The 72089-nt window shown below is 41.4% G+C and overlaps 3 protein-coding genes across 3 annotated transcripts in view; all 3 read right to left on the bottom strand.

Annotated features, from left to right (window-relative positions):
- Positions 1-25970: 25970 nt before the first annotated feature.
- Positions 25971-32040, bottom strand: LOC141146633 (hemoglobin subunit beta-3). Its single transcript, XM_073633045.1, has 3 exons — positions 31870-32040; positions 30566-30788; positions 25971-26186 (listed from the first exon to the last, which is right to left on the bottom strand). The coding sequence occupies exons 1-3, from the start codon at positions 31959-31961 to the stop codon at positions 26058-26060; spliced, it is 444 nt and encodes a 147-aa protein (XP_073489146.1). The 5' UTR covers positions 31962-32040; the 3' UTR covers positions 25971-26057.
- Positions 32041-52580: 20540 nt separating this feature from the next.
- Positions 52581-55630, bottom strand: LOC141146631 (hemoglobin subunit beta-3-like). The gene is made up of 3 exons (XM_073633042.1): positions 55462-55630; positions 54121-54343; positions 52581-52798 (listed from the first exon to the last, which is right to left on the bottom strand). The coding sequence occupies exons 1-3, from the start codon at positions 55551-55553 to the stop codon at positions 52670-52672; spliced, it is 444 nt and encodes a 147-aa protein (XP_073489143.1). The 5' UTR covers positions 55554-55630; the 3' UTR covers positions 52581-52669.
- A 15847-nt stretch (positions 55631-71477) lies between these two features.
- Positions 71478-72089, bottom strand: part of LOC141146630 (hemoglobin subunit beta-3-like) — a 3048-nt gene continuing 2436 nt past the window's right edge. Inside the window, exon 3 of the mRNA XM_073633041.1 lies at positions 71478-71695. Coding sequence (XP_073489142.1) covers positions 71567-71695 — 129 coding nt within the window. The 3' untranslated portion in view covers positions 71478-71566. The remainder of the gene's footprint in view (positions 71696-72089) is intronic.

The following is a 72089-nucleotide window of genomic DNA, read 5'->3' as shown; positions in this document are numbered from 1 at the left end:
TGGAATGAAAAGGGAAAATCCCAAACTTCGAGTTATCACTGGAACAAGAACAGAGGGGAAATCTTTTACTTGGTCCATAATAACTGTCTTTGAAAGTATTTCCCTCGCTTTGGAGAAAAAGAAAAACTTCAGGGTATTAGCCATTATTGTGGGAATGAAGCCTAAGGTAGAATTCCTCTCTATATTTTCATAGTAACTATTATCACTGGAAGGAAAAAGCAGAATCACAAAATTTGAGTTAACACTGGAACAAGAACGGAGGGGAAATCTTCTAATTGGGACACTCGGTCCAGTGGCATCTGTCTGAGAGGGAATTTCCTTCACTTTGGAGACTCTTCCTTCCTTTTATGTCTACAGGACAGGATGTGAAGAAGAATCACCCAAATGAGACAAAGATAGCAAATCGAAAAAAAAAGAATCCTTCAGGGTATTAGGCATTCCCTTTTCCGACCAAAATAATACAAAAAAAAAGTTTGAACTTTAGCTATACCAGTCTTCCTTCAGATATTTCAGTAGATGAATTAACAAAAATACTAGCACCTGAAAACATTGCAGTCTTATGTTACGATACAGGGATCCCATTGCAAAGCATGAATGCAGGTTATCACTTTCAGCGATATACTGTAAATATAATGACAGTCTAGCACATATAATGTGTAGTTTGCTCAGGTGATGGCCATAGAGCAGAGGGAAAGTCTTCTATGGGTAGCAAACATTCTACAAGTAAGTGGGAATTTTTCTTCAGATTCTTCTCTTTCTAAATTGGTCGCACAAAGCCTTGAAAACACTCCCTTCTAGTTGTTTTCAACTTCACATGCTTTTCTTCACAATGGAATGGATCTCACACTAGGTCTCCGAGGCATTACCATTCTGCTAGTGCTCTCCAGCTTGACATACTGTAGATATAAAATCACCACATATTTATGCCTGCTCCACCAGAACTTTCTCGTGCAAGCAGCTGATGACCCATCTCTCTCTCTCCTGGGCTTTCCTGTGAGGAACTTCTGATTCCCAACACAGGGGCTTTACAGTTGGTAATAATATTCAGGTTCTTTGGTCACAGCTACCTCTCCAAAGGCCCTGACCACCTCTGCACTCTTACACTATATATCCTTAGTGAACCTCCTTTCCTTACTGAATTATTAGCATTGACTTCTTTTAGAGTGCATAAGGAATAATCCATGTCCACACAGCTGCAGTCAACTTTTAAACTTTATTTACTGAACTATTTTTCTGTTCAGAATGAACAGCAGCAAGTCTCACATCATGATCTCAGTTTCCACAGGAGCACTTTCCTCCTCTAGACTGCTTCGTCCACATGGAGGACCAATTACTGTTCCTATTCACTTTTATTCCCTATAAGGGGCGTGTTCTATGACCCTTGGGGGGGGAACAGGTTGCACATTTCAATGTACTCTGTCTTGATTGGAGAAATCCATGAATCAACTCAACAGCAAGCCACATAGAGGACTCCTTAACGCCTTTTTGCTACAGTAACCCATGTGTGCGGTGGCAAAAAGCTGGGCTTTAATGCTAACACGCCGCACATATGCATTGCTGGGTGGGCAATGTTTATGTGCTAGGAGTGCGCTTCCAGCACAGACCCGAGCTGCTAAAAACATCTCTTAGTACCGAGAAGACATTGGTATCCAGCTGGACCGCCTTTCAAACATGTGACCACTGTGACAGCCAATCACAGTGGTCTCATAATTGCCAATCCTTCCCGTCCCCCTGGACGTTAAGAATTTTTAAAGAGGATGCCAGGATGCATTTCATCGTGTTTCAACTGAAGCCTTCCTCGTAGCATACACTGATAACACTAAAATCATGCTTATACAGTAAAGCAGCCCCACTGAAAATGAGGGGCGGTATATTCCAAATTAAAAATTCATCAAGTTAATCAATGACACTTGGGATAAACAACCTGAGGGGAAAGATAATGTGGAGAGAAAAACACTCAAAGAAATTATATTAACCATATATGTACCGAATAGGACAACAGAGTTCTGGTATTAAGTGTATAAATCCACCACACTTCTCTCTGAAGTAGGATGCGATGTGTGTCCCGCTCTCTTGTAGGTCTTTTACTCTGTTCTAGACCAAAGAAAGAGAAACAATCAAGATTCCCTGCATGTACTGTTCTAAAGTGCTTTGATACATTTGGCATATTTTTTGCGTTAGACTTCAGTGTATCATTATACTGTTCTGATATCCTAATTTTTAGCTGGTGGATTGTACAGCCTATGTATTGCATCCTGTTGGTAATTTCAAATAACCTCGCAACCACTCAAATTACCACCACTGCGCCACAAGATAGAAGATCTGACTAGAAGCTACAGCCCACGCTCAGGCCCGCCCCCTCAACCGGCTCTATAGAAGCTTTCCTCGTCTGCCATCCTCTTTCACCTGAGACTGAGTGACTGCTGCAGACACACACGGCTGCAGCATTCTCTCGTGAGACCTTCACCCTCCTCCATCCTCCATTTTTTGGACAGCACCCCACCAGGAGTTTACAAGTCAAAAGATCTCCCCTCCACCCAGCCAGTGACAGGTTCACGCCACCCCATAACCATTTATCTACTAACTTAAAGGAGAACCTACACACCATCTACTATCACATAGAACGCTTGAACGTGGACTGGTATGGAACACAGAAAATCGCATCTTCCATTTCAGGCCGTTTTTTCCAACTAGCCATCAAGATGATGTACATACTTTGGCCTACTGGCATATAGAGACTGCACCCTGGTTCTCAAATAGGCTCTGATGAAGAGGTCATCCTCGAAACGCGTTAGCCAACTCTAAGTACCTGCCTCAACATGGGCTCATGATATTCCTAACCCATTTTTAATTTTTCATGTCTTTTATATTTTGTCACCTGTTTGCATGATACGTAGTATTGGTATTATTCAACTGCTTTTATTTGCTCTTTATTTCCTCCGAAATAAATTTTATATGTTTTGATGTAAGCTTGATCACGCGCCCTTCATCCACCACTCTCCACTTAATCTGACTAGAAGCTGCCACTTTAAGAATGATCAAATGTAAGCTGTATTTTAACCCCTTATCAAACAAAACATGTGATAATAGGAAAAAATAGCGGCGCTAAATAAATGTTTGTTCAAACCAAAGTGACCTATATCTAAAAATCACTAAATGAACATGTGAATATAGAATAATCACTAAATGAATATGTGAATAAACAATAATCACACCCTGTGACAAGTGAAAAAATATATATATAAAATATGTTAACACAAAATATAGTCCATAAAGTGTTTAGGTGACTCCAAAAACAATGTGAAATCTTTCTGTTCCATCCACCACACCAGTGTGCCAGTGATTCCACTCCCCTAAAGAAATGCACTTACCGAATTTAAATGCCTACACTTTCTTGTTAGGCTTAGACGCTTATAAACCACATGGATAGGGTTTTAAACGAATATCCAAGATCCAACCGTGTATATCAGATAATTCTCCACATGTAAATAATGATAAAAGTGCTCCAATAGTGAAATACCATAAAAAAACAGTGTATTAAAATGCACTTCACATCTTCAACCATTAAACTCACATTTGCAAACTTGAAAACCAGCAAAAGAAATTACAGCAAAACTTTAAGCAGCAATAAAACAGCGGATCTTGCGGTCACGGCGGACCCGACCTGTGCTGGTGTGTAAACAACTCTCACCCCTTCCTTGGTCCTGGATCTCAGCTCGCTCATCCACTTCCTAGTCCGAAGTTCAGCGTCCTACGTCAGTGATGATAATTGCCTTACAGCCACGCCCCCGAGATGTTTCGTCACACAGACTTAATCATGGGATTGGCCAAATGGCACGACAATCATTCCTTATATACCCTTAACACTAATAGATCATCTGTACTGCGCATGTGCACACCTCGTGTCCCCGCAGCGGCAATATCCAGACATTTACATCAAGAGAGAACAACTATGGGGCAAATGCTCTTGCAGTTTATAAATACATGATTAACTTGACGCCCCAATATAGATTACTCTATCTACAGCCTGTATGATAAGATGATTGCTAGTATCTTACTAATGAGCATAAACGGCGGCGAATATACACATTCATGTGGTGTGCAGACCACATGATTTGTTAACATAAGCAGGCATGGTTGAATTTCTTACAAATTTTCTTTTCAAAATCAGAAAGTTCGTTTTTTGTTGTGATCGGATGATGCCACCATTGATTTTTGAAATTTAGCCAACCAAGCCTTCAATTTCACCTCATGTTGCTACAGAAAATAATTTTCGTGGCCGGGAATCGTCTTTTCTCTCCGTAAATTTTCTTTTCTTATTACATCTCTCGCACGATTCTCCCATCATTGATTAGAAAATCGTTTGTTTTTTTTTTAAATTTCCAACATGTCCGATTCCTCAAATTTGATTGCCGCACGAAAATCGGCCGTTGCTGCAGCCCACTAATGGTGTGAAATTTGTTCTAAAATTCATAGATATGATTTTTTAAAGAAAATTCTTTTGAAATTCGAACCGTGTATGGCCGGCAATACAGTTATTATTGATTAAAATAATAATGAACGGTGTCCGGATGTGAACAGCGGCGGACGTGTTAGTGAGGAGCTCCGGGAATCCTACCATCCATCCTAAGCCATCCTTGCACAGATCAACATAAAAACTGCCAGCTCACCTACCTACCTGTTCCTCTCTATATAGTGCCAAGTCCTGGGCCTGTATTGTGGAGGATCCGTCCGCTGCCATCCGAGGGGCCACCGATCCTGCACCTCCGCAGCCGCCGCCATCTTCTGGGCCTGTGCACTGCTGGAGGGAGCTGTTTTCGGCCTCATCGCGAGGTAAGGGTCTCTGTGATCGCCATCCTGCCTGCCCATCCATCTTCCTGAGGTGGCCTGGTAGCCGGCCGGGCCACTGGGACTGTCCGTCGCGGTCACGGCCTAGTGCAGCCTAGCGAAGCCTACCAGACACCGCTCTTTCCTACGCCGCGGCCCCGCGGAGGTGCGGCGCGGGCGGCCGGTTTCGGGCTCCGGAGTGCGGACACTGCTCATCTGCCTCACCATCCACCATCCTACCCATTATAATCAGCTGCCCTGTGTAGACTGCCGGTGTGGGCTGACTGAGTTGTCTTGGGGCCCTGTTACATCATCCTTCCTCTGCATCTGTCCCTGAGCTCTGGGCCTTCCCTACCTGATACACCCAGCCATCTACCTCCCTACCTGGAGGGATTGCTGAGAGGTGGAGGGCTGCTAGTGACCACGACCTGTGCTGTGACCCCCTGGTGCTCATAGCCTGCTGCAGACCTAGATTGCAGCCCCCTGAACGCTGACCTGGGAGACGATCGCCCGCTATAAGGCTCCCCCCCCTCGAGACTGACCAGATGTCCTCCTCCTCCTCGAAAAAGGGGAAAAAGAATTCCAAAACCGCTGCAATCAATTCACCGCTCCGGCTACCACCGCCCCCTTCCCCGTTGCAGGATCCCACACTGATCGGACGACTCCGGGTTTTATTGGCGGAAATGGAGATGGGTCCTGGGGGGGCCCCAGAGGTGGAAATGTCAGCCCCACTGCCTCCTGATAGTACAGCCATGATCCTTGCTGCGATCGAACGGAGCAGGACCTCACTGCTGGTGCGCATCGACCATCTTGCGGAGGAGTGCAACCTTATAAGGAATGACCTCGACAAAATAAGGGGGAGAATGTCCGAAACTGAGTCTAGAATATCAGCCACCGAAGATCTTACAGCCACCCATGCCACCTCCATTGCCGAACTGCAGCGCACAGTACAGTCCCTTGTCGCAAAGTCTGATGACGCTGAAAACCGCCTCAGGCGCAACAATATCAGAGTCCTGGGGCTGCCCGAGAAAGAGGAAGGGGATCGCCCGGCCGAATTTGCGGGGGGAGTTCTTTAAAAACCTTCTGGGCCTTACAGACGTCCCACCCACCTACGTGGTAGAAAGGGCCCATCGGGTGCCCACGGGCCGTGCTATTCCTGGAAACCCCCCCAGGCCTTTTCTGGTCCGCTTCCTTAACTACCGGGACAGGGACAGGATTCTCTCTGAGGCTCGCAAACATCCCGCACTCAAATATGGAAACGCCTCTGTGCTCCTCTTCCCTGATTTTTCGGCTGACTTGCAGCGGAAGAGAAAACCTTCAATGATATTCGTAGACGGCTCAGAGATAAGAACATAAAGTACAGCATGCTCTACCCTAGCCGCCTGCGGGTCCAGCATGACAGAACAATCCAGTTCTTCGACAACCCAGCGGATGCTGATGACTGGCTGATAAAATTGCATTGAAGCACTTTCCCTACAAAAGTTATCTGATGCACGGATTCCCCACATCCTTGCCAACTCTATCCTACCAGACTTCCTGTAAGCACCGGAGCCTCCCCAAGGATACATCGATAAGAGGTTCACACTTGATCCCCACGGCCTCTCTCTAAGAAGTGGGAGACCGGGTGCTTTCCATCAACCTGGAGGAATTACTGCCCGTCCCCTCTCATCGAGATGGAACGCATGCCAACGGAAGTGGCTACCCTACGAGTTTAAGCCACAAATTAAACAAACTTGTGGATTCTGATAGAACGCTGTGACTTCACTCCAGGGTCGCGATTCGCTGAGTTTCATGCCCCTTGGATACCATTAAGTCACCAACTTTATTGTTTTGGTTTTGGGATCAAGCTACAAGCCAAGTTATGTTGGGGAATAGGCTGCGTGGCAGGGAGTTTTTTGTTATGTGTAGGGTCGATCTTCCTCCCTACAGTTTAAGTGTGCTCACCGCTCATCTGCTCTCTCTATATACATACTTCAGGATCTATCTGTGTACTAGACCGCCAGAAACTGTCTTCCTGCCTTTACTTACTAATCTGATTAATCCTGCTAACAAATTTTTTTCACAGGTGTACTAATGTCTGAAATTACGCTACTCTCTTGGAATGTACGGGGACTCAATAACAAATTCAAAAGGTCCTTATTGTTTAAATACCTCAACACACACAAACCTCATATATTGTTTCTTCAGGAAACGCATTTGACTGGCAGTAAAGTCCTAGCCTTGCGCAGGGCATGGGTTCGACAAGCTTTTCACGCTACCTACTCCACCTATGCCCGAGGGGTAGCAATACTCATTAACAAGTCTCTTCCCTATAAGGTTGTCAGGGTCATTACAGACCCTGGAGGAAGGTATATCATTTTATTGCTGGAAATACATACAGTTTTGTGGGCATTGGTAAATGTCTATTTACCCCCCCAGTAGACTTCTCCATACTATACACTCTCTATGAGAAACTTGCACCCTTCCAATATGCTCATGTATTAATTGGGGGGATTTTAACTCCATTCTAGATGCTGTCCTTGACTCCTCTAACACACAGCGTAAGGGGAACCTGGATCTCAGGCACTGGGCTGACACTTTCGCCCTCACCGAACTTTGGAGATGGAAACACGCTTCTGCCAAGGCCTTTTCACACTTGTCCTCATCTCATAAATCGAGCTCAAGGATCGACCTGGCATTTGGCAGTGCTTCTGTTCTCTCAAAGTTATCCGAGGCATCCTATCTTCCGACGGGGCTATCAGACCATTCCCCCTTGGAGATACGCCTCGGTGTGGGTGGGAAGAATGACCCAGGCACCTGGAGATTAGCTCCGCGGTGGATACAAGATGAAATAGTTGCAGAAATTGTCACTCCACTATTGGACTCTTACTGGCCTGCCAATGAGGATACAGCTTCTGTAGAGATGGTATGGGAAGCTTTTAAAGCGACCACGAGGGGTTACTACATTTCGGCCATCAAAGCGGCAAGGGCCGATTATAAATCCTTGACTTCACAACTCGAAGACCGTGCATCTGAAGCAGCCGACTGCTTCGCACGTAGCCCCTCCCCAGAGGCCTATCTGCTATTGGCACAGGCGAGAAGAGAGTTAAACCTCCATTGTACCACCTTAACGAACAATGATGTAACTTTATTGGCCGGTAGAATTTTTGAATCAGGTGACAAGAACGGCAGACTGTTAGCTAATCTAGTTGCTGACCCACGTTACCAGACGGTGGTATCTGAACTACATACACCTGACGGGGAGACGATTGTGGGCACGAAAGCCATACTGCAGGAATTTGGGAACTACTTTAGGGAACTGTATAGCCAATCTCTGCCTGTCTCTACTGAACTCATGACAGAGGAAATCCAGAGCCTCTCCCTTCCCTCTTTGGAGCAGGAAGATGTGGAGGCCCTGGACGCCCAGATCTCCACCTTGGAGATTGAATTGGCGATCTCATCCCTTCCCCCTGCTAAGACACCGGGCCCGGATGGTCTACCGGGAGATTGGTATAGGACCTACGCAAAGAGGCTGGCCCCCAGACTACAAACCCTCTACACACACTGTCTAGAGAATGGATCTCTTCCACCTACCCCGTATCAGGCCCACATAGTTCTCCTCCCCAAGCCTGGGAAGGACCCGAGACTTTGTGCCTCATATAGGCCTATCTCATTCCTAAATTATGACTTAAAAATCCTGGCCAAGATTCTCGCTGCTAGATTGGTTAAAGTATTACCCTCCCTTATCAACATAGATCAGACTGGGTTTATGCCTGGAAAATCCACAGACATAAATTTGAGACGAGTGTTGACACATTTGCAGCTTCCTCCAACCTCCTCCCAGACTAGGGTCTTGGTGGCCTTGGATGTGGAGAAGGCTTTTGACACCGTCATTTGGGACTACATGCATATAGTACTACAAGCCTTCGGATTCGGCCCCACCTTCTGTAAATGGATCACCATTCTATACAAATCCCCGACAGCACAAATTAAACTAGGGGGCATGCTCTCAGAACAGTTCCAGATACAACGGGGAACCAGGCAGGGGTGCCCACTTTCCCCTTTCTTGTTCGCCCTGGTGATGGAACCACTAGCCACTGCCATCCATAACTCTAATGCTGTGGTAGGCATACGAGTGGGCTCCATAGTTGAAAAATTAGCTTTATACGCCGATGACTTGGTGCTTTTTCTTAACGACCCTGGGCCCTCCCTTCGAGTAGCTCTTAATATTTTTTCTCGTTTTACAATCTTATCTGGACTGAAAGTCAACTGGGAAAAATCCCAACTCCTGCCTATCGACTCAGTGGCTGAGCGGGCGGCGGACCCCTCATTACCCCTGTCCTGGGCCTCTAGGATCCGTTACCTGGGGATCAACATCACCCCCAAGGTGACGGATTTTATTGCCTTGAACCTTACTCCCCTTTTATCAAACCTTAAATCCAAACTAAGAGCTTGGGATAATTTACCCCTATCTCTTATAGGTAGAATAAACCTATTCAAAATGAAGTGCCTCCCTATTTTTCTATACATCATCAGGCACACTCCAGTATGGATACCCAAAAAATTCTTTACACAATTAGATGCCATCCTCTCTTCCTTCCTATGGAGGTCTGGATCCCCCAGGTTTAACAGGTCTATCCTCCGTAGACCCTGGACGGAGGGGGGCCTGGCCTGTCCAGACCTCCAAAAATATTTCTTTGCAGCCCTACTTGTCCACGCACATAATTGGGTAATCTCTGATGATACAAACGCCTCGGTGGTGCTGGAGGCAGCATCGCTGGGGTCCTTTGAATCACTGAGAAATGCATTATACAGAGGTCCCAGAACGCCAGCGACTCTCACACACTCTATGACTTCAGTGATAAAGGTGTGGCAATTGCAAGTTTGTAAACATAAAACAGAACCAAACAGATGGTCCCCAGATACCCCCTTGTGGCTCAATCCGCTCCTTGCTGAGTTTCACACTATACCTGATCCGAGCTTATGGGCAACAAGGGGCATTAAGATACTCGACCATATATGTAAAGACGGGGCTATCCTTCCCTTTGACACTCTCAAACAGAACCATGACTTACCCAATTGTTACTTCTTTATCTACAGCTTAGACATGCCTTCTCTTCCCAATTCGAATCTCAACCACCATTACTCCTCCACTCCACTTTAGAATCCCTCCTCCGGAATGATGAGCTGGTAAAACCCCTATCCACCATATATAAGGCACTATTACCATCAATGCATTTTGGGCTTGAAACTCTCCAAGATAAATGGAGGGCTGACTTCCCAGAACTAGATACAGAGGACTGGGAGGATATGTGGGAATACCCTTTTCTTCAATTAGTGGCAGTGAGGGACCGTTTAATTCAATTCCGGATTCTACACCGGGTGTATTTAACGCCGCAACGGCTGAATAAAATTTATCCTGGGGCCTATCCTAGCTGTTGGAAATGTGGTAACCTAGAGGCCGGTTTCAGTCATATGTTGTGGTCCTGTCCCAAAGTGCACTCTTTCTGGGTAGAGGTGACGCAATTTATAACCTCGCTGCTAACAATCCCAATCCCGCTGACTGTACCGGTCTGCTTGCTTGGCCTGGTGGGCTCTTTAGCGCACCGCACAGCAACTAAGACCCTCATAGGACTTCTACTCTTTTACGCCCGTAAAGCAATATTACTAAAATTGAAACAACCTGATGTGCCCTCTCTGACCTCTTGGAAAGCCCTGGTCAATTCTACAATACCATTATATAAAGCCACATACCACTCCCGTGGGTGTACTGCTAAGTTTGACAAAATATGGAAACTATGGCTTGACTCTGCCTCCACTAATGCCGCTCAAGAGTAGACGGTAAATCTGACACCCATTAACTCCCCCTTCTGTGCTAACACTTGCTAAGACCCTTGTGACACCCCTACAGTTGAACCTCTAATGTCCTAGGCCTAGTACCAGAATCCCCTCTTGGGAAACCTCACCTTCATCGAAGACGAGTTGCACATTCTCCTTTCATAATCTCCCCAATTGGAGTGGTTGAGCAGTGATATCTAGTTTTTGTTTTGTTTTTTAGTTTTTGTTTTGTATTCTATCTGTTTTTCTGTCGATAACAGCACTGTTTTAGGCAGATAACCTGTTGTTAGGTACCAATTTACATGGTACTTTTTGAGCCGGGGAATGCCCCAAGGTTCTGTTTTTGTAAATCTATTAAAAATCAATAAAGAGAATTTAAAAAAAAATAAAATAAAATAATAATGAACATTATCAAATCTCACAATAATTTTTTTTTCATAAATAAGCAACAAGAATAAGCTGGACCAATCTAATAATGGCTTAGTTAAAGGCCAGAACTAGGGAAAAGATATACGCCAACCACGTGGCGCATAGGGGAACAACTACAATAATGTCTCCCAGTTGTGGGTGAGTGAGACAATCATCCATTGTTCAAAAGGCAACCACTGGTAGGTCCTAGAAAATGAAAATATCAAGACCCCTCTCCCCCACCACTTTAGAACAAGGTGTACCAGACACCAAAAAAAATCTCTAATGGGTACTAGCCAACACTCCATGTAACTGCATATAAAGCAGAGCGGAGTGCAATATATTTCACCCACCCTATTGGAAACAAAGAGACAGAGCTAAATACTGAATGAAATAAATAATAGTAAAAATAAAAATACAAATTAAAAAAATGAATATAAATATAGATATAAACTTAAAATTAAAATAAAAAGAAAATAAAGTAAAGTAAAATAAAGTCCAAATGCACAGTTCCCTAAACATTACTAATGAAGCAGTTCAAATAGACTTCTATATTTAACCCCCTAGGGGCAAGACATTTATAAAGAGGAAAATCCAGCGGGTCTCCCTTTGAGATAAATCTCTTACACAATTAGAGACCCTCCAAGATGGATAAATGCAATCAATCCCGCAATATTGCAGCAAAGAAGGGTCCTGATTGTTTTTTCTCTGAAATGAAGGGAAACGCTGTGAAACTTAAAACCATTTTTTATGTTCGTTAGATATGTGGACCTTTAAGAGTCTCTTAGTTCTCCCCACATAAAATAATCCGCAAGGACACCATAGTAGATAGACCACAGATGACGAATTGCAAGTGATGAACTCCTTAATTTCAAAGATTTCACCCTCAGCATTTGTGATCCTAGTCATCCCCCTATTACTGACCCTCACTGTTCTACAGCACACACATTTTCTGCAGCAGTAGAAGCCCTTCAAATTAATTTTTAGTATTTGTTGATCAGGAGGGTCCAAGATTTTCTTCACCACCTGATCTCCAAAATTTGGGGCTCTCCTGTAGATGAATTTCGGTTGTGGGGGTATTATCTCACCAAGATGTCTATCCCTATATAGGATGTGCCAGTGTTTCCTAAAAACGGTTTCCACTTCCCTATACTGGAAGTGGAAATTTGATATGAATTTAATATTAAGTATATTGAGTTCCTTCTGGTTCAATTCAACCTCACTTAAATTGAATATACCGGCTCTCCTCGTCCCTCACTGCTGGAATGCAGATAAAGCTAAGAGACTATTATCGTGAGTACCATTATGGGTTAAGCACAGTACTTTTTGAGTTGTCCCTAAGCTGCATCCTGACTGAAAATTATAATAGTTTTATCCTCACTGACATGGAGTGTCTCACACAGAAAAACACAGACTTGGAACTTGAAAATATCCTGTCATAAACTCAAGCATGACTTAAAGGGAGCTCCTATTTAGGGAGAACTGTGATGGTTTCGTTCCTCTTCTTCACGTTTTGCTCCACAATTGACAGTGAATTTTTCGCCCCCCAAGAAATGGTTACTCAACATGAGATACAGCTAGCAATCATACTAAGTTTAGTGCCTCCACCTAGTCAGACAAGCTGGATGTTTATTCTCATGTTGATAGTTCGGGAATACATGCTCACACCATGTTGGGGAGGTGTGCAGCTGGGAGGGAAGGGATGGGTTAACTACTGGTTGCAAAGTTACGGGAAAGATGGCATTGTCATAGCACATAAATGTACAGATATGCATATTGTAAACAAAGGTAAATGGGTCACACTGCACAGAAACAGGATCTGGAATTTTGTCAGTAACTATGATAGCTTGGTCTTGTTCTGCTGGTCTGATAAAGGCGAAATATTCACTGGGAAAAGATGACAAATATTAAATTCCTAACATGGAACGTGAGGGGCCTGAGGGACAAGGTTAAGCGAACCGCTGCACTCACGTTTCTAAAATCACAGAAAGCTGACATCATAGCTCTGCAGGAGACGCATGTAACCGGCCACCTGCAGGCGGCTTTAAAAAAACCATGGGTGGGATGGATTTATCATAGTACGCACACAAACCAATCCAGGGGAGTATCCCTCATTATAGCTAAGAACGTCCCATTTGAGTTAATAGAGCTGGAGTCGGACCAGCAGTGAAGATTTCTGTTTCTGAACGCCCTGGTAGGGGGAAATCCAGTCCTGGTCATGGCAAGTTATGTTCCTCCCCCATTCACGGCAGAGGTGATCATGAAGGGATTGGCGTATTTAGCCAAGTACCCGACGACGCCGACTGTCTGGATGGGGGACTTCAACATGACCATGAACCCAGCGCTTGATAAACCAGATCAGGGTGGAGCCCCCAGTGGCTCACCACAACACACCAGACTGAGTCGCTTGTTGACGGAATTTGTCCTGACGGATGTATGGAGACGGCAGAACCCATCCACAAGAGCATACACATGTCACTCTGCTAGCCACCATACAATGTCGCGGATAGACTATGTATTGGTGACAAATACCCTACTCCCTAAAGTTACTGGCTCAGGTATAGCACCCAGAGCCCTATCGGATCACTCGCCATGCTGGATAACAGTTTCCCTGTTAAAGGCAGCTCCCACTCCTATATGGCGACTTAATCCATTCTGGCTCACGGTTATACCGGACCTTGAGGCCATAACGAGAGAACTGCAGTACATACTGCACAACACGTGCAAAGTAGATACACCAGGTATGGAATGGGACGCATTTAAAGATCAAGCACGCAGGGTGCTAACATCCAACATAAATAGATTTAAAATATCGTCCAAAATCATACTACAGATGACGACTGACACACTTACAGAACTAGAAAATGTATATGCCTCAGACCCTAATTCTGATAATCTTCAAAAAGTAAACCTACAAGCCAGGGTGGTAAACCAGATACACATAGAGAAAGCCAGACAACAAGTATTCTTTTGCAAACAGCGAGTGTTTGAGCATGGTGAGCAGGCAGGGAAAATGCTAGCGTATCTAGCGCATTTGAATGACAAACCACCGGTGGTGGTCTCCCTGATTACACCTCAGGGAGACATAGTTACTGATCCCCCACAGGTAGCGGCCAGATTCCAGACATTCTATAGTGAATTGTATAAATCACAGATCACATACTCCCAACAAGAAATAAAAAACTTTTTACATACAATACAGTTCCCCAAACTTAATTTAGAACAAATTGAGATGCTTGAAGCCCCTATAACACAAGATGACATCGCAGAAGCCATATCCCAAATGTCTAAATCAAAGGCACCAGGATTGGATGGCCTGCCCCTAGAATTCTATGACACATTCTCTGAGGTAATTATCCCAAAACTTAAACAGCTATATCAGAATATATTTGACAAAGGTATACTCCCCTCCTCTATGCAAGAAGCACAAATAATAGTACTACCCAAAGCAGGAAAAGACCCCCGATACCCAGAATCGTACCGACCCATATCCCTACTGCAAGTGGATATTAAAATATTAGCCAAAATACTTGCATCGCGCCTTAACAAGGCTATTCTATCGCTAATACACCCTGACCAAACTGGCTTCATGCCAGGGAAAAATACGGCCATGAATGTTAGGAGGTTATTCATGAATATCCAAGCAAGACATGATAATCACGGAACTAGAGTGGTGGTAGCCTTGGATACAGCCAAGGCCTTCGACTCAGTAGAGTGGCAATTTTTATGGGAGTGTTTGAGGGAATTCGGATTCGGACAAAACTTTATTAAATGGGTACAGATTCTATACCAAACACCAAAAGCGAGAGTATTCGTTAACGGCTGGCTATCAGAACAATTCCCCCTGGAGAGGGGTACTCGGCAGGGGTGCCCCCTCTCCCCTCTTCTATACGCCTTGGCGGCAGAGCCATTGGCAATTGCTATTCGAGCGGAAACTGAAATAGTGGGTCTGCGCGTCGACACTTACACGGAAAAAATAGGATTATACGCGGACGACACTATTTTATACTTGGCAGATCAAGGTCCATCACTGCAGGCAGCGTTAAGGATCATAGAACAAATGGGAAGTTTCTCAGGACTGCGCATAAATTGGGATAAATCCCAAATTCTCCCCATAGACCATTTCCCTCCTCCAGTCACTTACCCAGAATTACCCTTAGCCAGAGTAAACACCTTCAAATATCTGGGGGTAAAGGTTACACGGGAATTGGGAGACTACATTACCAATAACGTAGAGCCACTGTTTCAACTGATAAAAACCAAAACGCAGGCCTGGTCCAGATTGCCCCTAGGGGTAACGGGCCGAATAAACATCATCAAAATGATTTTACTCCCTAAAATTTTATACATGGTCTGGCACGCACCATTATACATTCCCCCCAAGTTCTTTAAAAAGATGGAGGCTATTCTCAACTCATTCGTATGGGGACACGGAAGGCATAAATTAGCCTGGCACATCCTCAAAAACCCCACTTCCATGGGGGGGATGGCACTACCTGATTTACAGGAATATTACATAGCCGCCCAACTATCTCACATGTATTACTTTAACAAGAATGAAATGCAGCGATACAAAATGTTAATAAGCGATGACCCAAGAAGTCCACTGTCATCCCCGCTGCAAACTATTTTTCGAGGGGGACTAACGAGCAAAAGACCTACCCGATATAATGAGGGCATGCTAACACACCACCGGAAAATATGGGGAATAACCTTAAAGAGGCTTAAACTAGGGCATATACATTCCCACACCCCCCTTTGGCTCAATAACCACATGCCAGAACTTAAAAATCTCCCGGATCCGCATATATGGGCTAGGTATGGAATAATATATCTTCACCAGGTCTTGACTGATTCACGGCTCAAGACTTTTCAATCCCTCAAAGATGAATACTCAATACCGCACCACTTGTTATTTAAATACTTGCAGCTTCGCCATGCTCTGCACTTCCAACTTAGGGACACTGCTAATGCTATTGCTCACCCTCAGGTCCTAGAGATAATCATGGGTACTGAACCTCAAAAGCTGATTTCAAATTTGTACTACACTATCCGACTCCCCAGAATAGCGACAGTAATTCAAAAGGCTAAATCAGGTTGGGGAAAAGGACGTGGGGGACATCAGTGACTCCGACTGGGACGAAATTCTAGATAACGTTAAACAGTCAACTCTCAGACAGATTGACACAGCTCTATATTGTCCACCAAGCATACTTGACACCCAAAAGGATAGCCAAATTCCAACCATCACAGAGCTCGGCATGCCTCATGTGTACATATGGACCGGGAACCTTTTACCATTTGATACGGGAATGCCCATGTTTACAAGATTATTGGGAACAAGTGATAAAATTCCTTCATGATAAAATGGGCTCCCCAGTGGTATCGGACCCAAAATTGTGTGTGCTGGGGCTACTACCCGATACAGACATAGATAAGTTTCATGCTACCTTTATATATGAAACTCTATTTACAGCCAGGAAAGCCATAGCTAAAACCTGGATGCAGTCTCTGCCCCCTACAGTGTCGTCCTGGAAAAAAGATGTAAACAGTATACTACCGTATAAAAAGCTGATATACATACATAGAGGATGCAAACAAAAGTACTCAAAGGTATGGGATAGATGGCTGGAAGACGGAGAGACCTGTACCTAGAGGCTCAACATTACATAGTTACATAAAACAGTATACATGACTTGGTGGTGGGGGAGGGGGAGGCAAGGGCTGCGAAATAAAAGAAATATAAATAAGTGCGGTTTAGGAATGTGGTACCAAGCTTATCAATGGTTCTTTCTCAACTGCAAAACTATTAAGAAACAAAATGTAATAATTTCAATGTGCAAGGTGTATAGCTATTTTCCAATCTATGTACACGGCTAATGCTTGTTATGTATCTGTGAATTAAAGCTTAATAAAGTCGGATTTCCCAAATAAAAAAAAAATTGAATATACCGGTGTTTATGTGTCCCTCATTCGTTTTTTTGGATTGCTTGCGCTTCCCTGCCCTGCATCCCCTTCCTCTCTTTGGAAGGGTAATGTCCAAGCTAATAGAGGTGGACATTATAGTGTTATGAACCATTCACCAAGGCCTCCACAACAAGAGAGAGGGGGATACCCACAATCAAATTATGGCTATGGTTATCAGTCCCCCCGCACCCATAGGGGAAATATATTACAGAATTACCATACCCAACCGAATCACCAACCCTGGCAACATTATCCTCCCCCACCCAATCATTACCCTGATCCGAGAAATGAAATACCTATGTATAATCAGGGCTTTTTTTCAGGGGGAACTTGGTGGAACTCAGTTCCACCACCTCTGGCTCAGACCCTTTGGTGCCTGCTCACCACAATCACTTGTAAACACAGAAGTCCGGTTTCTGTGTTTACAAGTGACAGCTCTGCACTCTGTATGTAATGCAATCCTGGTATTTAATGCCCCTTTAAGACTCTCCTACTGTTTTCATGAAATTTGACTGAACACACCCACTATTTAATGTGATTTGGAGGGTGTGTGTAGGGGGAGGGGTTTTGTGGGGCCATGGTTAGGTTCCAGCGCCTATTGTTTGAGAAAAAAAGCCCTGTGTATAATAGATACCAACAGTTAGCGGATTATTATGGGGGTTACCAACAAAACTCACCTTTTTTAGAACCACGGGGGAGGGGAGGGAGAGGGGGAGGGACACCAAGGAGGAATACTCATCCAGTCAACCACAGAGGTGTAGGAAGGGAGGGGTCTCCACCCCCACCCCCTAAACAAAGAAGGAATACCCTTCCAAAGAGAGGAAGGGGATGCAGGGCAGGAAAACGTAGGCAACGCAAAAAAAAGAATGAGGGACACATAAACACCAGTATATTCAATTTAAGTGAGGTTGAATTGAACCAGAAGGAACTCAATATACTTAATTTTGAAATGTGCACCAAAGAAGGTTATGAACAAATTTGAAGTCTATATAGACAGGCATAAGTTTATTAGGACCTTAAATATGAAAAAAATATTTTCTAAGCCATCCGACGGACCCTGCAAAGAGAATGTCCAGTGTAACACATAAAGTAGATAGTGGCTTAAAAAATAAGTCAATTTTTAATCCCCAAAATCCAAGCAACCATTTCATTGAGGTATTTAAAAGCCTGGTGTTGAAGGATATTGAGGATTTGTCCCCAATAAAAAGGGTTAATCCTGAGTATATTAGAGAAGGCATTAAGTCCTTGGAAGATAAGAAAAATATAATTATCCGGCCTGCAGACAAGGTGGGGGGGGGGGTTGTGGTTATGGATAAATCATATTATCATAACCAGTTGGCAGAACTTTTGGGAGATCAGACTACTTACAAGAGACTAGCATCTGACCCAACAGAGCCCTATAGAACCAAATTTAATTCCTTGGTTGAGTGGGGCTATAGAATTAACGCCCTCATCCTGCAAGAAAAGAAATACTTGGTCCTCATGCATGTAGAATCCCAATCATCTACACACTACCCAAAATCCATAAGGATACACAAACTCCGCCAGCACGACCAATTGTGAACGGTATTGGGTCAGTGACTGCTAGGCTGGGTGAATACTTGGACAAGTTTCTTCAGGCCAGTGTCAAAGTAACAAAAGCTTATCTGAAGGACACATCTGAGTTGTTACGACTATTAAAACTAGTTGAATTAAGTACAGCCTCTGAAACACAATTGGTGACGGCTGATGTGGCCTCGCTGTACACCATAATTCAGCATGGGGACGCAGCCTTAGCCCTTAATTGGGCGCTAAGTAGAAGGGACGACATTCCACACATGCAAAAATGTTTCTTGGGCCAAGTATTTGACTTTTGCATGTTGCATAATTACTTCTGGTTTAATGGCCAATTCTTCTCTCAACAGGCTGGTGTGGCTATGGGCGCTAAGTATGCGCCCAGCCTAGCCAATCTGTTCATGGCTGAAAGGGAGGATAGGCAAATATTCAATAGTCATAGACCCCAGTTGAAGTTTTACCGCAGGTTCATTGACGACCTCCTGTTCATTTGGGAGGGTTTGAGGGAATCTGTGGTGGAATTTCTGGAGGATCTAAACAAAAACACTAATAACATCAGATTGGTTTACCAAATCAGCGAGAAAACAGTCAATTTTCTTGAAGTCACTATTGAAAAGGATTTGAACCTTCTCAGTACCAAAGTATATTTCAAGCCTGTGAACCTTAACAGTTACTTGTCCATCAGGAGTGACCATCATCCTGCATGGATAAGGAACATTCCTAAGAGGCAAATGTTGCGAGTCCGTAGGAATTGTTCTAAAATAGAGGACTACCACTTACAAGCCAATACTCTCAGAGATAAATTTAAACATGTTTGAAGAAAAAAGATGCTCAAGCTGGCAACGACCAACATCAATTTGGGTTCATATCAAATTTCCACTTCCAGTATAGGGAAGTGGAAACCATTTTTAGGAAACACTGGCACATCCTATGTAGGGATAGACATCTTGGTGAGATAATACCCCCACAACCGAAATTCATCTACAGGAGAGCCCCAAATTTTGGAGATCAGGTGGTGAAGAAAATCTTGGACCCTCCTGATCAACAAATACTAAAAATTAATTTGAAGGGCTTCTACTGTTGCAGAAAATGTGTGTGCTGTAGAACAGTGAGGGTCAGTAATAGGGGGATGACTAGGATCACGAATGCTGAGGGTGAAACCTTCGAAACTAAGGAGTTCATCACTTGCAATTCGTCATATGTGGTCTATCTACTATGGTGTCCTTGCGGATTATTTTATGTGGGGAGGACTAAGAGACTCCTAAATGTCCGCATAGCTGAACATCTAATGAACATTAAAAATGGTTTTAAGTTTTACAGCATTTCCCTTCATTTCAGAGAAAAACACAACCAGGACCCTTCTTTGCTGCAATATTGTGGGATTGATTGCATTTATCCATCTTGGAGGGGCTCTAGTCGTGTAAGAGATTTATCTCAAAGGGAGACCCGCTGGATTTTCCTTTTTAAATGTATTGCCCCTAGGGGGTTAAATATAGAAGTTGATTTAAACAGCTTTATTAGTAATGTTTAGGGAACTGTGCATTTGGACTTTATTCTCTTTTTTTTTATTTTAATTTTAAGTTTATATCTATATTTATATTCATTTTTATTTGTATTTTTATTTTTACTATTATGTATGTCATTCAATATTTAGCTCTGTCTCTTTGTTTCCAATAGGGTGGGTGAAATATATTGCACTCCGCTCTGCTTTAAGAGCAGTTACATGGAGTGTTGGCTAGTACCCATTAGAAATTTTTTTTTGGTGTCTGGTACACCTTGTTCTAAAGTGGTGGGGGAGAGGGGTCTTGATATTTTAATTTTCTGGCACCTACCAGTGGTTGCCTTTTGAACAATGGATGATTGCTCACTCACTCACCACTAGGGGACATTCTTGTAGTTGTTCCCCTATGCGCCACGTTGTTGGCGTATATCTTTTCCCTAGTTCTGGCCTTTAACAAAGCCATTATTAGATTGGTCCAGCTTATTCTTGTTGCTTATTTATGAAAAAAAAAAAAATATTGTGAGATTTGATAATGTTCATTATTATTTTAATCAATAATAACTGTATGTTAACAAATTATGTGGTCTGCACACCACATGAATGTGTATATTCGACGCCATTTATGCTCACTAGTAAGATACTAGCAATCATCTTATCATACAGGCTCTAGATAGAGTAATCTATATTGGGGCATAAAGTTGATCATGTATTTATAAACTGCAAGAACATTTGCCGCTTTATAGTTGTTCTCTCTTGATGTAAATGTCCGGATATTGCCGCTGCGGGGACACAAGGTGTGCACATGCGCAGTACAGATAGCAGCGATCTATTAGTGTTAAGGGTATATAAGGAATGATTGTCGTGCCATTCAGCCAATCCGATGATTAAGTCTGTGTGATGAAACATGTCGGGGGTGTGGCTGTAAGGCAATCATCATCAATGATGTAGGATGCTGAACTTCGGACTAGGAAGTGGATGAGCGAGCTGAGATCCAGGACCAAGGAAGGGGTGAGAGTTGTTTACACACCAGCACACCTCGGGTCCGCCGTGACCACAAGATCTGCTGTTTTATTGCTGCTTAAAGATTTGCTGTGATTTCTTTTGCTGGTTTTCAAGTTTGCAAATGTGAGTTTAATGGTTGAAAATGTGAAGTGCATTTTAATACACTGGTTTTTATGGTATTTCACTATTGGAGCACTTTTATCATTATTTACATGTGGAGAACTATCTGATATACACGGTTGGATCTTGGATATTCGTTTAAAACCCTATCCATGCGGTTTATAAGCGTCTAAGCCTAACACGAAAGTTTAGGCATTTAAATTCGGTGAGTGCGTTTCATTAGGGGAGTGGAATCACTGGCACACTGGTGTGGTGGATGGAACAGGAAGATTTCACATTGTTTTTGGAGTCATGTAAACAATTTATGGACTATATTTTGTGATAACATATTTTATATATTTTATATATATATTTTTTTACTTGTCACAGGGTGTGATTATTGTTTATTCACATATTCATTTAGTGATTATTCTATATTCACACGTTCATTTAGTGATTTTTAGATATAAGTCACTTTGGTTTGAACAAACATTTGTTTAACGCCACGATTTTTTCCTATTATCACGTATTTTGCTTGATAAAGGGTTAAAATACAGCTTACATATGTATTGAATCCGACAAGCACTACATTCTATGAAATATACCATCGATTTGAAATTACAGTTATTGTCATTTTTGAGGGAATATGTCTTGCCTGTTGAACAGGAGGTTACAGTTTTACTCTTCTTGTGTCTGCTACACTGTTTACATGTGTTTAAACCACATGGATATGAACCTGTAACACTCAACCATATATTGGAAGAGTGTTTATTGTGAAAGCGAAGGAGGCTTGGGGACAGCATTGATCCCAGAGTGGGTCCTTTCCTGCTTTAAAAACTGCATCCCTACCGAAGAATGTTATATAGTGCCCTGTCTGCAAATAAAATGGGAAGACACTGCCTGATAATCTTAACAATGTCATTATATTGCATGGAGTAAGTAGTTACAAAGTGTGGGGGTGCTTATAGTTTTGGAACCTGTTGTATTGTTAATCAAATTATCCTGATCTCTCCTCTCTGCCAGAGCTTCCTTTTGGTGGTATTTGATCACCTCTGCATTTTGTTTTGTTTTGCGCTATAAACAAAAAAAGACCAACAAATTTGAAACAAAAAAACTATATTTTTTACTTTCTGCTATAATACATATCCATAAAAAAAGTCAAAAAACAAATTTCTTCATCAATTTAGAGCAACATGTATTCTTCTACATACAGTATCTCACAAAAGTGAGTACACCCCTCCCATTTTTGTGTACAGCTTGTATAACAGTGCAAATTGGCTGTCCTCTCAAAATAACTCAACACACAGCCATTAATGTCTAAATCACTGGCAACAAAAGTGAGTACACCCCTAAGTGAAAATGTCCAAATTGGGCCTAATTGGCCATTTTCCCTCTGGTGTCATGTGACTTGTTAGTGTTACAAGGTCTCAGGTCTGAATGGGGAGCAGGTGTGTTAAATTTGGTGTTATCGCTCTCACTCTCTCGTACTGGTTACTGGAAGTTCAACATGGCACCTCATGGCAAAGAACTATCTGAGGATCTGAAAGATTGCCAAGACCCTGAAACTGAGTTGCGGCATGGTAACCAAGACCATACAGTGGTTTAACAGGACAGGTTCCACTCAGAACAGGCTTCACCATGGTCGACCAAAGAAGTTGAGTGCAAGTGCTCAGCGTAATACCCAGAGGTTGTCTTTGGGAAATAGACGTACTAATGCTGCCAGCATTGCTGCAGAGGTTGAAGGGGTGGGGGGTCTGCCTGTCAGTGCTCAGACCATACGCCGCACACTGCATCAAATTGGTCTGTATTGCTGTTGTCCCAGAAGGAGGCCTCAACTTAAGATGATGCACAAGAAAGCCCGCAAACAGTTTGCTGAACACAAACAGACTAAGGACATGAATTACTGGAATTATGTCCTGTGGTCTGATGAGACCAAGATAAACTTATTTGGTTCAGATGGTGTCAAGTGTGTGGCAGCAACCAGGTGAGGAGTACAAAGACAAGTGTGTCTTCCCTACAGTCAAGCATGGTGGTGGGAAGGTCATGGTTTGGGGCTGCATGAGTGCTGTCAGCACTGGGGAGCTACAGTTCATTCAGGGAACCATGAATGCCAACATGTACTGTGACATACTGAAGCAGAGGATGATCCCCTCCCTTCAGAGACTGGGCCGCAGGGCAGTATTCCAATATGATAAGGATTCCAAACACACCTTCAAGACAACCACTGCCTTACTACAGAAGCTGAGGGTAAAGGTGATGGACTCGCCAAGCATGTGTCCAGACCTAAACCCTAGTGAGCATCTGTGGGGCATCCTCAAAGGGAAGGTGGAGGAGCGCAAGGTCTCTAACATCCACCAGCTCTGTGATGTCATATGGAGTGGAAGAGGACTCCAGTGGCAACCTGTGAGGCTATGGTGAACTCCATGCCCAAGAGGGTTAAGATTGAAATTTTGGGCCCAATTTGGACATTTTCACTTAGGGGTGTAGTCACTTTTGTTGCCAGCGGTTTAGACATTAATGGCTGTGTGCTGAGTTATTTTGAGGGGACAGAAAATTTACACTGTTATGGTAATACTGGTAATAGTGGCGATCAGCAATTTTTAGCGGGGCTGCGACATTGCGGTGGACAAATCTGAACCTAAGTGACACTTTTTGGGGACCAGTGACACCAATACACTGATCAGTGCTAAAAAAAATTGATGAGGCAGGGGTTGGCGGTGCGTGTAAGACACCTGGTCTGACTGATCCAATAGGAAACAAGAAAAAAGAAGAACCTAGTGCTGATAAGGCACGGTAATACTCCTCTGGATTGTATAGGCAGACCAGGTAATATAGTAAAAAAAAAAAGTATTTTATTATAAATATACAGTAAAATTGCAAATAGCAAAAAAGAAATGTTTACAATTACATGAAAAGGTTTGTAACAATTATACTTAGGTAAACAGTATGAGACTCAGCTGTCCTGTAGAAAAAGTTGTGCTAGCAAGAGCACATAATGCAAATGATGCCTGACATGTTTCGGACCTTGTAGTCCTTCTTTGGAGGCTTATGTCATTTTTCTATAGAGAATCATAAGTATTCTAGGATGTAAATACAATGATACATTAGTATAGTAATAAATTGATATAACAGTTAAATCTATGATAATTAAACAATAAAAGAGAGTGCTTTATAGTCCATAAGACATGTACCTCCAATCATGTTTAATATCAGTATAACAGCTAAAGAGATTATACTTACAGAGATGAACCAATCGTTCATAAAAGCAACCAAAGGGGGCCCAAATTGGGTTCCCACAGATATATATTGCAAGACCAGGGCCTCGATAATATGCCAGGTGAAAAAGAGGAGGAAGGGCATGTACAGAAAGGGCAAGAGAGCAGAGAAGCTGCAAGTGTCCCAGTTGCAAGGACTTCAGGCGTGTGGAGTAATAAACGCTAGCCAAAATCCTGACCAAAAAATAGATGAAATATTGATGTACACTGCAGTAGATTACTGTATATGGTTCTCTGTACATGTATAAAAAAGAGAAAAACAAAAAAAGAGTATAAGAAAGAGGAGTACTTATAAATTGTTCTAAGAATGGAAAGATGAAAAATAATAAGGATATAAATGCAGTATGTGCTCTTGCTAGCCCAACTTTTTCTATAGGACAGCTGCGTCTCATACTAATGTTAACCTGGCAGGGAAGGGGTTACGTACGTTGTTTCGCACAATAGAGCCGCCCCGCTGCTTTATATATGCAGTGGGCTTTAAGTGGTAAAAAAGCATTTTTTGGTTTGGTATATGTTCCCCAAGGCAATGTCCATCCCCTAGGCCATTTGTTTGACAATCTCTTGTCTTTTAATATAGAAAATGGCCATTACAATTTTTTAACAGTCAGCTCCCTTTGACTTCAATGGGGTTTAGATTTGGCACACAAACTTCATTATTCGTATTATTCGTAGAACCTGTCTCATACCAAAACCAGATTCAGCTTGTCTCTAAATAGGGGGTAGGGGGGTAATGGCAGCTTCTAAGTGCTATATTAATTTTTGTTCAGACCTGCAATCAAAGTGTCTGGTAGAGGGAAAATGTCCATCAATAACTTCCATTGTGACTCTGAGATGTAATGTGACAAAATGCAGAGAGAGCTAAAGGAAGCTGATGCTGGAAGATAAATTGTGTTTTAATTAGCTATGTCATTTTGGAAAATGTACTTTTTACCATGCTCACCTAGCAATGTGGCACCATGACACACATCGTATGGTACACTGTTTTTAGCCCACAGAAATCTGTCCCTGCCATGAAAGCACTAGCTGATTGTGTTTGCCCCCTAGGAACAATAATTTCAGTCCTCCCTTGGCAGAGACCATTAAGGGCCAGGATAAGAATAGCATTCATGAAAAATCCATTCCAGACTCTTTGGGGTTGATTTACTAAAGCCAAATAGACTGTGCACTTTGCAAAGTTACCCTATGCAAGTGCAGTTGCTCCAGAGCTTAGTAAATGAGGCAAGGCTTTGCTTTGCAAAGAATACCCAATCACATGCAAGGAAAATAATAAGAAAAGCATTTTTGCTTGTACATGATTGGGGGGTGGAAGTCAGCAGAGCTTCTGCTCATTTACTAAGCTCTGGAACATCTGCACTTGCAGAGGACACAGTATTTTTGCCTTTAGTAAATCAACCTCTTTATCTTTGTCCTCCGAAATCAACTAGCCTATCTAGGAAATACACCAAACAATCCTATTTTTATTTACAGGCCACATTGTTAATTTAGTATTTACAAATAAATATGACATTAGAGAACAGAACTTTGTTCAGGTTTTTTTTATTACACATGCTACAAATGGAACACAAATTAATAGTGGAAACTATGCTGCTTTCTGTTCATGTTGTAGTTTAGTGATAGCTGTGGCTAAGAGCATCAACCAGGACAGCAATTAACTTCTCCCATACATGCTGGACTTGAGGACTAAAGGCTTTTCCCAGTTTGGCACCCAGGACAACAATCAACACTTCTCCAAGACGCTGCATAAAAAAGTAACATTTTGTTATTAGTATGTAAGCAAATCATTACGTTATCAAATGATTTAATTAGAAGAATAGTAATATATAACAGTGTTTTTAGTTACCCAAAGCAAAACGCAAAAAAGTTTGAAAATGTGTTAAAGTATACTACAACCAAAGAGAGATCAGCAGTTGTTACTTGTTCCTTGAGCTGCTGAAGAAGAATTAATTGCTGTGGATTACTATCGACCATTACTCTGGTTATTAAGACAATTTCAAAGCCATAACTTTTTTTATTACTTTGGGAAGGAGTACGGAAGGTGATATGTCATCTTCCAATGAGGGCACATAATCAATTCAAAATTGTATAAGAAGTTATGTTTTCCAAATCCTTTAGGCTGGGTTCACATATCTGCGGTGCGGTTTGCAGTCTGGTGTCCTGTGTGTTACTGTTCACCAGTTCAGGTGTGATTCAAGTGCAAATTTTTCACTGAATTTATACCTGAACCAGACCAAAAAACATACAGCACCCTTTTCAAAACCGCAGCCGCCAAGACATGTGTGAACTGGCCCCACTGAAAGTTGGTCACACTCACATGTTATGTGAATTGGATGCTGTTAAAAATGCATCCAATCTGCATTTATGTAAACCCAGCCTTATGCCCTGTACACACGGTCAGACATTGATCGGACATTCCGACAACAAAATCCATGGTTTTTTTCCGACGGATGTTGGCTCAAACTTGTCTTGCATACACACGGTCACACAAAGTTGTCGGAAAATCCGATCATTCTGAACGTGGTGACGTAAAACACGTACGTCGGGACTATAAACGGGGCAGTAGCCAATAGCTTTCGTCTCCTAATTTATTCTGAGCATGCGTGGCACTTTGTGCGTCAGATTTGTGTACACATGATCGGAATTTCCAACAACGGATTTTGTTTTCGGAAAATTTTATAGCAAGCTCTCAAACTTTGTGTGTCGGAAATTCCGATGGAAAATGTGTGATGGAGCCCACACACGGTCGGAATTTCCGACAACAAGGTTCTATCACACATTTTCCATCGGAAAATCCAACCGTGTACAGGGCATTATTATTATTATTATTATTATACAGGATTTATATAGCGCCAACAGTTTACGTAGCGCTTTACAACTTGAGGGTAGACAGTACAAATACAATACACTTTGATACAGTAGGAATCAGAGGGCCCTGCTCCTTAGAGCTTACAATCTAAGAGGGAAGGTCAAAAGATACAAGAGGTAATAACTGTGGGTGATGTGCTGATTGAGAAGATAAATGTACAGTTGTTAGGTGGGGGCCAGATAGGCTTCTCTGAAGAGATGAGTTTTCAGGGATCGTCTGAAAGTGGATAAAGTAGGAGAAAATCGTACGGATTGGGGTAGAGCATTCCAGAGGATGGGGGAGGCTCTGGAGAAGTCCTGAAGGCGAGCATGGGATGAGGTGACAAGGGAGTTTGAGAGCAGGAGGTCTTTGGAGGAGCGAAGAGAACGATTAGGTTGGTATTTTGTGACTAGGTTAGAGATGTAGCTGGGGGCCAGGTTGTGTATGGCTTTGTAAGTTACAGTTAGTATCTTGAATTTAATTCGGTGACTGAGTGGCAGCCAATGGAGGGATTGGCAGAGGGGTGTAGCAGACGCTGAGCGGTTTGTGTGGTGGATGAGCCTGGCAGCAGCGTTCATAATGGACTGAAGTGGGGATAGCCTATTTAGAGGTAAACCAATGAGGAGGGAGTTGCAGTAGTCGAGGCGGGAGATGACCAGGGAGTGGATTAGAAGCTTTGTGGTGACATTGGTTAGGAAGGGGCGTATCTTGGAGATGTTGCAGAGATTGAGGCGGCAAGCTTTGGATAGTGATAGAATGTGGGGTCGAAAGGTTAGTTCAGAGTCCAGGATTACACCTAGGACCCTGGCGTAGGGAGATGGGTTGATAGTTGAGCCGTTGTTATTGACAGGGAAAGCAGGGGAAGTGGCACCTGAGGGAGGAAATATCATGAGCTCGGTTTTGGATAGGTTGAGTTTGAGGAAGTGATGTGACATCCAGGCTGATATGTCTGCTAGTAAGTTGGTAATGCGTGAGGAGACAGATGGAGGGAGCTGGGGGTGGAGAGATTGATTTGGGTGTCATCAGCGTAGAGATGATATTGAAAGCCATGGGAGGCAATCAACTGACCCAAGGAGGTGGTGTAGATTGAGAAAAGGAGAGGTCCAAGAACAGAACCTTGGGGGACCCCAACGGAAAAAGGAAGAGGAGAGGAGGAAGTAGAGTTGTAAGTGACACTGAAGGAGCGGTGTGATAGGTAGGATGAGAACCAGCGAAGAGTACAGTCACGGAGACCAAAGGAGTGGAGTTTTTTGAGGAGGAGGGGGATGGTCCACTGTGTCAAAGGCAGCAGAGAGATCCAGGAGAAGTAGTACAGAATAGTGTCCATTGGCTTTAGCCATTAGTAGGTCATTTGAGAGTTTAAGGAGAGCAGTTTCCGTGGAGTGTTGAGGGCGAAAACCGGACTGGAGGGGATCTAGAAGTTTATTCATGGTCAGATGGTCGCTTAGTCGGTTGTAGACCAGTCTTTCAAGAAGTTTGGAGGAGAAGGAGAGTAAGGAGATTGGACGTAAGTTGTTGAGATTGGTGGGATCCAGTGAGGGCTTTTTTAGAATGGGGATGACTAGCGCATGTTTTAGAGAGTTTGGGAAGATGCCACAGGAGAGGGAGAGGTTGAAAATGTGAGTTAGAGAGTGTAGAATCGAGTCAGAGGGTGAGCGTAGCATTTGCGAGGGAACAGGATCCAGGGGGCAAGTGGTTAGATGGGTGCTAGATAAAAGTTTAGCAACCTCAGTAATAGCGACAGGGTTGAATGAGGGAAGTAATGATTGTATCTGTGGACATGGGGTGTTGCATGGGGGAGGTTTTGCGCATTGGTGATCTCCTCATGAATTGTATCAATCTTAGTTTTGAAGTGATTGGCAATCTCCTGGGCAGTGAGTGAGTTGGTGGGTGGAGGCAGTGGAGGACAGAGTAGAGTATTGAAGGTAGAGAAGAGTTGACGTAGACTGGATGAGAAGGTGTTAATGAGTGTGATAAAGTAGGTCTGTTTGGCAGTGTGAAGGCAGGAGTAGTATTTTAGGAGGGCAGATTTATATTGTGTGAAGTCTTCCTGGGTCTTAGTCTTATGCCACAGGTGCTCAAGAGCGCGGCTACGTTTTCTGAGACTTCTGGTGTCATCTGTTTGCCAGGGTTGTAGCAGTCGGGGCCTAATTCTGCGTGTAGTGAGGGGGGCAAGCTTGTCTAGGGAGGAAGACAGTGAGCTGTTGTAGATGAAAGTAGCTTGGTTGGGGCAGGACAGAGGTGAGATTTTGTCATAGAGGTGATCAGTAGCAGAGCAGAGAAGAGAAGGGTTGAGGTGGCGAAGGTTTCTACGGGTAACCGTTAGGCGGTTGGAGGGAGAAGAGGTGGAAGACAAGGAGAGAGCAAAACTAATAAGGTGGTGATCAGAGAGTGGGAGTGGATTGTTGGAAAGGTTGCACGGAGTGCACAGATAGGAGAAGGCAAGGTCAAGGGTGTTGCCGTTGGAGTGGGTAGGAGCCTGTGTCCATTGCTTCAGGTCAAGCGATGAGGTGAGACTGAGAAGTTTAGAAGTAATAGTAGTGTTAGTGTTAACAGGGATGTTGAAGTCCCCAAGAATGATTGTGGGGATTTCAGCAGAGACAAAGTAGGGTAGCCAGGCAGAGAAGTCATCAAGAAAGGCTCATACTGGTCCAGGGGGCCGGTAGATGACAGCAATTCTTAGAGAAATGGGAGAGAATAGACGAATGCAATGTGCCTCAAAAGAGGAGAGTGTCAGAGAGGGAGGTGGGTGAAGTAGCTGATAGGTGCTGCATGGGGCTAGAAGGATTCCCACTCCACCTCCCTTCCGTCCACTTGGTCTGGGGGAGTGAGTCCAGAGAAGGCCCCCATGGGAGAGGGAAGCAGGAGAAATAGTGTCCGATTCATGAAGCCAGGTTTCAGTAATGGCAAGTAGGTTAAAGGAATTTGTGATAAAGAGGTCGTGAAGGGCGGTGAGTTTGTTGCAGACAGAACGTGCATTCCACAGGGCACAGGAAAAGGGGGGGCTGGTTTTGGAAAGAGGAATAGAGACCAAGAGATTTCCTCACACTTCCTGTTTAGTCTCTAAGAAGCATGTGGAAATCCCCCCATGATACACAAACAGAAAAAAAAAAAAAAAAATGCTTGGGTTTTTAACTATTTCTTACTCTTCAAAATGAGCAAAGTTTTGGATTTAAATATACTTACAAAAGTGACAAGGTCATACAGTACATTTCTGCTTGGTCAATAGAAAGCAATCAAGCCCAGTGTTAAATAAAATATTAAGATTAATACCCTAAAGTTCTCAGGATCCACATGCAGTTGGTTAGCATGTTCTTCACTGAGTTTGTGCAGAGTGCCCTTCACATTGTCTAGGTGATGGATGGCATTGTCAATAGCTCCCAGAATCTTCTTGCCATGGGCGTGCACCTTAGCATTACCAGCAATTGCAGCTGGACTGGAGAGATCTCCAAAGGTGCTGAAATACCTCTGGGTCCAGGGGTAGACTATAAACAGCCTATGAAAAATGGAAGAAAACATGTTTGATTAATATTTTCCACCAGGAACCTTGAAACATATATACATCATCAATGAATAAATACAACTTCATGGGTATGATGCAGTACCTGTATGACTGACTAGTATGTACCTGTGAACTTGTACCAAATATTACTTGTTTGTTTGTGTGCAAGGATATGAATACTAAAAAAAATATTATGTAATCATACTGTGTAAAGATATTTGTTACTTTCAAAACTAACATTATTACAGTATCTATAATGCAGAAAGTCCCATCTTAGGAAAGGAAAATAAATAACAGAAAGAAACATCAGTAAAGATAAATAAATGACAATTATGATTTTGCTAACACAGATTAACGTAACAAGCCAGAGAGTGGAAGAATATAACCCCATTTTTTTTCTGCCTGTGTCCCATTGGAGAGATTCCTTTCACTTTCTGTCCTAAAGCCACAACAGGAAGTGAGAGGAAATGTCTCTGTAATGATGAAAATCTCCTCTTAGACAGTCACCAGAACTAGTGTCCCCATTAGAATATTTCCCATCCATTCCTGTTCTGGTGGCAACTCAAGCTTTGGGATTCTCTCTCATTTTCAATCTAGGTGATATTGCTGACCAGGACAAACAGAAAAGGTGGTTACACCTATTTGGGACACAGACAGCAGTAAATAACTGGTTAATTTTTTTTTTTATTTGGATAGAGTGGGTAAAGGTTGGAATCTCTCCCAGGTTGTTTTTTTTTCTGTCTATGGCCCCACTGGAAAGATTTCCCATTGCTTTATATTCTTCTAATTGACAGTTACAATGATTGGATTTAGTCAATCTAAAAACAATAAAGGTGTAAAATATGCAATAAATAAGGAAAACTATTGAATTCCACTTTACATAGTGCCTTATTAGACAAACCCAAATATGATTCAATGAAGTATCACATTCATTTCTTTGTTAAGTTAAAAATGCATTTTGCAATTTGAAACCATGGAAATATTAGAAGACTGTTAAATGATTCAGATTAGAAGATACTGGTAACACAGTAGAGAGATTCTGAAAAAGTAAAAACACCAAGGGAAGTTGTTATACCTGGTAAGTGCTTCATGTCCATCCTGTTCAACATCGACCTTCTGCCACACAGAGTTGATGACAGCTTTCTCTTCAGCAGTCCAGTGAACCATGGTGGTGGATTAAGTCAGATGAGAGTAGCTCCTGCTTCAATAAGTAGATGTTGGATGGCAAACACAACTTTCTTCCCATTTTATTTATAATCTGCTTTGTAAGTCACACCTACATTTCATTTGTGCTTTGTCATAGTATTGTATCTCCATTTAAACTGATAAGTGAATCATATCACTGAATATGTTATTTTATATCATGCCTTGTTCATAGCTTATTTTCTATGTCTACATGCTGATCGCACAGAACTTGGTCTCAACGTACATAAGTTAAAGGCAGATAAGACATAAACAGCTGTGCAACAGATACAATTCATGATATAAAGCACCCAATTTTTACAGATGTCTTTCATGAAACATGGCAACAGATTTCATGTGTTACAGGTATTATACATAGGAATAATACTCTCAGGTCACCATAGTATTGACTTACAGTATATAGATAAATAGGATAATGATGATATCAACATTATATTTAATTGCTTAGTAGTTTTTACAACAAATTTTTTAACAAAATTTTTGAATGTTATTCAAGTGTGTAAACCTAAAATAGAAAATATTGGGTTCACCTATATTTTGGATACATGCTTTCCATATATTAGTCATTTTTAATTGCAAGACTATAAAAATGCACATGGAACCTGTTGTATTGTTAATCAAATTATCCTGATCTCTCCTCTCTGCCAGAGCTTTCTTTTGGTGGTATTTGATCACCTGTGCGGTTTTTATCTTTTGCGCTATAAACAAATAAAGACCAACAAAATTGAAACAAAAAAACTATATTTTTTACTTTCTGCTATAATACATATCCATAAAAAAAGTCAAAAAACAAATTTCTTCATCAATTTAGTGCAACATGTATTCTTCTACGTACAGTATATCACAAAAGTGAGTACACCTCTCACATTTTTGTAAATATTTTATTATATCTTTTAATGTGACAACACTGAAGAAATGACACTTTGCTACAATGTAAAGTAGTGAGTGTACAGCTTGTATAACAGTGTCAATTTGCTGTCCCCTCAAAATAACTCAACATACAGCCATTCATTTCTAAACCGTTGGCAACAAAAGTGAGTACACCCCTAAGTGAAAATGTCCAAATTGAGCCAAAAGTGTCAATATTTTGTGTGGACACCATTATTTTCCAACCCTGCCTTAACCCTCTTGGGCATGGAGTTCACCAGAGCTTCACAGGTTGCCACTGGAGTCCTCTTCCACTCCTTCATGACGACATCAAGGAGCTGGTGGATGTTGGAGACCTTGCACTCCTCCACCTTCCATTTGAGGATGCCCCACAGATGCTCAATAGGGTTTAGGTCTGGAGGGATGCTTGGCCAGTCCATCACCTTTACCATCAGCTTCTTTAGCAAGGCAGTGGTCGTCTTGGAGGTGTGTTTGGGGTTATTATCATGAATACTTCCCTGCGACCCAGCCTCCGAAGGGAGGGGATCATTCTCTGCTTCAGTATGTCACAGTACATGTTGGCATTCATAGTTTCCTCAATGAACTGTAGCTCCCCAGTGTCGGCAGCACTCATGTAGTCCCAGACCATGACACTCCCAGCACCATGCTTGACTGTAGGCAAGACACACTTGTCTTTGTACTCCGCACCTGGTTGCTGCCACACACACTTGACACCATCTGAACCAAGTTCAGAAATAAGTTTATCTTGGTCTCATCAGAGGACATGGTTCCAGTAATCCATGTCCTTAGTCTGCTTGCATTCAGCAAACTGTTTGTGGGCTTTCTTGTGCATCATCTCTAGAAGAGGCTTCCTTTTGGGTTGACAGACCAATTTGATGCAGTGTGCTGGCAGCACTCATACGTCTATTTCCCAAAGACAACCTCTAGATATGATGCTGAGCATGTGCATTCAACTTCTTCGGTTGACCATAGTGAGGCCTGTTCTGAGTGGAGCCTGTCCTGTTAAACCGAGGTATGGTCTTGGCCACCGTATGGTCTTGGCAGCTCAGTTTCAGGGTCTTGGCAATCTTCTTATAGCCTAGGCCATCTTTATGTAGAGCAACCATTCTTTTTTTCAGATCCTCAGAAAGTTCTTTAAAGTGTGTTGAGTTATTTTGAGGGATTTTGAGGGTACAGCAAATTTACACTATTATACAAGCTGTACACTCACTACTTTACGCTGTAGAAAAGTGTAATTTTTTCAGTGTTGTTACATGAAAAGATATAATAAAATATTTATAAAAATGCGAGGGGTTTACTCACTTTTGTGAGATGCTATATATTTTTTTTTGCATATTTGTCTCACTTAAATGATTCAAATCATCAAAAAAATGTAATATTACACAACAAGATAACCCGAGTAAATACAAAACGCTGTTTTTAAATAAAGATCTAATTTTTTAAGGGAATAAAAGCTGTCAAACCTGTCTGGCCCTTTGTGAAAGAGTAATTGCCCCATCCCTTGCTAAATCATGAATGAACTGTGATTAACTACATTTTATGGAAAGCTGCATTAAATTTCACTTGCTACACCGAGGCCTGATTACTGCCACACCAGTTGAATCAAGAAATCGCTTAAATAGAAGTCACCTGACAAAGTGAAACACTCTAAAAGATCTAAGATAAGAACAGATAAGAACAGTCTGGAAAGGGTTACAAAGTCATTTCTAAGGCTTTGGTACTCCAGTGAACCACAGTGAGAGCCATTATCAACAAATGGAGAAAACTTGGAACAGTGTTGAACATTACCCAGAGGGGCCTTCCTACCAAAATTATTCCAAGAGCACAATGATGGCTCATCCAGGAGGTTGTAAATAAACACAGAACAACATCTGAAGAACTGCAGGCCTCACTTGCCTCAGTTAAAGTGGAGTTCCACCCACTTTTACAACTCTTCAGCATCCCTCACTAAACTGTGCACTGTAAACAAATTGGATATTTTTTAATTTTTTTCTCAGCATCTACTGTATGTCTGCTGTATTCATTTTTCACTTCCTCCTCCCTGGCCGCGGCCCATTGCATCATTTCCTGTTTGCAGTGCCTTCTGGGAAGGGGCGGCAACTTCCTCTGAAACTGCCGTTGCTATGGAAACCTGACCTGAAACCTATTACACTGCTTGTGCTGCACTGAGCATGTACGAGATCTGCAAGGATGAGATCCAGGAAGAAATACAGTCTGGCTTCAGATGCCCACACTTATGATAGCCACGGCCTGCTGTAAGTTTATAAAATAACAAACTACTGCTATAAACTAACAAAACAGACCTTAGTTTACAGACTAACTTTACTAGAATACAATAAGCTTGTGCATTTTAGGGGTATTTTTATTTAAAAAGTATAATTTCGGCCGGAACACCACTTTAAGGTCAATGTTCATGATTGAACTATAAGAAAGAAACTGGGCAAAAATTGAATCCCGGGGAGAGCTCCAAGGCAAACGCCCCTGACCAGAAGAACACAAAGACTCGTCTTACATTTGCCAAAAAACATCTTGATTATCCCCAGTACTTTTGGGCAAATATTCTCTGGTGAGATAAAAGTTGAACTTTTATCTCGACCCGTTACATCTGGCGTAAATCAAACACAGCATTTCATAAAAAGAATATCATGCCAACAGTCGAACATGGGGGTGGTAGTATGATGGTCTGGGGCTGCTTTGCAGCTTCAGGACTTGGAACCATGAATTCTGCGCTCTATTGGAAAATCCCGAAGGAGAATGTCCAGCCATCAGGTTGTGATCTCAAGCTCAAGCACACTTGGGTTATAAAGCAGGACAATGATCCAAAACACACTAGCAAGTCCATTTCTTAATAGCTCAAAAAAAAAATTAAGGTTTTGGAGTGGCCTAGTTTTAGTCCGGACTCAAGTGCGATTGAAATGCCGTGGCATGACCTTAAACAGGCCGCTCATGCTAGAAAAGCCTCCAATGTGGCTGAACTAAAACAATTCTGTAAAGAAGAAATGGGCCCAAATTCTTCCACAGCAATGTGAAAGACTCATTGCCAGTTATCGCAAATGCTTGATTACAGTTGCCGCCAAGGGTGGCACAACCAGTTATCAGGTTTAGGGGGCAATTACTTTTTCGCAGTACTGTATACTTTTTGCTGAAAATTCATAATAATGCTTAATAAGGTACGCCTAACCTAAGCTTTGTTTTTTTTATTTTTGGACAGAATGTGGAAGGATTTGAACCTCTGTCAGGTTTTTAAAGCTCTGCCATTATTACGCCCCTTCACACCTGAGCATAGCAGGAATGTGCATTCGTGCTCGCTTTTGTTGTGTGTTTTTCTCGCTGGGGGGTGCCATTAATTCTTAATTGTGATTGCAGCATGTTTGCAAAATGTTATTACATTTAGGGTATATCAACTCACACCACAGACATCTGCAGTGATGCCGTGGAGGTGAAAGAATAACACAGTGTATGGGACAACAGGCAGAGGCTTGTGAGTAGTATTTATACATACATTCTTTATACATTCTTCAAACATGTTTAAATTTATCTCTGAGAGTATTGGCTTGTAAGTGGTAGTCCTCTATTTTAGAACAATTCCTACGGATCCGCAACATTTGCCCCTTAGGAATGTTCCTTATCCATGCAGGATGATAGCTACTCCTGATGAACAAGTAACTGTTACGGTTCGTAGGCTTGAAATATACTTTGGTATCAAATCCTTTGCAATAGTGACATCAAGAAAATTGACTGTTTTCTCGCTGATCTGGTAATCCCATTTGATGTTATTAGTGTTTTTGTTTAGATCCTCCAGAAATTTCACCACAGATTCCCTCAAACCCTCCCAAATGAACAGGAGGTCGTCAATGAACCTGCGGTAAGACTTCAACTGGGGTCTATGACTACTGAATATACGCCTATCCTCCCATTCAGCCATGAACAGGTTGGCTAGGCTGGGCGCATATTTAGCCCCTAGCCACACCAACCTGTTGAGAGAAGAATTGGTCATTAAACCAAAAGTAATTATGCGACATGCAAAAGTCAAGTACTTGGCCCAAGAAACATTTTTGCATGTGTGGAATGTCGTCCCTTCTAATTAGCACCCAATTAAGGGCTAAGGCTGCGTCCTCATGCTGAAATATGGTGTACAGCGAGGCCACATCAGCCGTCACCAAATGTGTTTCAGAGGCTTACTTAATTCAACTAGTTCTAATAGTCGTAACAACTCAGATGTGTCCTTCAGATAAGCTTTTGTTACTTTGACACTGGGCTGAAGAAACTTGTCTAAGTATTCACCCAGCCTCGCAGTCACTGACCCAATACCGTTCACAATTGGTCGTGCTGGCGGAGTTTGTGTATCCTTATGGATTTTGGGTAGTGTGTAGATGACTGGGATTCTACATGCACTAGGGACCAAGTATTTCTTTTCTTTCAGGTTGAGGGCGTTAATTCCATAGCCCCACTCAACCAAGGAATTTAACTGGGTTCTATAGGGCTCTGTTGGGTCGGATGCTAGTCTCTTGTCTCCCAAAAGTTCCACCAACTGGTTATGATAATATGGTTTATCCATAACCACAACCCCCCCCCCCACACCTTGTCTGTAGGCCGGATAATTATATTTTTCTTATCTTCCAAGGACTTAATGCCTTCTCTAATATACTCAGGATTAACCCTTTTTATTGGGGACAAATCCTCAATATCCTTCAACACCAGGCTTTTAAATACCTCCATGGAATGGTTACTTGGATTTTGGGGATTAAAAATTGACTTATTTTTTAAGCCACTATCTACTTTATGTGTTACACTGGACATTCTCTTTGCAGGGTCCGTCGGTTGGCTTAGAAAATATTTTTTCATATTTAAGGTCCTAATAAACTTATGCGTGTCTATATAGACCTCAAATTTGTTTATAACCTTCTTTGGTGCACATTTCAAGCCTAAATGAAGTATATTGAGTTTCTTCTGGTTCAATTCAACCTCACTTAAATTGAGTATACTGGTGTTTATTTTTCCCTCATTCGTTTTTTTGCATTGCTTGCGCTTCCCTGCCCTGCATCCCCTTCCTCTCTTTGGAAGGGTATTCCTTCTTTGTTTAGGGGGTGGTGGAGGAGAGACCCCTCCCTTCCTACTCCTCTGTGGTTGACTGGATGAGTATTCCTCCTTGGTGTCCCTCCTCCTCTCCCTCCCCTCCCCAAAAAGGTGAGTTTTGTTGGTAACCCCCATAATAATCCTCATCCGCTATCTGTTGGTATCTATTATACATAGATATTTCATTTCTTGGATCAGGGTAATGATTGGGTGGGGGATGATAATGTTGCCAGGGTTGGTGATTCGGTTGGGTATGGTAATTCTGTGATATATTTCCCCTATGGGTTCGGGGGGACTGATAACCATAGCCATAATTTAATTGTGGGTATCCCCCTCTCTCTTGTTGTGGAGGCCTTGGTGAATGGTTCATAACACTATAATGTCCACCTCTATTAACTTGGACATTACCCTTCCAAAGAGAGGAAGGGGATGCAGGGCAGGGAAGTGCAAGCAATCCAAAAAAACAAATGAGGGACACATAAACACCGGTATATTCAATTTAAGTGAGGTTGAATTGAACCAGAAGGAACTCAATATTAAATTCATATCAAATTTCCACTTCCAGTATAGGGGAGTGGAAACCATTTTTAGGAAATACTGGCACATCCTATGTAGGGATAGACATCTTGGTGAAATAATACCCCCACAACTGAAATTCATCTACAGGAGAGCCCCAAATTTTGGAGATCAGGTGGTGAAGAAAATCTTGGACCCTCCTGATCAACAAATACTAAAAATTAATTTGAAGGGCTTCTACTGCTGCAGAAAATGTGTGTGCTGTAGAACAGTGAGGGTCAGTAATAGGGGGATTATTAGGATCACGAATGCTGAGGGTGAAATCTTTGAAACTAAGGAGTTCATCACTTGCAATTCGTCATATGTGGTCTATCTACTATGGTGTCCTTGCGGATTATTTTATGTGGGGATGACTTATGCCCCGTACACACAGTCGGACTTTGTTCGGACATTCCGACAACAAAATCTTAGGATTTTTCCCGACGGATGTTGGCTCAAACTTGTTTTGCGTACACACGGTCGCACAAAGTTGTCAGAATTTCCGATCGCCAAGAACGCGGTGACGTCAAGCACGTACGACGAGACTAGAAAAGGCCAGTTCAGAACCAAGCGCGGCACCCTTTGGGCTCCTTTTGCTAATCTCGTGTTAGTAAAAGTTTGGTGAGAGACGATTCGCGCTTTTTCAGACTCGTGACTTTCAGATCGTTTTCTGCCGTTCAGTATGTGCTTGTGGGTTTGTATCTGCTCTTCAGTGCGTGCAAGCAAGTTCTGCGTGACTTTAAGTAGTCATTGTGTTCTTGTTCGTTCGTTACTGTTTTTCAGGTTGCTCTTCACAGGCCTTGCTGTTCTTCAGTGCGTTCTGTTATTTCGTTCTGAGCAGCCGACCGTTTTCTAGCCATGTTGCGTATATGTACTCCTCGTAGAGTTCGTGCTGTGCGGGGGCTTGGTGTTGGGGTCCTGACCTTGACACAAGTCCATTCCATGAACAGGGTGGGGAGGAGTTCATGGACCAAGAATTGGTTGCTTCAGCGTGACCAGTTCTCTCATATGCCTTTGCTCCATGAGATCCGTGAGAATAATCCTGATGATTTTAGGAACTTTCTCAGGATGATGGACCCCATGTTTCACCGTCTGCTGGCTTCGCTGACCCCCTATATCAGCAGGCAGGATACCTGCATGAGGCAAGCCATCACTCCGGAGCAGATGCTCGTCGCTACCCTGCGGTACTTGGCGACAGGGAGAAGCCTGCAGGACCTCAAGTTCTCGACAGGCATCTCCCCCCAGGCTCTGGGTATCATTATCCCAGAGACCTGTTCTGCCATCATCCAGGTCCTGCAGAAGGAGTATATGAAGGTAAGATTTTTATCCTTTAATATCACATTTTATTGTACTGTATTGAATGTTTGCTAATATCTTGTATTTCTTTCCTCATTCCCTAATTACCATGATTGTAATATGCTGTGAATGTCCCCTTTGTCCTCATGCATGCCGGTTTTTTAGGTATTTATTTTTTAAGTCCTTCATACATATCTGCCTTCAATAACCTCCCCAACATGCTCTCCTGCCCCTATATTCACCTCATGTAGTCACTGAACAATGTATTTTATCAGCTCCATAGTTGTGCTTTACCCCAAACACCCCCTAAAATGTTTAGAAATTTGATTTGTGCTTTAAATTCAGGCAGAGTGCCAGAGGGTTTTTTGTAGTGTCCCCAAATCATTTTTCTAAACCCTCCCTCCCCCCAACTGCTAAGTCAGCTGATCCCAATTCTCTATCTATCCTCAATCATCTATCTGCTGACTTTGCCAAACCCATACACACTATACCCATCTCTTTTGTGGTCAGATGTATGGATGAATTCCCCAAAGCATGTAGTGCAAGGGCCTGCCTGTATACTTTCAAATGGTACTGTTTAAAGTTTTTGTATTCTATTATTATCTTGATAGGTAATATCAGAATGTCCAAATGTCCTCAAATGTGTACAGTGTGTATTTATATCTTTGTATTATGACACTTCTTACCTGTCCAGTGGGCTGCCAATAGTGTAACTAAGGAGGGGCTGTTACAAGTAATACCCTGTATTTAGGCATTCATCTCTCAATGAAGTGAAGAGGGTTACCTGTCCACGATTCCGCCCCCCCTATAATGTTAGAAATGGCCCATGAGAGGTGGGGAGGTTGAATACTTTGGTGTTAATTTCCCCTTAATAAATGTTATCTGGAGGTTGGCCAAGAATGTTTGTGCCTAATCTGCTTGCCATGTTTATGTGCAAAAATAGTAAATTATTTTTGTTTTCCTCAACACTTTCCTTCCACGCCACAGGAATTGCAGACTGTGGCCTCCCACTTTGCCCAGCGGTGAGACTTTCCTAACTGCGGAGGGGCAATTGATGGGAAACACGTCCACATCGTCCCACCACCCAACTCGGGGTTGTACTATTTCAACTATAAGGGGTTCAATAGTATTGTGATGTTGGCGGTGGTGTCAGCTATTTACGACTTCTTGTATGTGGATGTGGGGAAGAATGGCCGGATGTCCGATGGTGGAGTCATCGCCCAGACGGAGTTCTACAGGCATCTCCAGAATGACAGCTTGGACTTGCCACCTCCAGAGGACAATGTGGAAGGACTCCCATTTGTCTTTGTTGCGGATGAAGCATTTGCGCTGGGGGACCATCTTATGCGGCCATTCCCGATGAGGACCCTCACCTCGGAACAGAGGGTTTTTAATTACCGGCTGGCCAGAGCCAGAAGAGTGGTGGAGAACACATTTGGAATCCTGGCCAGCCGGTTCAGCCTATTTGTGACACCCATCCATATGGCAGAGTATAAACGTAATCATCTAATCCTGGTGTGCTGTGTTCTCCATAACTTTTTACGCCAACATTCTGCCAACTATGCTGGCTCAGTTGGGCCTGAGGCCGGAAATCTACATGATACAACCCTGACGGCGCTTGAAAGTGGCCGTCCTGGCTTGCCCTCCCTGAGTGCCCGTGATGTCCGGTTAAGATACCTTGAGTTTAAATTTAATCTTTGGTGACATTTACTGCTTGTGTTTGTTTTAGCTGACCCTGACAGCAATGTGTGGAGTCCTGAAAATGGCGTGATTCTGTAACCTTATACAAAGCACTGTTGGCTGTTATTTACTAAAGGCGTATACACTTTTTATACTACAAGTGCTCTTGAAACTGCACTGAAAATGCTCTTGTAGTGCAAAGAGGATTTGCCCTTAGGAAATAACCACCATTTTCTCAGAAAACAGCAATGACATCACCACAAAAGTGTTGTAGCGTTGAGACAATAATCCACACATTCTTGATTAACAAACTTTTTAATACCTGCACAATCACATGTGCATTTAGAAACGGTTTTTAAAACAAACCAACATGTTTGTTGTATAACAATTTTTGGGGTGGCATTATCAAAAATAGAAATGTCCATTTACGATAAAACAGGCCTGTGTAAAACCAACAAGAAACACAACAATCTTGAACTTACAAAGTTCACATATGGTAAAACTTGAAGGCAATATCAGACATGAGTATTTAGGAACTGTGTTTGATATTGCGTTCAGATGGGGTGAAGTCACCCCTTGAAAAGCCAAATTTGGAAGATGCACACCAATTTACGAATGTCAACATGTGCTAGCTGCCATCACGGGGGATAAAGGGACGTGTTTTGTGGGAGCAACCCCTTCCTCACCGCTACTTTATTATTGAGGAAGGGGTTGCACCCCCAAAACGCGTCCATTGATCTCCCGTGATGGCAGATAGCATATGTTGGCACACTGTGTGCATCCTCCAAATTTGGCATTTCGAAACATCGCTAAAAAATGTAAAAGATTGTACCACACACAAAAAAAAGAGATTTTGTGGGGTTTTAAATTCGCCCCAAAACATCAATGATGTTATTATTTTTTTGAATCACATCATTGATTTTTTTCTTGATGTTTTCCAATTCTAAATTACACCCCATTATCTCCCCGATCAGGATCTGGGCACTTTCTGATGTGAAAGGATCTCGATCCATAACCTCACGATCACCTAAAAAGAGAGAAACCAAACAAAAACAGGTATCAAAAATCTGCCAGCATCCATCTCTTACCTGAGCCTGTGGTCGCAGACACTCACCTGTTGTGGTGCCAATTTCCACCACATCTTCTTCCTCCTCCTGCTCCACTTGTGTTGGGGGTATTTCACCTTCTTCCAGAGGTGGGGGGTCTCTGGTCTCCTCGGATGAGGGGTGTCCTCCGAGTCTTTTCTCCCTTATGTAAAACAAAAATGGTATAATTAGCACACAGATATTTGATGGCAGAACTATAAATAGGAAACATTGCTTGGAAGTGGTGTACAATTGTCAATTTTAGCAGAGTTCCAAGATGTCGCTTTTTTAGTGTCCTTTGTCAACCTGCAATACTTTACCTGTTTTGTACAAGCTTCACAGATGGTTACCCCCCTATAGTATACACTGGAGCACCTGTGTGGCCCCCTAATAAAAAGGGTGTTCTTGTGTCCCACACTAGTGTTCCAGTGTCCAGATGTGTAACCAGCTGCTGAGTGTCCTCTCCTTACACAGAATCTAGTTTGCATTTCATTCTAGTAACAAAACCATCTACACAACCAAATATTTTGCATCCAAGTAGGCCCTAAAAAATGTAGGAAAATGCATATGGCCTAAACAATGGTGTTTTAGAGGCCGAAAAAAAAATGTTTGATACGAACGAATAATGGGCCCATGAACATTAAAATTGACATTTTAAACTGTACAACAATTAAGAAAAGCATATGGAGCAGCACGAACGTAATAAAGACAAAAAGAATAGGAACACAGCACAACTACTTACTTTTTTGCAGCACTCTCCAGATCTTTCGGTACTGCTCGGGCTCTCTTAATTTCAGGTCGACCACCGCTTCCTGAGCTGATCTTTCGATCGTCGTACCCCGAAATTCCTGTGCAGACTTTTGACCACTTTCGCAATGATCTTGGCCTTTCTGATATTGGGGTTGGGGTAAGGCCCATACTTTCCATCATAGTCGGCCTTCTTCAGGATGTCGACCATCTCCAACATCTCCCCAAAGGACATATTTGTGGCCTTAAATCTTCTCCTTCTGGATCGGACGTGTCCGGATCTGGGCTTTCCTCCTCCTCCTCCTCGTTCCTGTAATTAGTACGCACCTGCTGTGACTCCGCCATGTGCTCTTCACCCACTGCGCCGAATGAAAAGGGGCGGGGAATAGACTAGAAAGAACGTCAGGGGCGGGCGGAGTTACACGCATGCGCAGTGTGTATAAAGCGTAACACACGTGCGTATTATGTAGGATCTGTGAGTGGAGGAAGGAGGATCGTAAGAATGAAGGTAAGAGACATACTTGTGCCTATACTGCTTCTAGATTGAGGCCTATATTGTAACAGGATTAGGAGAGTTTGGTCTGACATTAGGCTTTGTCTTGTGTTGTGTCTTGCAGTGAACATGGATATCTTATTACAAGATAATGACTTCATGTCAATATTCATTGACATGTTCAGGGAGCTGCCCTGTCTGTGGGAGATCAACCACCCACTTTACAGGAACCAAACAAAGAGGAAGGCAGCGCTGGATCAATTGTTGGAAATTGTGAAGAAGGTGATCCCCACGGCAGACATCACATATTTAAAGATCCTAATTGGTGGCCTGAGGAGCACATATGTAAGGGAGCGCCAGAAAGTCCAGGATTCGCAGAGATCCGGAGCAGCAGATGACATCTATGTCCCCAGGATGCGGTACTATGACTGGCTGCATTTTCTGGCAGGCCAGACTGAACCCAGGTCATCCCTCTCCAGTCTTCCTTCCACTCTTCCTTCCCCTCCAGCTGAAGCTTCTGACGCCCAACCTGGGCCTTCCAGGCAGCAACATGTGGAGGATCCCAGCTTGAGCCAGGTATAGCATTCCTCTAAATATTTCTGCTTGTCCAATCAATGATGTTAACTAGATGTTAGTTTGGAGTACTAATTTATGATTGTGATTGATGAAGCAAAAACTAAAACCATGTCCCTTTTTCATACACAGGGAAGTCTCAGCCAGGAGGTGGCCGGGCCGAGCCGGCTGCCTGGTCTGCAGGTCCCTCCCCTACACCTGGAAAGAGAAAGTGGCAGGAGGAGGAGTGCCCTAGAGGAGGCTGCCATAGGCCTCTTTTGGAGGGCTACAGAGGCCCTGGGAGCACCACACACCGTGGAGGATGACTTCGCTGCCATCATTGCCTCTAAAATGCAGAGGATGGAGGAGGGACAACAACTCATGTGTGAGTCGCTCATATTGGAGGCTCTTAATAAAGGTATGAGGGCCCAAATTACATCTGAGACACACCTTTGTGAACTCACGCATAGTCCTCCTCCTCCTCCTGCAGGTCCTCCTCCTCCTTCTCCTCAAGGTCCTCCAAGTCCTCCTCCTTCTCCAGGTCCTACTCCTCCTCCTGCCACATCTCCAACAGCACAGCCACAGCCCGTAATGAAACGTGGAAGGAAGACCAGAAAGTGAGGACCCTGGATCCAGTCTGGTCAGCCAAAAGATGCAGCCTCTTGTGGTACCACAGCCTGGGGACACAGATGTCATCTGCTTTTTGCCGGATCTCTGCGACTTCTGGACCAGACTGCCCTCCCTTACATATGGACTCCTCAGGCCACCAATTTTGATGTTCAAGAATGGATGTCTGCCCTGGGGGTCCAAGGCTTCACTAATTTCTCCTGTTGTCCCAGCATTGCCTCCCTCTTTGCCTCCCTCTTTGTTTGGTTCTGAGCCCTTAATAAAGGATTTTTGTTTTGAATTATACTTGCCTATGTGTGTTTTACTTCAAAAAGGACAGATGGTTTGTGAGGATTCAGGTACATTTCAAATATACAATGTAAAATTAACAAGGGACACCAACAACAATCTCCTTGAGATTAAACAACAAAAGATATCAATGGTGTTGTGGTAACTTGACACACAAAACACACACAAAAATAGTCTGGAGTAAAACTAAAAATAACATTAAACAAAGATCAGCCTTGGAAAAAATACAAACATAAAATCTAAACGTAAAATGGCTTTAAATAAAAAAAATAAATAAAACAAAAAAACAAAAAAATGTATGTCAGATGTGACAAATAACAATATATTCAGGGAATCCCAAGAAAAAAACAAAACAATAAGTTTGTGAGAAGTGTGTGTGAATATGAGCAGCAAAACTACTTAATTCTTGTCACATTATAAAGAAGAAGAGAGTGCGCTGTATTAAACCATTTTTAACATTGCAGCGTGACGAAAGTGCTGTATCCATTGCGAACGCTAATTTTACCTGACCGAGCTGTTTCGTGTCGAAATTTCTTCCGAGCATGCATGGCACTTTGTGCGTCGGAACAGGCCACACACGGTCGGAATTGACGCGATTGGATTTTGTTGTCCGAAAATTTTATCTCCTGCTCTCCAACTTTGTGTGTCGGAAAATCCGATGGAAAATGTCCGATAGAGCCCATACACAGTCGGAATTTCCGACAACACGCTCCGATCAGACATTTTCCATCGGAAAATCCGACCGTGTGTACGGGGCATACGAGACTTCTAAAGGTCCGCATAGCTGAACATCCAATGATCATAAAAAATGGTTTTAAGTTTCACAGCGTTTCCCTTCATTTCAGAGAAAAACACAACCAGGACCCTTCTTTGCTGCAATATTGCGGGATTGATTGCATTTATCCATCTTGGAGGGGCTCTAATCATGTAAGAGATTTATCTCAAAGGGAAACCCGCTGGATTTTCCTTTTTAAATGTCTTGCCCCTAGGGGCTATAGAAGTCGATTTGAACTGCTTTATTAGTAATGTTTAGGGAACTGTGCATTTGGACTTTATTTTACTTTACTTTATTTTCTTTTTATTTTAATTTTAAGTTTATATCTATATTTATATTCATTTTTATTTTTATTTGTACTTTTATTTTTACTATTATTTATTTCATTCAGTATTTAGCTCTGTCTCTTCGTTTCCAATAGGGTGGGTGAAATATATTGCAATCTGCTCTGCTTTAAGAGCAGTTACATGGAGTGTTGGCTAGTACCCTTTAGAGATTTTTTTTGGTGTCTGGTACACTCTGTTCTAAAGTGGTGGGGGAGAGGGGTCTTGATATTTTCATTTTCTGGCACCTACCAGTGGTTGCCTTTTGAACAATGGATGATTGTCTCACTCACCCACCACTGGGTGAGTGAGTATACGTTGTTGGCGTATATCTTTTCCCTAGTTCTGGCCTTTAAACTAAGCCATTACTAGATTGGTCCAGCTTCTTCTTGTTGCTTATTTATGAAAAAAAAAAATTATTGTGAGATTTGATAATGTTCATTATTATTTTAATCAATAATAACTGTATGTTAACAAATTATGTGGTCTGCACACTACATGAATGTGTATATTCAACGCCGTTTATGCTCATTAGTAAGATACTAGCAATCATCTTATCATACAAGCTCTTGATAAAGTAATCTATATTGGGGCGTCAAATTGATCATGTATTTATAAACTGCAAGAACATTTGCCCCTTTATAGTTGTTCTCTCTTGATGTAAATGTCCGGATATTGCCGCTGCGGGGACACGAGGTGTGCACATGCGCAGTACAGATAGCAGCGATCTATTAGTGTTAAGGGTATATAAGGAATGATTGTCGTGCCATTCAGCCAATCCGATGATTAAGTCTGTGTGATGAAACATGTCGGGGGCGTGGTTGTAAGGCAATCATCATCAATGACGTAGGATGCTGAACTTCGGACTAGGAAGTGGATGAGCGAGCTGAGATCCAGGACCAAGGAAGGGGTGAGAGTTGTTTACACACCAGCACACCTCGGGTCCGCCGAGACCACAAGATCCGCTGTTTTATTGCTGCTTAAAGATTTGCTGTGATTTCTTTTGCTGGTTTTCAAGTTTGCAAATGTGAGTTTAATGGTTGAAAATGTGAAGTGCATTTTAATACACTGGTTTTTATGGTATTTCACTATTGGAGCTCTTTTATCATTATTTACATGTGGAGAACTATCTGATATACACGGTTGGATCTTGGATATTCATTTAAAACCCTATCCATGCGGTTTATAAGCGTCTAAGCCTAACACGAAAGTGTAGGCATTTAAATTCGGTGAGTGCGTTTCATTAGGGGAGTGGAATCACTGGCACACTGGTGTGGTGGATGGAACAGGAAGATTTCACATTGTTTTTGGAGTCATGTAAACAATTTATGGACTATATTTTGTGATAACATATTTTATATATTTTATATATTTTTTTTTTACTTGTCACAGGGTGTGATTATTGTTTATTCACATATTCATTTAGTGATTATTCTATATTCACATGTTCATTTAGTGATTTTTAGATATAAGTCACTTTGGTTTGAACAAACATTTATTTAACGCCACTATTTTTTCCTATTATCACGTATTTTGCTTGATAAAGGGTTAAAATAAAGCTTACATATGTATTGAATCCGACAAGCACTACATTCTATGAAATATACCATCGATTTGAAATTACAGTTATTGTCATTTTTGAGGGAATATGTCTTGCCTGTTGAACAGGTGGTTACAGTTTTACTCTTCTTGTGTCTGCTACACTGTTTACATGTGTTTAAACCACATGGATATGAACCTGTAACACTCAACCATGTATTGGAAGAGTGTTGATTGTGAAAGCGAAGGAGGCTTGGGGACAGCATTGATCCCAGAGTGGGTCCTTTCCTGCTTTAAAAACTGCATCCCTACCGAAGAATGTCATATAGTGCCCTGTCTGCAAATAAAATGGGAAGACACTGCCTGATAATCTTAACAATGTCATTATATTGCATGGAGTAAGTAGTTACAAAGTGTGCTGCTCTGTTGCTCTGGGGGGGGGGGGGGGTGCTCATAGTTTTGGAACCTGTTGTATTGTTAATCAAATTATCCTGATCTCTCCTCTCTGCCAGAGCTTCCTTTTGGTGGTATTTGATCACCTCTGCGTTTTGTTTTGCGCTATAAACAAAAAAAGACCAACAAATTTGAAACAAAAAAACTATATTTTTTACTTTCTGCTATAATACATATCCATAAAAAAAGTCAAAATGACACTTTGCTACAATGTAAAGTACTGAGTGTACAGCTTGTATAACAGTGCAAATTGGCTGTCCTCTCAAAATAACTCAACACACAGCCATTAATGTCTAAATCACTGGCAACAAAAGTGAGTACACCCCTAAGTGAAAATGTCCAAATTGGGCCTAATTGGCCATTTTCCCTCTGGTGTCATGTGACTTGTTAGTGTTAAAAGGTCTCAGGTGTGAATGGGGAGCAGGTGTGTTAAATTTGGTGTTATCGCTCTCACTCTCTCGTACTGGTTACTGGAAGTTCAACATGGCACCTCATGGCAAAGAACTATCTGAGGATCTGAAAGATTGCCAAGACCCTGAAACTGAGTTGCGGCAAGGTGACCAAGACCATACAGTGGTTTAACAGGACAGGTTCCACTCAGAACAGGCTTCACCATGGTCGACCAAAGAAGTTGAGTGCACGAGCTCAGCATAATACCCAGAGGTTGTCTTTGGGAAATAGATGTATGAATGCTGCCAGCATTGCTGCAGAGGTTGAAGGGGTGGGGAGTCAGCCTGTCAGTGCTCAGAATATACGCCGCACACTGCATCAAATTGGTCTGTATGGCTGTCGTCCCAGAAGGAAGCCTCTTCTTAAGATGATGCACAAGAAAGCCCGCAAACAGTTTGCTGAAAACAAACAGACTAAGGACACGAATTACTGGAATTATGTCCTGTGGTCTGATGAGACCAAGATAAACTTATTTGGTTCAGATGGTGTCAAGTGTGTGGCAGCAACCAGGTGAGGAGTACAAAGACAAGTGTGTCTTCCCTACAGTCAAGCATGGTGGTGGGAAGGTCATGGTTTGGGGCTGCATAAGTGCTGTCAGCACTGGGGAGCTACAGTTCATTCAGGGAACCATGAATGCCAACATGTACTGTTACATACTGAAGCAGAGGATGATCCCCTCCCTTCGGAGACTGGGCCGCAGGGCAGTATTCCAATATGATAAGGATTCCAAACACACCTTCAAGACAACCACTGCCTTACTACAGAAGCTGAGGGTAAAGGTGATAGACTCGCCAAGCATGTGTCCAGACCTAAACCCTATTGAGCATCTGTAGGGCATCCTCAAAGGGAAGGTGGAGGAGCGCAAGGTCTCTAACATCCACCAGCTCTGTGATGTCATATGGAGTGGAAGAGGACTCCAGTGGCAACCTGTGAGGCTATGGTGAACTCCATGCCCAAGAGGGTTAAGATTGAAATTTTGGGCCCAATTAGGACATTTTCACTTAGGGGTGTACTCACTTTTGTTGCCAGCGGTTTAGACATTAATGGCTGTGTGCTTAGTTATTTTGAGGGGACAGAAAATTTACACTGTTATACTAGCTGTACACTCACTACCTTACAAAGTGTCATTTCTTTAGTGTTGTCACATGAAAAGATATAATAAAATATTTAGAAAAATGTGAGGGGTGTACTCACTTTTGTGAAATACTGTATTTTCGGTAAAAAAATCCCAATAAGTGTATTTTGATTGGATTGCGCAAAAGTTATAGTTTTTACAAACCATGGGATAGATTTATGGACTTTACTTTTTTTTTTTATTGTTTTTACTGGTAATAGTGGCGATCAGCAATTTTTAGCGGGGCTGCGACATTGCGGTGGACAAATCTGAACCTAAGTGACACTTTTTGGGGACCAGTGACACCAATACACTGATCAGTCCAAAAAAAAATTGATGAGGCAGGGGTTGGTGGTGCGTGTAAGACACCTGGTCTGACTGATCCAATAGGAAACAAGAAAAAAGAAGAACCTAGTGCTGATAAGGCACGGTAATACTCCTCTGGATTGTATAGGCAGACCAGGTAATATAGTAAAAAAAAGTATTTTATTATAAATATACAGTAAAATTGCAAATAGCAAAAAAGAAATGTTTACAATTACATGAAAAGGTTTGTAACAATTATACTTAGGTAAACAGTATGAGACTCACCTGTCCTGTAGAAAAAGTTGTGCTAGCAAGAGCACATAATGCAAATGATGCCTGACATGTTTCGGACCTTGTAGTCCTTCTTTGGAGGCTTATGTCATTTTTCTATAGAGAATCATAAGTATTCTAGGATGTAAATACAATGATACATTAGTATAGTAATAAATTGATATAACAGTTAAATCTATGATAATTAAACAATAAAAGAGAGTGCTTTATAGTCCATAAGACATGTACCTCCAATCATGTTTAATATCAGTATAACAGCTAAAGAGATTATACTTACAGAGATGAACCAATCGTTCATAAAAGCAACCAAGGGGGGCCCAAATTGGGTTCCCACGGATATATATTGCAAGACCAGGGCCTCGATAATATGCCAGGTGAAAAAGAGATGGAAGGGCATGTACAGAAAGGACAAGAGAGCAGAGAAGCTGCAAGTGTCCCAGTTGCAAGGACTTCAGGCGTGTGGAGTAATAAACGCTAGCCAAAATCCTGACCAAAAAATAGATGAAATCTTGATGTACACTGCAGTAGATTACTGTATATGGTTCTCTGTACATGTATAAAAAAGAGAAAAACAAAAAAAGGAGTATAAGAAAGAGGAGTACTTATAAATTGTTCTAAGAATGGAAAGATGAAAAATAATAAGGATATATATGCAGTATGTGCTCTTGCTAGCTCAGCTTTGTCTATAGGACAGCTGCGTCTCATACTAATGTTAACCTAAGTATATTTGTTACAAACCTTTTCTTGTAATTATATACATTTCTTTTTTGATATTTGCAATTTTATTGTATATTTATAATAAAGCACTTTTTTTACTATATTACCTGGTCTGCCTATAAAATCCAGAGGGGTATTACCGTACCTTATCAGCACTAGGTTCTTCCTTACTTCAGTGCTAAAAAAATGCACTGATCACTGTATAAATGACACTGGCAGGGAAGGGGTTATGTACGTTGTTTCGCACAATAGAGCCGCCCTGCTGCTTTATATATGCAGTGGGCTTTAAGTGGTAAAAAAGCATTTTTTGGTTTGGTATATGTTCCCCAAGGCAATGTCCATCCCCTAGGCCATTTGTTTAACAATCTCTTGTCTTTTAATATAGAAAATGGCCATTACAATTTTTTAACAGTCAGCTCCCTTTGACTTCAATGGGGTTTAGATTTGGCACACAAACTTCATTATTCGTATTATTCGTAGAACCTGTCTCATACCAAAACCAGATTCAGCTTGTCTCTAAATAGGGGGTAGGGGGGTAATGACAGCTTCTAAGTGCTATATTAATTTTTGTTCAGACCTGCAATCAAAGTGTCTGGTAGAGGAAAAATGTTTATCAATAACTTCCATTGTGACTCTGAGATGTAATGTGACAAAATGCAGAGAGAGCTAAAGGAAGCTGATGCTGGAAGATAAATTGTGTTTTAATTAGCTATGTCATTTTGGAAAATGTGCTTTTTACCATGCTCACCTAGCAATGTGGTACCATGACACACATCGTATGGTACACTGTTTTTAGCCCACAGAAATCTGTCCCTGCCACGAAAGCACTAGTTGATTGTGTTTGCCCCCTAGGAACAATCATTTCAGTCCTCCCTTGGCAGAGACCATTAAGGGCCAGGATAAGAATAGCATTCATGAAAAATCCATTCCAGACTCTTTGGGGTTGATTTACTAACGCCAAATAGACTGTGCACTTTGCAAAGTTGCCCTCTGCAAGTGCAGTTGCTCCAGAGCTTAGTAAATGAGGTAAGGCTTCGCTTTGCAAAGAATACCCAATCACGTGCAAGGAAAATAATAAGAAGAGCATTTTTGCTTGTACATGATTGGGTGGTGGAAGTCAGCAGAGCTTCTGCTCATTTACTAAGCTCTGGAACATCTGCACTTGCAGAGGACACAGTATTTTTGCCTTTAGTAAATCAACCTCTTTATCTTTGTCCTCTGAAATCAACTAGCCTATCTAGGAAATACACCAAACAATCCTATTTTTATTTACAGGCCACATTGTTAATTTAGTATTTACAAATAAATATGACATTAGAGAACGGAACTTTGTTCAGGTTTTTTTTTTATTACACGTGCTACAAATGGAACACAAATTAATAGTGGAAACAATGCTGCTTTCTGTTCATGTTGTAGTTTAGTGATAGCTGTGGCTAAGAGCATCAACCAGGACAGCAATTAACTTCTCCCATACTTGCTCGACTTGAGGACTAAAGGCTTTTCCAAGTTTGGCACCCAGGACAACAATCAACACTTCTCCAAGACGCTGCATAAAAAAAGTAACATTTTGTTATTAGTATGTAAGCAAATCATTACGTTATCAAATTATTTAATTAGAAGAATAGTAATATATAACAGTGTTTTTAGTTACCCAAAGCAAAACGCAAAAAAGTTTGAAAATGTGTTAAAGTATACTACAACCAAAGAGAGATCAGCAGTAGTTACTTATTCCTTGAGCTGCTGAAGAAGAATTAATTGCTGTGGATTACTATCGACCATTACTCTGGTTATTAAGACAATTTCAAAGCCATAACTTTTTTTTTATTACTTTGGGAAGGAGTACGGAAGGTGATATGTCATCTTCCAATGAGGGCACATAATCAATTCAAAACTGTATAAGAAGTTATGTTTTCCAAATCCTTTAGGCTGGGTTCACATATCTGCGGTGCGGTTTGCAGTCTGGTGTCCTGTGTGTTTCTGTTCACCAGTTCAGGTGCAATTCAAGTGCAAATTTTTCACTTAATTTATACCTGAACCAGACCAAAAAACATACAGCACCCTTTTCAAAACCGCAGCCGCCAAGACATGTGTGAACTGGCCCCATTGAAAGTCGGTCACACTCACATGTTATGTGAATTGGATGCTGTTAAAAACGCATCCAATCTGCATTTATGTAAACCCAGCCTTATGCCCTGTACACATGGTCGGACATTGATCGGACATTCCGACAACAAAATTCATGGATTTTTTCTGACGGATGTTGGCTCAAACTTGTCTTGCATACAAACGGTCACACAAAGTTGTCGGAAAATCCAATCGTTATGAACGCGGTGACGTAAAACGCGTACGGCGGGACTATAAATAGGGCAGTAGCCAATAGCTTTCGTCTCCTAATTTATTCTGAGCATGCACGGCACTTTGTGCATCGGATTTGTGTACACATGATCGGAATTTCCGACAACGGATTTTGTTGTCGGAAAATTTTATAGCAAGCTCTCAAACATTGTGTGTCGGAAATTCCGATGGAATATGTGTGATGGAGCCCACACATGGTCGGAATTTCCGACAACAAGGTTCTATCACACATTTTCCATCGGAAAATCCAACCGTGTGTACAGGGCATTAGAGATTTCCTCACACTTCCTGTTTAGTCTCTAAGAAGCATGTGGAAATCCCCCCATGATACACAGACAGCAAAAAAAAAAAAAAAAGGAATGCTTGGGTTCTTAACTATTTCTTACTCTTCAAAATGAGCAAAGTTTTGGATTTAAATATACTTACAAAAGTGACAAGGTCATACAGTACATTTCTGTTTGGTCAATAGAAAGCAATCAAGCCCAGTGTTAAATAAAATATTAAGATTTATACCCTAAAGTTCTCAGGATCCACATGCAGTTGGTTAGCATGTTCTTCACTGAGGTCATGCAGAGTGCCCTTCACATTGTCTAGGTGATGGATGGCATTGTCAATAGCTCCCAGAATCTTCTTGCCATGTGCGTGCACCTTAGGATTTGTAGCAATTGCAGCTGGACTGGAGAGATCTCCAAAGGTGCTGAAATACCTCTGGGTCCAGGGGTAGACTATAAACAGCCTATGAAAAATGGAAGAAAACATGTTTGATTAATATTTTCCACCAGGAACCTTCAAACATATATACATCATCAATGAATAAATACAACTTCATGGGTATGATGCAGTACCTGTATGACTGACTAGTATGTACCTGTGAACTTGTACCAAATATTACTTGTTTGTTTGTGTGCAAGGATATGAATACTAAAAAAAATATTATGTAATCATACTGTGTAAAGATATTTGTTACTTTCAAAACTAACACTATTACAGTATCTATAATGCAGAAAGTCCCATCTTAGGAAAGGAAAATAAATAACAGAAAGAAACATCAGTAAAGATAAATAAATGACAATTATCATTTTGCTAAGATACTTTGAAAGTATTATTTTAATTAAAATAATTACACAGATTAACGTAACAAGCCAGAGAGTGGAAGAATATAACCCCATTTTTTTCTGCCTTTGTCCCATTGGAGAGATTCCCTTCACTTTCTGTCCTAAAGCCAGAACAGGAAGTGAGAGGAAATGTCTCTGTAATGATGAAAATCTCCTCTTAGACAGTCACCAGAACTAGTGTCCCCATTAGAATATTTCCCATCCATTCCTGTTCTGGTGGCAACTCAAGCCTTGGGATTCTCTCTCATTTTCAATCTAGGTGATAATGCTGACCAGGACAAACAGGAAAGGTGGTTACACCTATTTGGGACACAGACAGCAGTAAATAACTGGTTATTTTTTTTTTATTTGGATAGAGTGGGTAAAGGTTGGAATCTCTCCCAGGTTGTTGTTTTTTTTTCTGTCTGTGGCCCCACTGGAAAGATTTCCCATTGCTTTATATTCTTCTAATTGACAGTTACAATGATTGGATTTGGTCAATCTAAAAACAATAAAGGTGTAAAATATGCAATAAATAAGGAAAACTATTGAATTCCACTTTACATAGTGCCTTATTAGACAAACCCAAATATGATTCAATGAAGTATCACATTCATTTCTTTGTTAAGTTAAAATACATTTTGCAATTTGAAACCATGGAAATATTAGAAGACTGTTAAATGATTCAGGTTAGAAGATACTGGTAACATATAGTAGAGAGATTCTGAAAAAGTAAAAACACCAAGGGAAGTTGTTATACCTGGTAAGTGCTTCATGTCCATCCTGTTCAACATCGACCTTCTGCCACACAGAGTTGATGACGGCTTTCTCTTCAGCAGTCCAGTGAACCATGGTGGTGGATTAAGTCAGATGAGAGTAGCTCCTGCTTCAATAAGTAGATGTTGGATGGCAAACACAACTTTCTTCCCATTTTATTTATAATCTGCTTTGTAAGTCACACCTACATTTCATTTGTGCTTTGTCATAGTATTGTATCTCCATTTAACCACTTCCCGACCGCCGCACGACGATGTACGTCCTAAGTTTGAAGGGGTATATCGTTGTTATGGCAGCAGCTAGCTGCCATAACCCCGGTATCCCTGTTTTCGTGCGGCAGCCGGCTTTCAGATAAAAGTGGTCCCTGCGGCGGATTCGCCGCGAGATCACTTTTATCGGTGGCGGGAGAGGGCCCCCCCTCCCGCCGCGATCCGGTGCCCTCCGCCGCTTACCGGAGCCGTCGGTAGCGGCGGAGGCGATCGCGTCCTGTGCCGTTGTGTGTCTGGAGACGAGTGAGGCCAAGATGGCGCTCACTCGTCTCCATGACACTGCTGGGCGGAAGCGACGTCAAAACGTCACTTCCGTCCACGCCTCTTAAAGGCTTATTTTTTCAAATGTCATTTTTCTAAATGACTTTTTTTTTTTTTTTTTTTTATTGCATTTTAGTGTAAATATGAGATATGAGGTCTTTTTGACCCCAGATCTCATATTTAAGAGGTCCTGCCATGCTTTTTTCTATTACAAGGGATGTTTACATTCCTTGTAATAGAAATAAAAGTGACACAATTTTTTTTTTTTTAAACAGTGTAAAAATAAATAAAATATTGTAAAATAAATAATAAAAATAAAAAAAAAATTTTTAAAACCCCCCTGTCCCAACGAGCTCGCGCGCAGAAGCGAACGCATACGCGAGTAGCGCCCGCATATGAAAACGGTGGTCAAACCACACATGTGAGGTATCGCCGCGACCAGTAGAGCGAGAGCAATAATTCTAGCCCTAGACCTCCTCTTTAGCACAAAATATGCAACCTGTAGAATTTTTTAAACGTCGCCTATGGAGATTTTTGAGGGTAAAAGTTTGACGCTATTCCACGAGCGGGCGCAATTTTCAAGCATGACATGTTGGGTATCAATTTACTTGGCGTAACATTATATTTCACAGTATAAAAAAAAAATTGGGATAACTTTACTGTTGTTTTATTTTTTTATTCAAAAAAGTGAATTTTTTCCAAAAAAAGTGCGCTTATAAGACCGCTGCGCAAATGCGGTGCAAAAAAAAGTATTGCAATGACCGCCATTGTATTCTCTAGGGTGTTAGAAGAAAAACCATATATAATGTTTGGGGGTTCTAAGTAATTTTCTAGCAGAAAAAACTGTTTTAAACATGTAAACACCTAAAATCCAAAACGAGGCTGGTCTTAAAGTGGTTAAACTGATAAGTGAAGAACATAAATCACTCCCTCCATCAATGCAGGAAGCACAGATAATAGTTTTACCTAAACCAGGAAAAGACCTCAGATACCCCGAATCCTACCGCCCAATCTCACTACTTCAAGTGGATATTAAGATACTGGCCAAAATCCTAGCATCCCGCCTAAACAAAGTTATTCTTTCCTTAATACACCCAGACCAAACCGGCTTTATGCCCGGGAAAAATACGGCCATGAATATAAAAAGACTTTTTCTAAATATTCAAACACAACACGACAATCGAGGTACCAGAGTAGTGGTGGCCCTAGACACAGCAAAGGCCTTTGACTCAGTGGAATGGCCTTTTCTATGGGAATGTCTACAGGAATATGGATTCGGTCCCAATTTTATACAGTGGGTACAAATACTCTACCAGTCACCAAAAGCACGGGTTTTCGTCAATGGTTGTATGTCAGAGCAATTCCCCCTGGAAAGGGGCACACGCCAGGGGTGTCCCCTCTCTCCACTGCTATATGCACTGGCTGCGGAACCATTGGCCATAGCTATAAGAGCTGACATGGACATAGTGGGTCTCAGAATAGGCGACTATATAGAGAAGATCGGACTTTATGCTGATGACACGATACTCTATCTAGCAGATCAGGGCCCATCACTTCAAGCAGCTCTAGACACAATAGACAAAATGGGGAAATTCTCAGGCCTACGGATAAATTGGGAAAAATCACAGATACTCCCTATAGACCAATTTCCCCCAAATACTATACACCCAGAACTACCATTAGTCAGAGTAAACACTATTAAATATCTAGGGGTACTGGTTACAAGAGACTTACGTGAATATACAGCCAATAACATAGAGCCATTGTTTAACATGATTAAAACCAAAACGCAAGCATGGTCTAAACTACCTCTGGGAGTAATGGGGAGGATAAATATCATAAAAATGATTATCCTACCTAAGATCCTCTACATGGTATGGCATGCCCCACTATATATCCCTATAGGGATTTTCAAAAAAATTGAATCTATTTTGAACACCTTTGTCTGCAGACATCAAAGACATAAGGTAGCTTGGAATGTCCTTAAAAACCCTACAGATATGGGAGGAACAGCTCTGCCAGATCTGCAGGAATACTACATAGCGGCACAACTGTCACATATGCACCACTACCATAATAATGAAAGACAAAGATACAGTACACTAGTAGCGAGTAGCCAAGACAGTCCCTTATCTACCCCACTTCAAACTATACTACGAGGGGGTCAGGTTCATAGGAAAGGTCCACAATTTAATGACGGGTTACTTAAACATCATCAACGAATATGGGGACTGGCCCAGAAAAAACTTAAAATAGGGAATATCCACACGCACACTCCTTTATGGGCTAACGACCAGCTTGCGGAACTCAAAAAAATACCAGACCCTATTATGTGGGCCAGATATGGAATTATATACCTGCACCAAGTAATGGCAAGCGCTAGGCCCAAAGCGTTTCAAACTCTTAAGGAAGAATACTCTATTCCGCAACAATTATTCTTTAAATACCTACAACTCCGACATGCCTTACGTTCTCAATTCAGAAACGAAAGTAGCATCTTGGAATATCCCCAAATCCTGGATATAATTATGGGAGCCGAACTGTGCATACTCGGTCTTCTTCCAGACGTGGATATTGATAAATACCAAGCCACATTTATATCTGAAGTCCTGTTTTTGGCCAGGAAAGTGATTGCTAAGACTTGGATGCAGAACGTAACCCCCACCATAACAAGCTGGAAGAGGGATGTTAACAATTCCCTCCCATACAAGCAGTTGATCTACAAACACAGGGGAAACAGTCACAAATACTCAAGGATATGGGACGGATGGCTGGGAGACGGGGAGACATGTGTATAGTAATGCGTGAAAACAAGAATATCAACACCTAATAACCAAAACGCACAACTATATAATAAACGTTCCAACTCAGTCTGTTAGAACTTTACAGAGCTATTAACAATAGATATATCTTTGCTATGCAATGCCAGCCTTGTAAGGCGCTGTTGTATGTAATCGTACCACATGTGATAATATTGTATGTATCTATGCATAGACCTCAAATGAGCTGTATAAATTTATGCCTAATTTCAATAAAGACTATTTTCCCAAAAAAAAAAAAAACTGATAAGTGAATCATATCACTGACTATGCTATTTTACATCATGCCTTGTTCATAGCTTATTTTCTATGTCTACATGCTGATCGCACAGAACTTGGTCTCAACGTACATAAGTTAAAGGCAGATAAGACATAAACAGCTGTGCAACAGATACAATTCATGATATAAAGCACCCAATTTTTACAGATGTCTTTCATGAAACATGGCAACAGATTTCATGTGTTACAGGTATTATACAAAGGAATAATACTCTCAGGTCACCATAGTATTGACTTACAGTATATAGATAAATAGGATAATGATGATATCAACATTATTTTTAATTGCTTAGTAGTTTTTACAACACATTTTTTAACAAAATAGTTTGAATGTTATTCAAGTGTGTAAACCTAAAATAGAAAATATTGGGTTCACCTATATTTTGGATACATGCTTTCCATATATTAGTCATTTTTAATTGCAAGGCTATAAAAATGCACATGGAACCTGTTGTATTGTTAATCAAATTATCCTGATCTCTCCTCTCTGCCAGAGCTTTCTTTTGGTGGTATTTGATCACCTGTGCGGTTTTTATTTTTTGCGCTATAAACAAATAAAGACCATCAAAATTGAAACAAAAAAACTATATTTTTTACTTTCTGCTATAATACATATCCATAAAAAAAGTCAAAAAACAAATTTCTTCATCAATTTAGTGCAACATGTATTCTTCTACGTACAGTATATCACAAAAGTGAGTACACCTCTCACATTTTTGTAAATATTTTATTATATCTTTTAATGTGACAACACTGAAGAATTGACACTTTGCTACAATGTAAAGTAGTGAATGTACAGCTTGTATAACAGTGTCAATTTGCTGTCCCCTCAAAATAACTCAACATACAGCCATTCATTTCTAGACCGTTGGCAACAAAAGTGAGTACACCCCTAAGTGAAAATGTCCAAATTGAGCCAAAAGTGTCAATACTTTGTGTGGACACCATTATTTTCCAACCCTGCCTTAACCCTCTTGGGCATGGAGTTCACCAGAGCTTCACAGGTTGCCACTGGAGTCCTCTTCCACTCCTTCATGACGACATCACGGAGCTGGTGGATGTTGGAGACCTTGCACTCCTCCACCTTCCATTTGAGGATGCCCCACAGATGCTCAATAGGGTTTAGATCTGGAGAGATGCTTGGCCAGTCCATCACCTTTATCGTCAGCTTCTTTTGCAAGGCGGTGGTCGTCTTGGAGGTGTGTTTGGGGTTATTATCATGAATACTTCCCTGCGACCCAGTCTCCAAAGGGAGGGGATCATTCTCTGCTTCAGTATGTCACAGTACATGTTGGCCTTCATAGTTTCCTCAATGAACTGTAGCTCCCCAGTGTCGGCAGCACTCATGTAGTCCCAGACCATGACACTCCCAGCACCATGCTTGACTGTAGGCAAGACACACTTGTCTTTGTACTCCTCACCTGGTTGCCACCACACACACTTGACACCATCTGAACCAAGTTCAGAAATAAGTTTATCTTGGTCTCATCAGAGGACATGGTTCCAGTAATCCATGTCCTTAGTCTGCTTGCATTCAGCAAACTGTTTGTGGGCTTTCTTGTGCATCATCTCTAGAAGAGGCTTCCTTTTGGGATGACAGACCAATTTGATGCAGTGTGCTGGCAGCACTCATACATCTATTTCCCAAAGACAACCTCTAGATATGATGCTGAGCATGTGCATTCAACTTCTTCGGTTGACCATGGTGAGGCCTGTTCTGAGTGGAGCCTGTCCTGTTAAACCGAGGTATGGTCTTGCCCACCATATGGCCTTGGCAGCTCAGTTTCAGGGTCATGGCAATCTTCTTATAGCCTAGGCCATCTTTATGTAGAGCACCATTCTTTTTTTCAGATCCTCAGATAGTTCTTCAAAGTGTGTTGAGTTATTTTGAGGGATTTTGAGGGTACAGCAAATTTACACTATTATACAAGCTGTACACTCACTACTTTACGCTGTAGAAAAGTGTAATTTCTTCAGTGTTGTTACATGAAAAGATATAATAAAATATTTATAAAAATGTGAGGGGTTTACTCACTTTTGTGAGATGCTATATAATTATTGATTGTTTTTTTTTGCATATTTGTCTCACTTAAATGATTCAAATCATCAAAAAAATTTAATATTACACAACAAGATAACCCGAGTAAATACAAAATGCTGTTTTTAAATAAAGATCTCATTTTTTAAGGGAATAAAAGCTGTCAAACCTATCTGGCCCTTTGTGAAAGAGTAATTGCCCCATCCCTTGCTAAATCATGAATGAACTGTGATTAACTACATTTTATGGAAAGCTGCATTAAATTTCACTTGCTACACCGAGGCCTGATTACTGCCAGACCAGTTGAATCAAGAAATCGCTTAAATAGAAGTCACCTGACAAAGTGAAGCACTCTAAAAGATCTCAGATAAGAACAGTCTGGAAAGGGTTACAAAGTCATTTCTAAGGCTTTGGTACTCCAGTGAACCACAGTGAGAGCCATTATCAACAAATGGAGAAAACTTGGAACAGTGTTGAACATTACCCAGAGGGGCCTGCGTACCAAAATTATTCCAAGAGCACAATGATGGTTCATCCAGGAGGTTGTAAATAAACCCAGAACAACATCTGAAGAACTGCAGGCCTCACTTGCCTCAGTTAAGGTCAGTGTTCATGATTGAACTATAAGAAAGAAACTGGGAAAAAATTGAATCCCGGGGAGAGCTCCAAGGCAAACACCCCTGACCAGAAGAACACAAAGACTCGTCTTACATTTGCCAAAAAACATCTTGATTATCCCCAGTACTTTTGGGCAAATATTCTCTGGTGAGATAAAAGTTGAACTTTTATCTCGACCCATTACATCTGGCGTAAATCAAACACAGCATTTCATAAAAAGAATATCATACCAACAGTCGAACATGGGGGTGGTAGTATGATGGTCTGGGGCTGCTTTGCAGCTTCAGGACTTGGACGACTTGCCATAATTCATGGAACCATGAATTCTGCGCTCTATTGGAAAATCCCGAAGGAGAATGTCCAGCCATCAGGTTGTGATCTCAAGCTCAAGCACACTTGGGATATGAAGCAGGACAATGATCTAAAACACACTAGCAAGTCCATTTCTCAATGGCTCAAAAAAAAATTAAGGTTTTGGAGTGGCCTAGTTTTAGTTCGGACTCAAGTGCGATTGAAATGCCGTGGCATGACCTTAAACAGGCCGCTCATGCTAGAAAAGCCTCCAATGTGGCTGAATTAAAACAATTCTGTAAAGAAGAGTGGGCCCAAATTCTTCCATAGCAATGTGAAAGACTCATTGCCAGTTATCGCAAATGCTTGATTACAGTTGGGGTGGCACAACCAGTTATCAGGTTTAGGGGGCAATTACTTTTTCGCAGTATTGTATACTTTTTGCTGAAAATTCATAATAATGCTTAATAAGGTACGCCTAACCTAAGCTTTGTTTTTTTTATTTTTGGACAGAATGTGGAAGGATTTGAACCTCTGTCAGGTTTTTAAAGCTCTGCCATTATTACGCCCCTTCACAACTGAGCATAGCAGGAATGTGCATTCGTGCTCGCTTTTGTTGTGTGTTTTTCTCGCTGGGGGGTGTCATTAATTGTTAATTGTGATTGCAGCATGTTTGCAAAATGTTATTACATTTAGGGTATATCAACTCACACCACAGACATCTACAGTGATGCCGTGGAGGTGAAAGAATAACACAGTGTATGGGACAACAGGCAGAGGCTTGTGAGTAGTATTTATACATACATTCTTTATACATTCTTCAAACATGTTTTAATTTATCTGATCTGGTAATCCCATTTGATGTTATTAGTGTTTTTGTTTAGATCCTCCAGAAATTTCACTACAGATTCCCTCGAACCCTCCCAAATGAACAGGAGGTCGTCAATGAACCTGCGGTAAGACTTCAACTGGGGTCTATGACTATTGAATATACGCCTATCCTCCCATTCAGCCATGAACAGGTTGGCTAGGCTGGGCGCATATTTAGCGCCCATAGCCACACCAACCTGTTGAGAGAAGAATTGGCCATTAAACCAAAAGTAATTATGCGACATGCAAAAGTCAAGTACTTGGCCCAAGAAACATTTTTGCATGTGTGGAATGTCGTCCCTTCTACTTAGCACCCAATTAAGGGCTAAGGCTGCGTCCTCATGCTGAAATATGGTGTACAGCGAGGCCACATCAGCCGTCACCAAATGTGTTTCAGAGGCTGTACCTAATTCAACTAGTTCTAATAGTCGTAACAACTCAGATGTGTCCTTCAGATAAGCTTTTGTTACTTTGACACTGGGCTGAAGAAACTTGTCTAAATATTCACCCAGCCTCGCAGTAACTGACCCAATACCGTTCACAATTGGTCGTGCTGGCGGAGTTTGTGTATCCTTATGGATTTTGGGTAGTGTGTAGATGACTGGGATTCTACATGCACTAGGGACCAAGTATTTCTTTTCTTTCAGGTTGAGGGCATTAATTCCATAGCCCCACTCAACCAAGGAATTTAATTGGGTTCTATAGGGCTCTGTTGGGTCAGATGCTAGTCTCTTGTCTCCCAAAAGTTCCACCAACTGGTTATGATAATATGATTTATCCATAACCACAACCCCCCCCCCCACACCTTGTCTGTAGGCCGGATAATTATATTTTTCTTATCTTCCAAGGACTTAATGCCTTCTCTAATATACTCAGCATTAACCCTTTTTATTGGGGACAAATCCTCAATATCCTTCAACACCAGGCTTTTAAATACCTCAATTGAATGGTTGCTTGGATTTTAGGGATTAAAAATTGACTTATTTTTTAAGCCACTATCTACTTTATGTGTTACACTGGACATTCTCTTTGCAGGGTCCGTCGGATGGCTTAGAAAATATTTTTTCATATTTAAGGTCCTAATAAACCTATGCATGTCTATATAGACCTCAAATTTGTTTATAACCTTCTTTGGTGCACATTTCAAGCCTAAATTAAGTATATTGAGTTTCCTCAGGTTCAATTCAACCTCACTTAAATTGAATATACCGGTGTTTATTTTTCCCTCGTTCGTTTTTTTGCATTGCTTGCGCTTCCCTGCCCTGCATCCCCTTCCTCTCTTTGGAAGGGTATTCCTTCTTTGTTTAGGGGGTGGGGGAGGAGAGACCCCTCCCTTCCTACTCCTCTGTGGTTGACTGGATGAGTATTCCTCCTTGGTGTCCCTCCTCCTCTCCCTCCCCTCCCCAAAAAGGTGAGTTTTGTTGGTAACCCCCCATAATAATCCTCATCCGCTATCTGTTGGTATCTATTATACATAGGTATTTCATTTCTCGGATCAGGGTAATGATTGGGTGGGGGATGATAATGTTGCCAGGGTTGGTGATTCGGTTGGGTATGGTAATTCTGTGATATATTTCCCCTATGGGTTCGGGGGGACTGATAACCATAGCCATAATTTGATTGTGGGTATCCCCCTCTCTCTAGTTGTGGAGGCCTTGGTGAATGGTTCATAACACTATAATGTCCACCTCTATTAACTTGGACATTACCCTTCCAAAGAGAGGAAGGGGATGCAGGACAGGGAAGCGCAAGCAATCCAAAAAAATGAATGAGGGACACATAAACACCGGTATATTCAATTTAAGTGAGGTTGAATTGAACCAGAAGGAATTCAATATTAAATTCATATCAAATTTCCACTTCCAGTATAGGGAAGTGGAAACCATTTTTAGGAAACACTGGCACATCCTATGTAGGGATAGACATCTTGGTGAAATAATACCCCCACAACTGAAATTCATCTACAGGAGAGCCCCAAATTTTGGAGATCAGTTGGTGAAGAAAATCTTGGACCCTCCTGATCAACAAATACTAAAAATTAATTTGAAGGGATTCTACTGCTGCAGAAAATGTGTGTGCTGTAGAACAGTGAGGGTCAGTAATAGGGGGATTATTAGGATCACGAATGCTGAGGGTGAAATCTTCGAAACTAAGGAGTTCATCATTTGCAATTCCTCATATGTGGTCTATCTACTATGGTGTCCTTGCGGATTATTTTATGTGGGGAGGACTAAGAGACTCCTATAGGTCCGCATAGCTGAACATCTAATGATCATAAAAAATGGTTTTAAGTTTCACAGCGTTTCCCTTCATTTCAGAGAAAAACACAACCAGGACCCTTCTTTGCTGCAATATTGCAGGATTGATTGCATTTATCCATCTTGGAGGGGCTCTAATCATGTAAGAGATTTATCTCAAAGGGAGACCCGCTGGATTTTCCTTTTTAAATGTCTTGCCCCTAGGGGGTTAAATATAGAAGTTGATTTGAACTGCTTTATTAGTAATGATTAGGGAACTGTGCATTTGGACTTTATTTTACTTTACTTTATTTTCTTTTTATTTTAATTTTAAGTTTATATCTATATTTATATTCATTTTTATTTTTATTTGTACTTTTGTTTTTACTATTATTTATTTCATTCAGTATTTAGCTCTGTCTCTTCGTTTCCAATAGGGTGGGTGAAATATATTGCAATCCGCTCTGCTTTAAGAGCAGTTACATGGAGTGTTGGCTAGTACCCTTTAGAGATTTTTTTTGGTGTCTGGTACACTCTGTTCTAAAGTGGTGGGGGAGAGGGGTCTTGATATTTTCATTTTCTGGCACCTACCAGTGGTTGCCTTTTGAACAGTGGATGATTGTCTCACTCACCCACCACTGGGTGAGTGAGTATACGTTGTTGGCGTATATCTTTTCCCTAGTTCTGGCCTTTAAACTAAGCCATTATTAGATTGGTCCAGCTTATTCTTGTTGCTTATTTATGAAAAAAAAAATTTTATTGTGAGATTTGATAATGTTCATTATGATTTTAATCAATAATAACTGTATGTTAACAAATTATGTGGTCTGCACACCACATGAATGTGTATATTCAACACCGTTTATGCTCATTAGTAAGATACTAGCAATCATCTTATCATACAAGCTCTTGATAGAGTAATCTATATTGGGGCGTCAAATTGATCATGTATCTATAAACTGCAAGAACATTTGCCCCTTTATAGTTGTTCTCTCTTGATGTAAATGTCCGGATATTGCCGCTGCGGGGACACGAGGTGTGCACATGCGCAGTACAGATAGCAGCGATCTATTAGTGTTAAGGGTATATAAGGAATGATTGTCGTGCCATTCAGCCAATCCGATGATTAAGTCTGTGTGATGAAACATGTCGGGGGCGTGGCTGTAAGGCAATCATCATCAATGACGTAGGATGCTGAACTTCGGACTAGGAAGTGGATGAGTAAGCTGAGATCCAGGACCAAGGAAGGGGTGAGAGTTGTTTACACACCAGCACACCTCGGGTCCGCCGTGACCACAAGATCCGCTGTTTTATTGCTGCTTAAAGATTTGCTGTGATTTCTTTTGCTGGTTTTCAAGTTTGCAAATGTGAGTTTAATGGTTGAAAATGTGAAGTGCATTTTAATACACTGGTTTTTATGGTATTTCACTATTGGAGCACTTTTATCATTATTTACATGTGGAGAACTATCTGATATACACGGTTGGATCTTGGATATTCGTTTAAAACCCTATCCATGCGGTTTATAAGCGTCTAAGCCTAACACGAAAGTGTAGGCATTTAAATTCGGTTAGTGCATTTCATTAGGGGAGTGGAATCACTGGCACACTGGTGTGGTGGATGGAACAGGAAGATTTCACATTGTTTTTGGAGTCATGTAAACAATTTATGGACTATATTTTGTGATAACATATTTTATATATTTTTTTTTTCACTTGTCACAGGGTGTGATTATTGTTTATTCACATATTCATTTAGTGATTATTCTATATTCACATGTTCATTTAGTGATTTTAGGATATAAGTCACTTTGGTTTGAACAAACATTTATTTAACGCCACTATTTTTTCCTATTATCACGTATTTTGCTTGATAAAGGGTTAAAATACAGCTTACATATGTATTGAATCCGACAAGCACTACATTCTATGAAATATATCATCGATTTGAAATTACAGTTATTGTCATTTTTGAGGGAATATGTCTTGTCTGTTGAACAGGAGGTTACAGTTTTACTCTTCTTGTGTCTGCTACACTGTTTACATGTGTTTAAACCACATGGATATGAACCTGCAACACTCAACCATGTATTGGAAGAGTGTTGATTGTGAAAGCGAAGGAGGTTTGGGGACAGCATTGATCCCAGAGTGGGTCCTTTCCTGCTTTAAAAACTGCATCTCTAAGAATGTCATATAGTGCCCAATTTACAGCAACATGTATTCTTCTACATACAGTATCTCACAAAAGTGAGTACACCCCTCCCATTTTTGTAAATATTCTATTATATCTTTTCATGTGACAACACTGAAGAAATGACACTTTGCTACAATGTAAAGTACTGAGTGTACAGCTTGTATAACAGTGCAAATTGGTTTTCCTCTCAAAATAACTCAACACACAGCCATTAATGTCTAAATCACTGGCAACAAAAGTGAGTACACCCCTAAGTGAAAATGTTCAAATTGGGCCTAATTGGCAATTTTCCCTCTGGTGTCATGTGACTTGTTAGTGTTACAAGGTCTCAGGTGTGAATGGGGAGCAGGTGTGTTAAATTTGGTGTTATCGCTCTCACTCTCTCGTACTGGTTACTGGAGATTCAACATGGCACCTCATGGCAAAGAACTATCTGAGGATCTGAAAGATTGCCAAGACCCTGAAACTGAGTTGCGGCACGGTGACCAAGACCATACAGTGGTTTAACAGGACAGGTTCCACTCAGAACAGGCTTCATCATGGTCGACCAAAGAAGTTGAGTGCACATGCTCAGCGTAATACCCAGAGGTTGTCTTTGGGAAATAGATGTATGAATGCTGCCAGCATTGCTGCAGAGGTTGAAGGGGTGGGGGGTCAGCCTGTCAGTGCTCAGACCATACGCCGCACACTGCATCAAATTGGTCTGTATGGCTGTCGTCCCAGAAGGAAGCCTCTTCTTAAGATGATGCACAAGAAAGCCCGCAAACAGTTTGCTGAAGACAAACAGACTAAGGACACGAATTACTGGAATTATGTCCTGTGGTCTGATGAGACCAAGATAAACTTATTTGGTTCAGATGGTGTCAAGTGTGTGGCAGCAACCAGGTGAGGAGTACAAAGACAAGTGTGTCTTCCCTACAGTCAAGCATGGTGGTGGGAAGGTCATGGTTTGGGGCTGCATGAGTGCTGTCAGCACTGGGGAGCTACAGTTCATTCAGGGAACCATGAATGCCAACATGTACTGTGACATACTGAAGCAGAGGATGATCCCCTCCCTTCGGAGACTGGGCCGCAGGGCAGTATTCCAATATGATAAGGATTCCAAACACACCTTCAAGGCAACCACTGCCTTACTACAGAAGCTGAGGGTAAAGGTGATAGACTCGCCAAGCATGTGTCCAGACCTAAACCCTATTGAGCATCTGTGGGGCATCCTCAAAGGGAAGGTGGAGGAGCGCAAGGTCTCTAACATCCACCAGCTCTGTGATGTCATATGGAGTGGAAGAGGACTCCAGTGGCAACCTGTGAAGCTATGGTGAACTCCATGCCCAAGAGGGTTAAGATTGAAATTTTGGGCCCAATTTGGACATTTTCACTTAGGGGTGTACTCACTTTTGTTGCCAGCGGTTTAGACATTAATGGCTGTGTGCTGAGTTATTTTGAGGAGACAGAAAATTTACACTGTTATACTAGCTGTACACTCACTACCTTACAAAGTGTCATTTCTTTAGTGTTGTCACATGAAAAGATATAATAAAATATTTAGAAAAATGTGAGGGGTGTACTCACTTTTGTGAAATACTGTATTTTCGGTAAAAAAATCCCAATAAGCGTATATTGATTGGATTGCGCAAAAGTTAAAGTTTTTACAAACCATGGGATAGATTTATGGACTTTACTTTTTTTTTATTGTTTTTACTGGTAATAGTGGTGATCAGCAATTTTTAGCGGGGCTGCGACATTGCGGTGGACAAATCTGAACCTAAGTGACACTTTTTGGGGACCAGTGACACCACTGATCAGTGCTAAAAAAAATTGATGAGGCAGGGGTTGGTGGTGCGTGTAAGACACCTGGTCTGACTGATCCAATAGGAAACAAGAAAAAAGAAGAACCTAGTGCTGATAAGTCACAGTAATACTCCTCTGGATTGTATAGGCAGAACAGGTAATATAGTAAAAAAAAGTATTTTATTATAAATATACAGTAAAATTGCAAATAGCAAAAAAGAAATGTTTACAATTACATGAAAAGGTTTGTAACAATTATACTTAGGTAAACAGTATGAGACTCAGCTGTCCTGTAGAAAAAGTTGTGCTAGCAAGAGCACATAATGCAAATGATGCCTGACATGTTTCGGACCTTGTAGTCCTTCTTTGGAGGCTTATGTCATTTTTCTATAGAGAATCATAAGTATTCTAGGATGTAAATACAATGATACATTAGTATAGTAATAAATTGATATAACAGTTAAATCTATGATAATTAAACAATAAAAGGGAGTGCTTTATAGTCCATAAGACATGTGCCTCCAGTCATGTTTAATATCAGTATAACAGCTAAAGAGATTATACTTACAGAGATGAACCAATCGTTCATAAAAGCAACCAAGGGGGGCCCAAATTGGGTTCCCACGGATATATATTGCAAGACCAGGGCCTCGATAATATGCCAGGTGAAAAAGAGGAGGAAGGGCATGTACAGAAAGGGCAAGAGAGCAGAGAAGCTGCAAGTGTCCCAGTTGCAAGGACTTCAGGCGTGTGGAGTAATAAACGCTAGCCAAAATCCTGACCAAAAAATAGATGAAATATTGATGTACACTGCAGTAGATTACTGTATATGGTTCTCTGTACATGTATAAAAAAGAGAAAAACAAAAAAAGGAGTATAAGAAAGAGGAGTACTTATAAATTGTTCTAAGGATGGAAAGATGAAAAATAATAAGGATATAAATGCAGTATGTGCTCTTGCTAGCCCAGCTTTGTCTATAGGACAGCTGCGTCTCATACTAATGTTAACCTAAGTATATTTGTTACAAACCTTTTCTTGTAATTATATACATTTCTTTTTTTGCTATTTGTAATTTTATTGTATATTTATAACAAAGCACTTTTTTTACTATATTACCTGGTCTGCCTATAAAATCCAGAGGGGTATTACCGTACCTTATCAGCACTAGGTTCTTCCTTATTTCAGTGCTAAAAAAATGCACTGATCACTGTATAAATGACACTGCAGGGAAGGGGTTACATACGTTGTTTCGCACAATAGAGCCGCCCTGCTGCTTTATAAATGCAGTGGGCTTTAAGTGGTAAAAAAGCATTTTTTGGTTTGGTATATGTTCCCCAAGGCAATGTCCATCCCCTAGGCCATTTGTTTGACAATCTCTTGTCTTTTAATATAGAAAATGGCCATTACAATTTTTTAACAGTCAGCTCCCTTTGACTTCAATGGGGTTTAGATTTGGCACACAAACTTAATCATTCGTATTATTCGTAGAACCTGTCTCATACCAAAACCAGATTCAGCTTGTCTCTAAATAGGGGGTAGGGGGGTAATGACAGCTTCTAAGTGCTATATTAATTTTTGTTCAGACCTGCAATCAAAGTGTCTGGTAGAGGGAAAATGTCCATAAATAACTTGCATTGTGACTCTGAGATGTAATGTGACAAAATGCAGAGAGAGCTAAAGGAAGCTGATGCTGGAAGATAAATTGTGTTTTAATTAGCTATGTCATTTTGGAAAATGTACTTTTTACCATGCTCACCTAGCAATGTGGCACCATGACACACATCGTATGGTACACTGTTTTTAGCCCACAGAAATTTGTCCCTGCCATGAAAGCACTAGTTGATTGTGTTTGCCCCCTAGGAACAATAATTTCAGTCCTCCCTTGGCAGAGACCATTAAGGGCCAGGATAAGAATAGCATTCATGAAAAATCCATTCCAGATTCTTTGGGGTTGATTTACTAAAGCCAAATAGACTGTGCACTTTGCAAAGTTGCCCTCTGCAAGTGCAGTTGCTCCAGAGCTTAGTAAATGAGGTAAGGCTTCGCTTTGCAAAGAATACCCAATCACGTACAAGGAAAATAATAAGAAGAGCATTTTTGCTTGTACATGATTGGGTGGTGGAAGTCAGCAGAGCTTCTGCTCATTTACTAAGCTCTGGAACATCTGCACTTGCAGAGGACACAGTATTTTTGCCTTTAGTAAATCAACCTCTTTATCTTTGTCCTCCGAAATCAACTAGCCTAACTAGGAAATACACCAAACAAACCTATTTTTATTTACAGGCCACATTGTTAATTTAGTATTTACAAATAAATATGACATTAGAGAAGGGAACTTTGTTCAGGTTTTTTTATTATTACACGTGCTACAAATGGAACACAAATTAATAGTGGAAACTATGCTGCTTTCTGTTCATGTTGTAGTTTAGTGATAGCTGTGGCTAAGAGCATCAACCAGGACAGCAATGAACTTCTCCCATACTTGCTGGACTTGAGGACTAAAGGCTTTTCCAAGTTTTTCACCCAGGACAACAATCAACACTTCTCCAAGACGCTGCATAAAAAAAGTAACATTTTGTTATTAGTATGTAAGCAAATCCTTACTTTATCAAATTATTTAATTAGAAGAATAGTAATGAATAACAGTGTTTTTAGTTACCCAAAGCAAAACGCAAAAAAGTTTGAAAATGTGTTAAAGTATACTACAACCAAAGAGAGATCAGCAGTTGTTACTTATTCCTTGAGCTGCTGAAGAAGAATTAATTGCTGTGGATTACTATCGACCATTACTCTGGTTATTAAGACAATTTCAAAGCCATAACTTTTTTTTTATCACTTTGGGAAGGAGTACGGAAGGTGATATGTCATTTTCCAATGAGGGCACATAATCAATTCAAAACTGTATAAGAAGTTATGTTTTCCAAATCCTTTAGGCTGGGTTCACATAT

The sequence above is a fragment of the Aquarana catesbeiana genome, linkage group LG06 (genome assembly GCF_042186555.1).
Source record: "Aquarana catesbeiana isolate 2022-GZ linkage group LG06, ASM4218655v1, whole genome shotgun sequence".
In the NCBI taxonomy this organism is placed as follows: domain Eukaryota; kingdom Metazoa; phylum Chordata; class Amphibia; order Anura; family Ranidae; genus Aquarana; species Aquarana catesbeiana.
This window is presented reverse-complemented; position numbering and strand designations above follow the sequence as displayed.

Coding starts and splice junctions, on each gene's coding strand:
- LOC141146631 (XM_073633042.1), bottom strand. CDS start 55,553: ATGGTTCACTGGACTGCTGAAGAGAAAGCCGTCATCAACTCTGTGTGG. Junction 54,344..55,461: donor GGACATGAAGCACTTACCAG/GTATAACAACTT, acceptor CATTTTTCATAG/GCTGTTTATAGTCTACCCCT. Junction 52,799..54,120: donor TGGATCCTGAGAACTTTAGG/GTATAAATCTTA, acceptor TTTTTTATGCAG/CGTCTTGGAGAAGTGTTGAT.
- LOC141146633 (XM_073633045.1), bottom strand. CDS start 31,961: ATGGTTCACTGGACTGCTGAAGAGAAAGCTGTCATCAACTCTGTGTGG. Junction 30,789..31,869: donor GGACATGAAGCACTTACCAG/GTATAACAACTT, acceptor CATTTTTCATAG/GCTGTTTATAGTCTACCCCT. Junction 26,187..30,565: donor TGGATCCTGAGAACTTTAGG/GTATTAATCTTA, acceptor TTTTTTATGCAG/CGTCTTGGAGAAGTGTTGAT.